This window comes from Oryzias latipes, chromosome 19 (genome assembly GCF_002234675.1).
Source record: "Oryzias latipes chromosome 19, ASM223467v1".
NCBI classification, from domain to species: Eukaryota; Metazoa; Chordata; class Actinopteri; order Beloniformes; family Adrianichthyidae; genus Oryzias; species Oryzias latipes.
Genome location: NC_019877.2, coordinates 13708687 through 13773924, shown reverse-complemented (window position 1 = coordinate 13773924; position 65238 = coordinate 13708687). Strand labels below are relative to the sequence as shown.

The following is a 65238-nucleotide window of genomic DNA, read 5'->3' as shown; positions in this document are numbered from 1 at the left end:
ACATAAAAGTAAAAACAAATGGGAGTTGAAAGAAACACCCAAGAAAGACGATGGTGGTTCATGAAGCCCAGATACCTGAGCTGACGTCTCTGTGCAGCAAGACCTGACCGGAGCTGGACGGGGCTCTGTCACAGGAGCTGTCCCTGTAGGGAGTCAGAGAGACGTGAAAGTTCCAGCCAGTCTCCAAACCCGTCTTCTTTGCAGACACCTACACACATCAAAGAGATAGTTAAAAAAAAATTAAAAATTGGTATGACTCCTAAAGTCACGAACTGGAAAATGGTTAAAAATCAAAGATATTATAGAAACATTAACAAAGTAGAAAAATGTTGAACCTTGGGGGGGAATTCAGAGAATTAAGAGGTTCTTGGAGCATATTTGGATTTTAACTTCAGAAATGTAAAGCCCCCCTCATCATATGTAAGGATTTTTCCATCTGCTAAGTTTTTTACAGACTGGAAAAGATTAAGGAACCTGAGGTCATCAGATATGGTGAGTTGTGCTTGATGGGGGTAGTGGGGGGCATTTCCACACCAAAAATAAGGCAGGGACCTGGGGGCTTGTTTCACATACTTCCCTATATAAAGGTCCAATCTGAAGTCAAGGTTAGCCTGAACATTTTATGGTTTTGGCACTATTTCCTGTCCCAGCTTTTACTTATTTATTTGCTCTGGATTTCATAGAGAGGATTTCCCAAATAAATCCTGTCCATCCTCTCTTCTCTTCTGCATTTTATTTATTTTAAACTTCTACTTGATGTTTCAGCATTTTGTTTTTTTTTGTTTCACAATCCTAAATGTAACCAACAACAGTTTGCAAAAAAAAAGATAAAAATCCCCAAAAACCCACCAAAAAACAACAACAAATTATTTAGTTTTTTTATTACTTTTATTCCTTTTTCTATACCTTTTAGCAAATTTATGCAAAATAACAAATCAAAGTAATATTAACAAATTCCTTTTCAAACTACATAGGATGATCTTCAGGATTTAGGTGAGACAAACTTTAATGATTTAAATAGATTGATTGCAGGATTAGCAGAAAAATCTGATTTATTTTGAGCAAAAGAAAACTGCAGAGAATCAAAGGAGGAATTGCTTCATTCCTGCCAAGATTTCGTTTTGTCACCTTCTTATGTGCAGAATCTTCGTCAGTTTTCAGAATTAGTATTTCTTATGCAGGAAGTTAGAAATTAATGCGTTTAATAACTTTGAAAGAATTTCTGAATAACATCTGTGTTTTTAAGATGTTTTTTTTGCATTTAAATGACTAACATTAACTTTTTTAACTGTTTGTTGTTGTTTATGTTTACTGTTTGGAATGAGACTAACCAAGTCAAAGTAAGTAGAAACACTGTTTCTATCAACCTTTTCATTGCAAATGTTTAGCTTTTAGGTAGAAATAGTTTTGCTGTTTGTGGTATTATTTAACTCAGAAGATGTTTTGTGATGTTTCTTGTTGTTCCTCGGTGTTGGCGAAGAAGAAAAAAACACAGACACTCAAGCTGCAGAAACGACTCCATCTTTGAAACAAGCAGTAATTATGGCAGCGTTTAATTTGAAAATCCCTACAGCCTCAAAGACAGAGCAAGTTCCATGTTTCTTTTTAATGAGAATTTTGTTTTCAGGCAAACATCAGCTGGAGGATTGATGGAGTTCCCAAAGGCCTCATTAATCAGACCCTGGATCACAGTCAAGGTGAGGTCCAGTCTTTACAACCACCACTGAATTTCTGTGTTAGGAGTGATTAGAAACAGAATAGTTAGAAACTCTCTTTACATTTTATTAAACTAACTTTTACCTTTTATCACATTAATGGCTTAACCTCGATTCACTATGTATTATCATCTCAAAATTATATTACACTCCAAACAGAGCACAACCAAGACTATTGTCTCGCAAACATTCCTTTAACATCCTCCCTTTTCATCTTTGTGTGTTCTGGTGTATGCGTTCTGGCAAATCTCTGTGATAACCTCAGAGAGATCTGACACTTTAGGTGCTCTGACCTTCGAGCATCTAGCCTGCAACAGTCTGTGGGTGGGTTTTTCACACCATGATCCATCGAATGAGGTTCTGAATATGCAAATGCAAGGTATATATGCCAGGCCTTTTGCTGAACCCCTTTGTTCGGACTTTGAATGCACCGTGTTCATCTGTCTGTAACCCTGCGTACAAATCTGTGGTCTTTGTGCGGAGTAAACCTAAAAAGATAAGTTACTGTCTCTGAGTCATTATTCATTATTTCTGTGTGCAAGAAACTGACGGGGTTACGAACTAATACAATACAGTCCTTTCTAGACAATCCGGTTTCTTCACATTCTACTTAATGATTTTTAATCAGATCAGAGATGACCGCTCCAAAGGAAATAGAAGTAAAGACACATTTTTAACCATAATGGCATAGATAATAATGCCTTTTTCTGTTTCTGCCAATATCCAGCAACTTCGCACAGCCATTGAAGAAGAGTGGACCAACATTCCACAGGCCACAATAGACAAACCTGATGAACTCTATGCGAAGATGTGTCGCACTTCATGAGGCAAATGGTGGTCACACCAGATACTGACTGGTTGTCTGAGTCCCCTGACCCCCTTCAATAAAACAAAACTGAAGATTTCAGAGTGGCCTTTTCTTTTGGCCAGTCTAAGGCACACCTGTGCAATAATCATACTGTCTAATCAGCATCTTGATATGGCACACCTGTGAGGTGGGATGGATTGTCTTGGCAAAGGAGAAGTGCTCACTATCACAGATTTAGACAGATTTGTGAACAATATTTCAGAGAACTGGTTATTTTGTGTATGTGGAAAATGTTTCACATCTTTGAGTTCATACCATAAAAAATAGGAGCAATAACAAAAGTGTTGTGTTTATATTTTTGGTCAGTTAATATTTTGGTCTACCTCACCCGCCTCTGCTGGCTGTTCGTCACTGTCTACAAGTAACTATTAGCACAGCAGCAAGACCCTTTAAATACCTGCAGCAGGAGCTTGATGACTCAGGGTTTGAAGCACTCTGCCTTTCGGCTTAAGTTCATGCAAAAAAAGAAGCTGTGGTACAGTGGCATTGATCACCAGTTTATATATGCATTGCAAAAACAGACCCCTTAGAAAAAAGTCAAAATTTCCTTAATGACAGGTGAAAATTGTGTGTATTTCAAACTTACCTATAATGTGAAGAACGTTGGTCGTAGTGGGAGCAGTGATGCTGTGCTTTGGACTGAAGGATGGCTGACATGTCAGGAAGAGATGCGGACTTCACAGACATGGCTATCAAACATTCTGTTCAGATTCAACACAAATGCATGTTGAGTCAAAAAGGCTCATCATTCTTTTTGCATGGTGTCTCATCAGAGGAAACTTGGCCTTATCCAAACTCTGATAGAAGTCAGGGAGCGAGAGAAGCTGATGTTGACTCTGCAGAGAATCGGCACACTGCATTTCAATAAGTTCTAACTGTAGATTCTCTTCCACTTCTTCTCCATCCACTAAGAAAGCAGCTTGATTTATTTTTTAAAGCCAGAATAATCTTGGAAACACTAGTTGAATTCTGTCATGAGAGATGCGATCACAGACACATATTTCTCCCTTTTGGCAGGAAAGAGAACTTTTGGAAAACTAGACTTGATTTCAGACAGTGAGGGGGAAGCGTGCAGCATTAGAGTTTTGTAGTTGTGTCTCAAACAGGCGGAGATTTGCACAAAAAATGTGGGCACAGAGGTGTGGAACCCGCCGTTCATTGTCTTGCAGTCTCTTGTTGGGTGTATTCCTATGACGGGTAAAATCCACTAAAAATGCCAGGTCTACCAGCCAAAGAGGGTCACCTAAGGGTCAATATGTTTACAGTTTTTACAACTGTGCTCATGACATCATGCATCTGGATAGTCTTAGCACACAGGGATTGTTGGTGGACAATGCAGTGCATGGAAACAGCCCCACCTCCGGTCTCTTTTATTTTGGCGCACACCATCGATCCTATTCCTTGCTTGTCATCGCCGGGGCTCCATTCGCTGTTGCTCCACATAGCTTCTTCGATTGTAGTCCCATCTCTTTAATTCCATCTCAGCTTCAAGAATGTCTTTGCCCGTCACCAAGCCTTTCAGGCTCATCATGTCAAGCAGCAAAAATTGTCATCAACTCCTCTCAAAAAGGTCAACAGCTGTGCGGTGTCTGTGACATCTGTGCTCTTGTCACACGCAATCAAGTAAAATTCAAAAGTACAAATTTAGTCTCTCAGTTGATCTTTAAAGTTACCAGACGAGTCCTTGATTCACAGAGCCACTGTATTTCTGGACAAACTCTCGTTGTTGAAATCCTGTACATTATGTCTGTGATTGATGAGGCACTGCTTTGTGAAATCGCCGTCTGAGAGCGGTTTGCCGTGCTGGGCTATAAATGTAGCAACTTCATACCTTGCTTCAGTGGTTTTTTCTCCTGTATTTTTTCGGCACGGAACAAACGTTGTTATTGAACTTGCAGGCTCACTACTGTGTGCTTGACTTTCTGTGTTCGTTTGGCACTGATATACGATGTGTTGCTCTAATGTTTGATCTCATAATACAGACAGATGTTATACTCTTTCATTACTGCAACAGATTATTTGCAAAACCAACAGACACACTTTCTGCTGATATCTTTGAAGAAATACTCAATTTCCCATCGTGTCTGAAATCTTCTGCACCCGTTTTCCATGGTTCTGCCATTTCTGGTGACTCGCTGTAAGGGTTTTTCTTTGTTTAATTTATTTTAGTGGGAAAGTACTGTTGGCTCCACCTAGAGGTAAAACTGAGAATAGCAAAAGAGTGGCGCTCAAGCTTAATGCATGGGTAAAATTCTAAAAAGTAAAATATAAACTTGTTGTTTTAGCCTTTTTGTTTGTAGACTTTTGAGTAATGCAGGAAGAAAAGTTGTTCTCACTGATAGTTTTTCTTGTTTTTTGGCTGATTAAGGAAGCAGGGGGAAGAAGGACTGTGCTGTGATTGCTGTGAGGTCAAGAGCTGTTTCAGGTAATTTTGTTCCAATGCTTGTTTCAATCCAGGATGGTAGATAGTTTGACCACAGCTTTACTCATCTGTCTTTCTTGAGCTTCCACACCACCGAGGTCTCCTTAGAGACTTGATCACTGTCTTTTTCTTACTGTTCTCACTCTCCTGTGAAGGTGACTTGCAGACCTGATCTCCACAAACTTTCCCCTTTGTGTCCTTTGGGTTGTCTTTCTCAGCTCTGCTCCTCCTTCGAGGAGCTTCTATTGTTTTCTCAGATTCTGCTCCTTGCTGCAACTCTGCTGCTCCTATCGTCTCTATTGTGTCTTCACTTTCACCATCAACCATACACTTAATGCTCATAGCAGGTGGACTCATGTCAGGAGCCATAGTTGTGATCAGATTTGCTATAACTGGAGGCTTTGGTGCTCTCATCTTCTTTGAAGAGCGTTTCACAGGTTGGAAGCTGCTCTTGCGCTCCAGATGTTTCTGTATGACTGAGCTCAGCTCTTCTGGGTCTAGAGATGCCCCATAAACATCCCATGTCAGTCCATCTTCATCCCACTGAACCTGCTTCATGCTGCTCCTCCTCCCTAGCTCATCTCTTCCCTCGGGCTGGATCTTCAAACACGATCTCTTCCTCTCGAGATGATGCGAAGACACAGAAGTGGCGTCCAACTCTGGGTTTTCCTCTTGCTTCTGCTTTTCTCCACAGCTGCTTCCAGGAAACATACTGGACGATGGGGAAACCAGGTTAGAGTGAGACCCCACGGGGGACCTCAGGTTCAATCGGGATCCAGGAGGAGACCCCAAGATAGAGTGTGAGCTTGTGTTTGAAGGGGACATGCTTTTCCGGAGGTCACACCAGGAACCTAGAGGGGAGGTTGTCTGCACCGCCGCCTCAACCATTTGAAGCTGGGAGGTCATTGTTCCTTCCTCTCTGTTGCGCTTTAACTTTGCCGTTGTTGCATCCCAGGTTCTAAAGCTGCACCTTCTACTCAACAGGGAGTCACTGAAGGATGAAACAACTGATAGTTTGAAACCTTGTTCTGTGGAAATGCTTTGCTTCACCTGCTGCGACCCAACAAGATGAAAGCTGGAAGTTTCTTTTGGAATCTCCTGACCTGCTACAGGAGAACTCGTCTCTGAGTTACTCAACATTTCCTGAGAGCTTTTTGCTTTTTCCTCCTCCAATAAGAGGCTACCATCAGGAGTAGATTGCCTTGTTATTGTGCCATCCACAAAGGATGCAGGATCCGAACACATGTCTTCATGTGCTGAGCTAACAGGTGATGGGACGGGGGAGGGGAACTGAAACACCAGCCTCTCAGAGGATCCTCTACTCTCTGCGCTGGTCAGCTGAAGGTAAGGTGAGGATCCAGGTAGCTCTTCTGTGCTTAGTCTAAGTGGTGAGGAAGAGGAGATTGAGCAGTTTGTGACTGGTAAAGTGGGAGTGTGGAATGGGAAGACTAAATGGGAGGGTGTGGATGGTGGAGAATTGATTTTGGACTGGGGAGAGTGGGGTGCGGAGGAGTTGGGGGCCTCCTGGTTGGGACTGTTGTGGCCCGAAGGTTCATCTTTCCACACTACTGTGTCCGGTGTGCTGCTGCCGCTGTGCATGCTGCCGCTGCACCCGCTCCAGCGATTCATGTTGGAGATCCAGCGTCCACTGAGTGGCGGCGGACTGAGCAGGTCCTCGTTTTGGGTGGTGAATGACCGGTTGTTCTGTCTCCATTTGTGATGGCGCAGTTGCTGGAGAGTTGTTACAGAGTTCTGGTCAGAGTGAGTGTTAGTGCTGGAGCTGCGCTTCAGGTCCAGTCTCCTCCATGTGGGGTCCAGCTTGTGGAGGGAGCCTGTTGCCATGACAACATCCACAGAACTCTTAGAAAGGGAGAAGATAGGGGCATGGTCATCCTCATCCCCCGCATGCCCAGCTTGGACTGAAAAACAAGCTGATGGGTAGCTTTCAGATGCAGGACGACAAGATCTCTCCATGACAACGCTGTTAACCTGTTTGGAAAAAATAAAAAAATCTGATTTTTTTCACTGTGTGAAGCCAAAACTGATTAAATATTTTAGTTTACATTGCTATTTCGTGCCATTTTCTTAAACATTTGTTGATTTCATTTGCATAAAGGAAAAGTAGGGCCTGAAAACATTGTGGTGAAGCATAAGTGAAATTACTGCAGGTGTGAACAGATGAACAGAAATGTGTTTTCATACTAGGATAGTCCAGAAAACTCAGGCTGACTGGATGGGGACTTTAAAAACAAATTATTTTGGTTGGTATTTTTATGCTTCAGTTAGGAAAGCAAATCAAAGACTGAATGAGATGCAACTTCTTGTCCTGTAGTTGCTGCAGGGCTCGCAAATGAACTGCTTTTAGAACTCTATCAGTTGTTCTTTAAAGACCCATTCTGATGATAATGGTGTTTTTAACATGTTCTTGTGGCACTTGTCTGACGATGAATGACATATAAAAAGAACATTAAACTCAAAATTGGAGACTTTTCTCATTATTTTCTCAGATGAAAAAATGCCTTTTGGGAAAGCTTGTACATGTGATGTAGAATGTAATGGGCGAGCTACAACCTCCCTGCTCCGCTCCATCCTAAAACATCCACTTGCATCCAATCTTTACTCTCCTCATCTGAGCTGACATCTGGATTAAAATTGATCGGCTGGATAGCCCCGATATTGCTCACCATTTTTGTTGTACTAACCATTGTGCAATCCTAGATGACCCCACCCTTACTTTAACGTGTTCTCCCTACCATGACAAAGGTGGATAAAGGTGGAAGATTTCATGTAATCCATGGACACCAGTGAAGATCACAAATCATTGAAGAAAAAAGGTTCAGAGCACTGTCTAGTGGGTCTAGATGACCCAACTCCCAATGGTAAAGTACCTAGGATAGCACAAGGGCTAATAACGTTAGATTGGGGATGTTAGGGACTGTAAGCTAGCAGGAGAGAGTGTAAACACAGGGATGATGGGAAGTAGGGGTGGATTTACTCTGCTCCAACAGTCACACCCCACAACTAAAAGGTGAATTTGTAACGAACTACTGCCGCTCTGCAGCAACTATGTCCTAGAAAACAACAGTTTTTCGGGTTAAAATAGTCATAATGATATTCAACCGACCTCTGGAAATGCTTTTATGACTGATCAAAAGATGACCGGAGTGGGACTTTAAGGAGACTTTCACACTGAGCTGTATGTTCAGATTTATCTGGTCCTCCTTGTTCATGTCTGTGTTAAATTTAGCATAACTCTGCGTTACTCAAACATCTTGGTTCACTTGCAAGTGAACTTTTTTGTAAATTTCAGCAGATCAAACTGCAGAAGTAAACAAATATCTTTATGTAAAATTAGTTTAAAAAGACCCCACAATGCAAAGGAATTGAAAGAGCTTCTTGATATATAGTTAGAGAACTATGACCAACCAATTTTCTTTAGTATTTCCTCTCTTGTTATCTTGTAGAACCCCGAACGAGCTGCTGTTGTAGCTGTGAGACATTTTCTCAACTTAAAGTAAAACAAAGCACCAAAATAAGGTATAAAAGTCCTCTGGTAAAAACTACAAATCCAAGCAGAGTGTTCTATGTGTTTGCTGAGCTTCTGGTCAACTAAGCCTCCTGGGGTGTTTATCTCTAAGTACACTGCTTTGTTCATCAGCTTGCAGCTAACTCTCTTTGTGGTTCAACCCCAAATCCCTGTAATTCCAGTGGAAGCATCACAATCATCTGTCGGCTGGTTCATCCCTGCAAGACCTTTCAATGATGAAAATGTTACATCCACCCATAGTTGCATGAAAGATTGAAATTTCTAGATATTTTCTCTAGAAATTTTGATCAAAGTCAACTCTATTGTGCAAACATTGAAGCATGCACGCACAAAAACACACTCACACACACACACACACACAGATGCACACACACACACACACACCTACACACCTACACACGCACACACACAGGTTCTCCCAGATTAACTAAATGGGATTACTCAATCCAGATTACCTGATTATTGAGACAAAACGAAGATTAATAGAGACAGGTTTAACTCTCCTGTTTGGGCATTGGTTGGAGGAGAACTGCAGCAATTTAGGAAATAATAAAAGATACTTGCGAAGATTTCTTGTCTTATTTTTTAATTCTCTGAATCCTCTGTGAATCTAGTTAGAGTTTTAGTTGGCTATTTTTCTGAAAATGAAACATCTTCCCTCTTCATGGCTGCTGAAACATCCACAAATCTATTTGTAAATTGGCTAATTTACTTGTTGAAGATACCTATATTTTCATTTATCATTAACTGGTCTGAACTGGGAAGAGCTCTCAAAATACTTTAATCAGTGTTCACGAACATTAACACATCCGATCCAAAGGAAACAAACTTCTTACCTGAAGTGTGGCCAGTCGTGTCCTGTTTTGACCTTTGCTCCGCCACAAAGCAGCGGTCTTTAAATAGTGACTATCCTTCTTCACTGCATTCCTTCTTCTCTTCCTCCACGTTCTTTGATAGAGCTTCTTTGGAGTTTTTCTTAATCAGCCACAGGTGAAGTTTTTAGTTTTCTCCCCTGTGTTTTGTTCCGCCTTTGTAGGGCCCCATCCGATGCAAGCATTTGTTGGTGTCTTTTTGTTGTGAAGTGCGATTGTGTGGTATTTTCATGTGTGACAGACAGAGGGCAACATCTCTGCCCCCTCAGCCCAGAGGATTACTGGTCATCTTATTAGCTACTGTCCAATCCAGTCTGGCTGCGTGGATGCATGTGTGTGTAAGAGAGCAGTGGGTGGACGACTGGCTTATGAGTATTTTGATTTGGATTAAAGATCAGGTCAGCTGTCAGGAACCACACTGCTCAGATTTCTCTGCAGATGTCACCAACACTTTTTTAGCTGTTGCTTGTGACCAATAAACAGATCATTTCAGTTGCCTTACCACTGCCAGGTAGAAGTTTTTTTTTCAATGGTGCAAATGACACCCCTCTTTTCACTGGCTGCTTGTGTCTTTTAAAATCATTTTTAAGATTTTACTTCTGAATGGTCTGTCACCTCTGTATCTCTCTGAGCTGTTACATGTTTATCGTCCACGTCGAGTCCTAAGATCTGAAGATCAAATGCTTTTAATGGTTCCCTGGACTCGGCTTGTGACTCGGGGAGACAGAACCTTTTCAGTTGCAGCTCCCAAACTCTGTAATACACTTCCCTTTTCTGTGAAGTCTGCCAGAATCGTCGGTAATTTTAAAACTCATCTTTTTACTCAAGCTTTTAACTCCGGTGAGCAGATTCCGGTCTGCTTGTTAATTTTATTCTTTTATTGTTTTGTATCGTTTTATTGTTTAATTGGTTTTATTAACTCTCAATTGTATCATATTGTTTCTGAATGTATTTGATTTTATGTTAAGTACTTTGTTTGCCTCTGCCAAAGAAAACATGTTCATGGGGGAGGCAAAAACAGCCCCCTTAAAGATAAGTCAATTTTTAATTTTGACATTTTTTGTAAATACATTTTTTTTTACTTGCCGGTGGGGTAAGAAAAATTGTCTTACCAAGAATTCTTAAAAAAAAAAAAGAAATACATGTTTTCAAGTTAAGATTAAGGTTACTTAATAAGATAGTTTTTTCTTGCAAGACAGAATATAAGACAATTTTTCTTTAAACAAGGGTCTTTTTGCTTTCTGACGTTTTTGTTTTGCTGCGTTGATATTGCCTTTTGAAAGTTAGATAAAATAAAATGCAGTTTTTAGCCAAAACCTGTGTCGTTTTCTATGACATTATTCTTTCTGCAGAGCGGCAGGAGTTCCTCAGAAATTCACCTTGGTGAGTTGGCGCAGAGTAAGCCCGCCCCCCCTTATTTGTCTGGTTACATTCTCTCCCCCAAGCAGAGCCCCTCACACCCCGACCAAACATTACGGGTGCGACAAAAATGGTAAGCAATGTAGGAGCTATTCAGTTGTCCAGCTCAGACGAGGAAAAATAATGGAATACATGGATCTGGTCGTTTACAAGTGGATGCATCGGAATGGAGCGGAGCAGGGGGCTGTCGTCTCTATGTCACAGGTACAGGCTTTTTCAAATGGCATTATTCCATCTGCTTCTGATTCACAATATTTTGAATAAAGAAATACTTGAAATACAGTTTTAATTTTAACTTTCTTTAAAAATATGTCATCCATCATGAAAAAAATGCCACAAGCACATGTTAAAAATGTGTTTGTTAATGTGTTAAAAAACTTATTTTCAGAAGAGCGGGTTTAAAAGCACTTACTACCAAAATACAGTTTGATTTTAAAAAGAAGGTAAATGGATTAATTTAGCTGTTTTCGTTTGAAAATGCACTGACTATGATTTCATCTACATTTTCTGTGACAAAGGGGTCGGTCAGTCAGCAGACGTGAACCCTCTAACCCCGCTGTTGTTTGGAATGTACAGGGGCCTGGAAGGTGTTAGTGATTTAATCCCAACTAACCAGCACCACCCTTAAGAGAGCATGGTTAAACTGAGTCACTAGGGGCCCCACAGTGAAAGAAAATAACACAGGTGGGCCCCAGTTGACTAATCCGGCCTCCCTCAGTGACCCTGACCCTCACTGGAATGTGCACAATGTCGGCTCTTTGTTCCCACTGAGACGCATGACAATGCCAACTTACACATATAGATCTGCAGCTTTTTTGGCACATTAGATCAAATGGATAGAGCATAGTTAGGTGGTTTTTAAGCTACATTTTTACACCTATTGGTATCACGACAAAGCACTTTTACAGCCATTTAGTATAAAAGGGTTATGAGAGAACCAACTGGAGGAGACTTGAGGCACAAAAAAAAGTAGACCAAAAAAAGAACTGGACTTGATTCAACTAAACATGAAATCCATGAAGTGTGGCGATAAAAAAGAATGAGAAAAGTCAGGATCTAATGGAATTGCAACATCATAAACCAGGTTTAAAAAAAAAGGACTTGTCCAGTTCTGCTTTTTCCCAGTTTCCAATTACTTTAACTTTGCTTGAAGCATCAAAAGTGAGTAACTATGAAAGCATGAAGGTAGTAACCAGTTGTTTAATTTTGCAAGAAAATTTGTGTTTCTTATCTGGGCACTATGTAAAAATGTACTCATTGAGACAATTTAGATTCAGAAAATACATTCAAAAAAATAAAGACAGTAAACACAATTATTTATTTACCGTGAATTCAAAGTTTAAACCAGGAGTCTGCAGCCTTCAACACTTAAAGTTTTACTTCACTATTTAGACAAAGATGACACTGATTTGTGTGTATGTTATTGTTACTATAATGAGAAATATAAAAGAATTTTTTTTTTTTACATAAATAAACATAAACATAGAGGAAATAGCCTTTTTTCCAAACAGGAAATATGTATGTATAGCTTTTGACAGACGTTCACATGACTTCCTTTCAAAATAAAAGAGAACCAGTGCCACAAAGAATCATCTCAATGCAGCAAATGCATAATGTCACAAAAACGTTTATTGTGTCGTTTGCGGTGCATTCAGTGAGACATTTGTAAATATAAGGAACCAAAACCATAGGACAGACTTAAAAACCTTTATTTGTTAAAAAAAAAAATCCACTTGATATCCAGTGTGCCTTAATTTTGGTTGTCCTTAATGACCTCGAATTGTTTTTTTGTGTGGGACATAGCACACAAAACTCTGTTAACCCTTGTGCTATCCTAAGCACTTTAACATTGGGAGTTGGGTCATCTAGACCCACTAGACAGTGCGCTGAACCTTTTTTCTTCAATGATTTGTGATCTTCACTGGTGTCCATGTATTACATGAAATCTTTCCACCTTTATCCACCTTTGTCATGGTAGGGAGAACACGTCAATGTAAGGGTGGGGTCATCTAAGATAGCACAAGGGTTAAAATGTTTTAGTACGACCTGTGATACAGTACAACAGTATGGAGGGGTGAAAAGAGCTACATGCGGCTCAGGTTGTAGACTTCTGTTTTAGACAATTAAATAAGCATTTAGTTAAAAGCAATATTGAAAAGATCCACTTACCTGTAGATCGCTGTTGGGTTTTTAGCAGCAAAGAACAGTTTCGTTCTGTGAGAACACAAGTGTTGATGCAGATTACAGCCTGGTGAGAAAAAAAACAGCTGTGTCCCTCTCACAGTGCTCTGGGTTTAAAACTGTGGAAGGTAACAACCAGCTGGAAATTGTACTTTTAAATAGATTGTCTCATAAATCTCATAAGAGAAGCTGTTTTAATTTGATTACTCATGGCTGGTAAGTAGAACTTTTAGTAGTATTTTCTGGAATATGCATGTGCGAGCTTCAGCTGAGCGCTTGTTCAGACCAGATGCTGCTGCTGGCTGCTGGACTGTCTGTGGGTCTGCTGGTGTTCTGCTCCTGGAGGAAGAAGACCCGGCAGAGTCAGTACCAGGAGCTGTTCTCTGTGGTGCCGTCTGTTCCTGCAGGCCCTGCTCCACTCATCCTGGTGTCTCAGGGTTCCTGGACATTGTAGGTGCTAAACTCTAAATATTTTCTCTCAATTAACAAAATAGAATCTTTTATAACAACACGATCCTGATTCTGATATGAAATCAAATGTTTAATGTATGTTTGAAGTCATTTGAGATTTGTGAGCAGAGAAAAGTTTAATCTAAGACACATCAATGCAAAAAGCGACAAAAATAAATGTGAATGACTCTCACTTATCAACTATCTTTGTTTAATGTTTTTGGTGTGAAAGGCCCAGTGACATCCCTTTCACAATTCCTCCTCGCTTCATCCCACAAAGCAAAAAGGATTTAAAAAATGATGAGCTGGAGGCTGCAGAAGGTCAGGAAATTCAGAAGACTGAGACCCAGCAAGACATCCTGGCTCATCGCGAGTCATTATCTGTGAGAGGTGCTTAGTATGTCATCAGTTTTGGCTGTTTTTTTAATGCAACTTCAATGGCTGGCAAAGTGTAAACCTCTGAGTTATAGTGTTTATAGATGGTTTCCTAAAGTCCTGCTTCTGCTCAGGTTGGTTGTCTCTAGCAGCTCTGTTAGCTCCGCCCCACTTCTGATCAGCGTGTTAGCGTTGCATGTTTGATATGTTTGTGCTCCTGCAATGAAGTAACCCTGAGCCAAAAGCATTAAAGCGCTAAATGAAATTATCAGGTGTAATTAAAACAGCTTAACTGTTAACCATCTATTCAAAGATAATAAATGTATTATTTTGTATATTTATGATCATGTTTTCACATTTGTGAACACCAGAATATTTACCAGGATTTTTCTATTTCTATGAACAGTTCCATTATGGTAGGACTGTGAGCTAGTGGAGGTTTTACACACATTATTTAAGGATTTGGATGGAAGAACTAATTCTAGACTCGTAACCCTTGTACTATCCTAGGCACTTTAACATTGGGAGTTGGGTCATCTAGACCCGCTAGACAGGGCGCTAAACCATTTTTCTTCAATGATTTGTGATCTTCACCGGTTTCCATGGATTACAGGAAATCTTTCCACCTTTATCCACCTTTGTCATGGTAGGGAGAACACGTCAATGCAAGGGTGGGGTCATGTAAGATAGCACAAGGGTTTTAAAGACCCACTCTGATAAAAAAAAAAGTGTTTTTGGTATTTCTGACATGTTTTCGTGGCATTTTCTGATGATGGGGGACATATATAAAGAAAAATAAAGCTTAAATTTGCATTTTTTTACATATTTCTTCATTCAAATCGTTGTGAATGCTCAATGCCAATATCCTAGCAAACAACACACTTTTTCTTTTTTTTAAATTTTGCCTAAAACAGCATGATCATAATTAAAAGACCACGAAAATGCTTTGAAAATAGGTCAAAAGACGATTAGAGCGGGACTTTTAAGAACCGACAGTACACTCCACTGGGCCAGACTGTGAACGTCTGAGTGTATTTTTAAATCTTGCTCTTTGTTTAAGATGCTGCATCTGCAACTTAAACAAAAAAAAATGCAAAAAATGCAAAAACTTTAATCTCATTTTTGGAAATTCTTGTTCTTATTCTAGAAAAATGGCCACAGCTGCCTCACAATTTAATCCCAACCGATAAATTTCCAGTGTATCCTCTCACTCAAGTATAAATCTCTTTGAGTTTAATCCATCAGACAATACAAGTGTTTATCATTTGATACAATTTACATTCCGACCAAATTTAGCTCGCTTAACCCTTGTGCTATCTTAGATGACCCCACCCTTGCATTGACGTGTTCTCCCTACCATGACAAAGGTGGATAAAGGTGGAAAGATTCCACGTAATCCATGGACACCAGTGAGGTTCACAAATCATTGAAGAAAAAAGGTTCAGCGCACTGTCTAGTGGGTCTAGATGACCCAACCCCCAATGTTAAAGTGCCTAGGATAGCACAAGGGTAAAAGATAAAATAAATCACAACAAACCCTTTCTATAGAGTTCTACCGCATTCTTCTTTTAGGTTGGTACCCTGTGGGGTCTGTGCTGACAGGCCTGTACTCTGTCAGTGCTCTAAACGAGGTGGTGGCCCCGCCTCCTGGCATGGCTACTCGTCTCCTCTTCTCTGTGGAGTACCGACATAGCAGCGAGCAGCTTGTGGTTTTCCTGCTCCGCCTTGGAAACCTCCCTCCCCGTTTCCACTCCAACGCGACTCTGGTGGAGCTGCGACTTCTGCCAGATGACCGGCGACCCCGTCAGGCGAAAGGTCGAGGGACAGGACCTGACCCAGAGTTCAACGATTTCTTTGTTTTCCAGGCAAGCACATGAGATGAAACAAAAGTTTGAATCAGTTTTATATTTCTGGGATATTGTTTTAAAAAAGTCATTTTCACATAAAATTATATTAAAGGTGGATTTCTACTTCACATGAAGAACCAGAGCAATTGTCTCTGTGGCCATTCACCACATTTCAAAAGATTTAAATCCCATAATAATTGTTGCAAGTTTCAGACGATGTGCTGCAAAAACTCCACATGCAGCCCTGCAAGACAATTTTGACATCAAATCTGTGACGTCAGACTTTTCTGTGCTATTCTCCTGACTCTAAACGCACTATATCCTCATGATGCAATGTTATGTTTTTGTTAAATATGGCATTAAATAACTATGCATAGCACAATAGAAGGCTTTTAAAGCATTTTGTGCATGTTGTGGAATTGCATTTGTGCAGGTGTCAGGAGTGTGTGTGCAGGAGTGCACCCTCAGTGTTTGTGTGCTGAGCCGTGAGGCCGACGGTAAGCGTCACGCGGTGGGCAGGGTGCTCTTCCCTCTGAAGGGGGAGCTAGGGCTGGCTGGCAGGGTGCTCTGGAAAGACTTGGAGCTGGAGGACGATGTGCAGGTACACAGCAACTCGTGTCCATCCTGTACCCAAATAAGTGACCCCGCAAGCTTATAAACATCTGATCCCATCAGTGCTCGGAGCTGGGGGACGTCCAGATTTCTCTGTGCTACAGTTCCTCTCAGCAGCGCCTCTCAGTGGGAGTTTTGCGAGCCCGAGGCCTCCAACTGTTAACAGACGCAGGTGTGTTTGTCCAAAAATCTGGATCTGTTTTCTTTTTTAATGAAAGTCAGATTAAATACGGACGTTTGATTAATTACTGGAGTTTTATGATAAAAATGTTATTAACATTGTCATTTTTCTTCTGCCACTTTCCCAAAAAAAAAAAAAGTAAAATATTTGCGAATGATTTTCTATACTTTTAAAGCGATTGGTTCTAACGCATTCTACGTTTTTTTCCCCTAGGTGTGTGTGTGAAGGTGGGCCTTCAGTTACACTCTCGAGTGATAAAAACGAAGCGCAGCTGTGAGGTGAACGAAGGACCTGACCCTTTCTTCAACTACAAAACAACTTTTAAACTGAAGCTGCAACATCTGGATGAAGCTTGTCTGAGGTTTGAGATACAGCAGCCCAACAAAAGCCACTCAGGTCAGTTTTTTATGTTTGCTAGTACACCTCTGTCTTTATATTTTATGTACCTTTGTCATTCTTTACTTTAATGTGTTTGCATATTTATATGTGCTGTTTTTTTGTTTTTTGTGATGCTTCTAGAGCTTGCCTGCCAGCTGGGGGGGCTGGTGTTAGGTCCATTTATGTATGCCAGGGGTCCTCAGCTTCAGCACTGGATGGACATGGTGAATCCTGAACAGGAGCCGGTCAAACTGTGGCATGGGCTTGGCAGGGCCGCCTGACATCCCCCAGCCAGACGCACAGGACGTGCACAGAAAAAAAAAAGAGAAAACCCTGATGTTTGAATGTGTTTTGAATGTTTTTTAGAGGTTAGAGGTTTTAGAGGTAGAGCTGTTGGTTTGCATCCATACTTGAGGAGAGCAAGTTTTAACCTTTACATTACCGTTAAAATGTGGTTGTAAAAGAATAAAAAAATCTTTTTAACTTGTCTTGTCATATCTGAGTTGTGGATTGTATCCTCATTTTTTATTCTCCTTATATTAACCCTTGTGCTATCTTAGATGACCCCACCCTTACATTGACGTGTTCTTCCTACCATGACAAAGGTGGATAAAGGTGGAAAGATTTCATGTAATCCATGGACACCAGTGAAGATCACAAATCATTGAAGAAAAAAAGGTTCAGAGCATTGTCTAGTGGTTTCAGATGACCCAACTCTCAATGTTAAAGTGCCTAGGATAGCACAAGGGTTACACATACTCATCATTCATTAATGTTGTGTAAAATTAGCAATTTCTTTTTTTCGTATTGCTCCATAAATATTGTTGCATTCAATAAATTGTTCCTTGAAACATGACAACCATGATGTCATTCTTGAAATGTTCTCCAAATCATTCAAAAAAGGTAAGTAGCATTGCAACATCACTGCAGTGTGGTGACTCAAAAGTCTCTATCTGCAGGAGCTAAAGGTAATACGCTCTTTTCAAATTCAAACAGGACCAACAAGTCGGCAAACACACATGATTGTGCTGATTTTGAAAATGAAAACAGCTTAATATTGATGAATGTCTGCAGATTATTGTGTGTGTGGTCTTAAATTAACCCTCAGATACTGCAATTAATGAAAAGTGAAGTAAAACAGAAAATGTAATGATCTGCTATGGGAAGAAAAAAAATGAATTAATTGTTAAATATTTATCTAAAAAAAGTCTATATTCTGAGGTTTGAAAGGTGAAACTGGATCTTCATCCAGAATAAGGAAACTTTGTAGGCAGACTACTTTACGGTGAAAAACAGGGTTTGATAAAGACTAATGCAGCTGGATGCAGACGTTGGTGGAAGTTCTCCAGTAGGTTTTTCAGACGGACAATCTAAAGGTGGTGTTGACAGGTTTAGGTTGCTAATGAGGCTTACAAATGATAATTTTCCAACCTAAAATGGAAAGCTACAATATTTAGAGTGCAGCAGAGTTGGAATTTACACCACAGAGAAAAGAAGGACGTCAAAGATAAAATTATAAAAGAAAAATCTCTTTTTGTCAAAATAAACTTATGGAGATTACCGTATATCTTTTCAGCCAAGCTAAAAAAACCACTCTGGTGAAAATTGATTTTTTTTTGTGTGTTTTTAGCATTTTTCTGATGATGGAGGGCATTTATAAAGAAAATTCGACTTAAAATTGCATTTCTGAGTATTTTATTCATTCATTCATTTTCTTATCTGTTCACGGTCACGGGGCTGCCGGAGCCTTTCCCAGCCACTTGCAGGCGAAGGCAGGGGGCACCCTGGACAGGCCGCCAGTCTGTCACAGGGTAGAGTGTCACTATCACACACCCATGCACTCTTACATTCACACCTAGGGACAATTTTATATTGTCCAATTAACCTATAATGCATGTTTTGTGGACGGTGGGAGGAAGCCGTAGTCCCCAGAGAAAACCAACGCATGCACGGAAAGGTTCTCCATTGATGTTCTGTTTCAGGCGCCACAGCCGGGACTTGAATCTTTGTAATGCGAGGCAAGAGCGCTAACCACTGCGCCACTGTGCAGCCCCAGTATTTCTTTATCCAAATAATTGTGACTAAAATACAACAGATTACAGGATGATTAGAATGGAACTTTAAATTCCAATTCATGTTTGTAACGTTTACTTTTTAGGAACAGTATCTATAAGGTTTTACAGAATAATTGTTAAACTTTCTGAAGAGAAAGCTAGAAAAATAGGGGAAAAACAGATAAAACATAGTTTTTTAATTTTTTATTTTGTTAAATAAAAATAAAATAAAAAACTGCAAAAAAAAGTTTATTCAATCTTATTTAGTAACTTATGGTACAGATAGAAACTAGGTTTTAACACTGGTGCTTCTTCGGCTCTCAACACAAGAAACCAGATCATGTAGGTGATTTTTTATATTAATTGTAAAAGTGAACTTTCAGGTATTCATGTTGAAAAAAGTTGAAGTTATAAAAAACACATGTTAGTCATCAACTATTATTGTTGACCACTGCTTAGGTCAAATGCATGAAATAATCTCTGCACAGTCAGCTGAGATCACGAGACTTTAGGCATAGAAAATGTTTTTTATGATGCAGTGATGTACAAATGTGAACCTGTACATGATATTAATCTCCAATATTTTTCCTCCTCTTTTGAATATTACGAGTTCAGATAATTTGACATAATTCATGTTTAAGAGAAGAGAAGTGCAGCCCATCAAATGTGTTTTTCTTAAACTCTTTTATCAACTCCAGAGAATATTACTAACTAGTCTCACTTTCCTTTGTTTAAATTAATATTTTTAGCTTCTATGTTACTTGAGTCACAGAGTCTCCTCTCAGCCACGTCATTTTAGTTTGGCCTGAAAAAGGAAACAGTGAAATAAGTAAAAAGGTTAAAGCCAAGACTGGATTCTGAATGCAGTCATAAAAAAATGCATAACTACCCTTAGCAAAAAGTAGTCTATTAAAGTGTATTACAAATACTTAGTGAATACTTAGGTGAGCTAGTATTTGAAGTTTACCTTTTTATACTATCTAAAAAGTTCCTGTTTAATCTGAAGAAGTATTCAGATAGTATACTTCCTTAACAACACATATATGGTCTATAGTATACTTGCTAGAATTGTACTGATACTCAAGTATGCATAATAAAATAACATTCAAGTGTAAGTGTAGCTACTTTTTTTCTGAAGCTGTAAAGACCCATCGCTCTCTGCAGAGTTCTGAAGAGGAACACATGGGTAAGGGGAATCCGGGGAACCAGAATTGAGTTTTGGTTTGGTCCAGCAGCATCATAACTCCGAAATATGACGGGATCTTTGAGACAGCAGACAGGATGTCATTTTTTGTGTGAACTCGAGCCTGACTTCAAGCTATCATGTTTTCTATCTTTGAATTTCAGAGAGAATCATTATGAAAGTTTGTAAAATCGTACTTGAAGTGAACGTGCTCGTTTTATAACAGGTTCTCTGCTCCCTTAATATTTATTCTATACTTGTAGGGAGAAATGCTTAGGCAGTAATTTTGCGCAACACTAGCAGCGTAGAGTGAAGAGAGAGGTGGCAAAGGCCAAACAGAAAGCTTACAATGAGCTTTATGACAGGTTAGACACAAAGGAAGGAGAGAAGGACTTGTACAGGCTAGCCAGACAGAGAGACAGAGATGGGAAGGACGTGCAACAGATAAGGGCGATTAAGGACAGAGATGGAAAGGTGCTAACAACCCAGGAGAGTGTACAGAAAAGATGGAAGGAGTATTTTGAGGAGCTGATGAACGTGGAAAATGACAGGGAAAGAAGGGAGGAAGATGTGGTTGTTGTGGAGCAGGAAGTAGCAGAGATTGGAAAGGATGAGGTTAGGAAGGCTCTGAAAAGGATGAAGAGCGGAAAGGCCGTTGGTCCTGATGACGTACCTGTGGAGGTATGGAAGTGCTTAGGAGAGACAGCAGTGGAATTTCTAACAAGGTTGTTCAATAGGATTTTAGAGAGTGAGAAGATGCCTGAGGAATGGAGGAGAAGCGTTCAGGTCCCGATCTTTAAGAACAAGGGTGACACGCAGAACTGCAGCAACTATAGAGGAATAAAGTTGATGAGCCACACAATGAAGCTGTGGGAAAGAGTAGTGGAAGCCAGGCTTAGGAAGAAGGTGGAGATTTGTGAGAAGCAGTATGGTTTCATGCCCCGTAAGAGCACCACTGATGCCATTTTTGCTTTGAGAATGTTGATGGAAAAGTACAGAGAAGGTCAGAAGGAGCTGCATTGTGTGTTCGTAGATTTAGAGAAGGCGTATGACAGGGTGCCGAGGGAGGAGCTGTGGTACTGTATGAGGTCGTCTGGAGTGGCAGAGAAGTATGTCAGAGTAGTTCAGGACATGTATGAGAGAAGTATGACGGTGGTGAGATGTGCTGTAGGTCAGACAGAGGAGTTCAAGGTGGAGGTGGGACTACACCAAGGATCAGCTTTGAGTCCTTTTTTGTTTGCTATGCTGATGGACAGGCTGACAGACGAGGTAAGACAGGAATCTCCCTGGACAATGATGTTTGCGGATGACATTGTAATTTGCAGTGAGAGTAGAGAGCAGGTGGAGGAACAGCTAGAGAGGTGGAGGTTTGCTCTGGAAAGAAGAGGCATGAAGGTCAGTCGTAGTAAGACAGAATACATGTGTCTGAACGAGAGGGATCAAGGTAGAAGCGTTAGGTTACAGGGGACTGAGGTGAAGAAGGTGCAGGAGTTTAAGTACTTGGGGTCAACAGTTCAGTGTGATGGGGATTGTGGAAAAGAGGTGAAGAGGCGAGTGCAGGCAGGTTGGAGCGGTTGGAGGAAAGTGTCAGGAGTGTTGTGTGACAGAAGAGTGCCAGCAAGACTCAAAGGAAAGGTGTACAAGACAGTGGTGAGACCAGCTCTGCTCTATGGGTTAGAGACGGTAGCAGTGAGACAGAGACAAGAGGCTGAGATGGAGGTAGCGGAGATGAAGATGTTGAGGTTCTCCTTAGGAGTGACCAGGTTAGACAGGATAAGGAACGAGTACATCAGAGGGACGGCTCATGTTGCCTGTGTTAGCGACAAAGTCAGAGAAGCCAGACTGAGATGGTTTGGACATGTTCAGAGGAGGGATAGTGGATATATTGGTAGAAGGATGTTGGAGATGGAGCTGCCTGGCCGGAGGGCAAGAGGACGGCCAAAGAGGAGATATATGGATGTCTTAACAGAGGACATGAAGTTGGCTAACGTTAGGGTAGAAGATGTTCATGATAGAGTGAGGTGGAAAAGGATGATTCGCTGTGGCGACCCCTGATGGGAAAAGCCGAAAGAGAAAGACTAGCAATACTCTATCTTGTCCTCTGGGGGGCGCACCTCACAGTTTGAAAAACAGCACACAGCCAGAGCCTTTGGCGCATGCGCAGCACGAGTCTCTGTGAATAAGGAAGTGCCGATGGTCATGCAGGGAGCGTAAAGTGTGCAGGAGTCAGCTGCTTTACCTTCAGTATGAAGATAAATGAAAACACGTTGCTGGAGGGACAGAGAGTCCTGCTGGTCCCTTACAATGCAGAGCACGTGCCCAGGTAACACAGTTGTCCTTCATTCAGTCAGCACAAAGAGACTCACCGTGACGTCGTATAGACTAACGTATACAAAAAAGTAAAGAAAATTTGTATAAAAATATTATATAAATGAAAAATAACAACGATGTGGTGCTGTTCGTTGCAATAAACTATTATTCTATTCTATAATTCTATTCTATTCTATGGCTTTGTTTACATAAATACATGAGAATCTGTTGTTTGTAGAAATCAGGTTTTAGTACGCTTGTTTCTGAGGAAATAATGACTAAGAAACCACAGCAGCATTAACAGTGAAATGAAATAGATTTTACTGTAAACATGAAATTGTAAATGTTAAATTGTTCAAAAAAATGACAAACATGTATCTCAAAATTTGGGATTTAGTTGAAAACTATTTTTGATGCAACCATCTTTTGGTGATTTTTTATTTTTTTTAGAAAATAGGATTTTTGTCTTCAATTTAAATGTATAGCCTAGAAAAAGCAGAGGCACAGAGGATGTTGTTTATGTCAGGGTTCTGTATCCTGCAGGTACCACGAGTGGATGAAGTCTCCAGAGCTGCAGCAACTCACTGCCTCAGAACCACTGACCCTGGAACAGGAGTACGACATGCAGAGGAGCTGGAGGGAGGACGACGACAGTACGGAGTCATCGGTCTTTGCACCAAAAACAACTCCTGATAACCAGACAGAGACAACATTTCATAACACTGTTGATTTCCCAGAGTGCACATTTATCATCCTGGATACACAGAAGTGGGCCGACCCCAGTGTTAATGAGGAGACCTGCATGGTGGGAGATGTTAACATCTTCCTGACCGACTCCACTGATCCCTCCCTGGCTGAGCTGGAGATCATGATAGCAGGTGACTCATGTTTATTAAGAAAACCTTTTCTAGCATTTTTTTCCTCCTGTGCTCAGTGGCAAATATTCTGTCACACAACAGAAGAGAGCTACAGAGGCAAAGGCATCGGGAAGGAGGTGACACTTATGATGATGTGCTATGGTGAGCAGCTGTTGCATCACTGACAAAATTATTACAACACATTGACAGTTATTCCTTTTAGTCTAGCGTTTATACTAAGATGATGAGAGTTGTGACAAAATCTAACATTTTTTGGCCACAAGCCTGAAAAAAATTCAAAAATCATCACTTTATGGAATAAATTATTACCTCCTGAAAACTTTTAATATTTTTGTTAAATTCAAATTTAGTGATAAGTTGTACACAATCTTCCATCAGGAGTCAACAAACTTGGGATCAAAAGGTTTCAAGCAAAAATTGGTTTGGACAACCACACCAGCATCGCCATGTTCAAAAAGCTGCACTTCCAGGAGGTTGGTAGATGTTCATTTCTGCTTTGAGGGGCTTTCATAATAGTCACGGCTGTTTCTGTTGTAGGTGTCTGTGTGTCAGGTGTTCAAAGAGGTGACCCTCGAGTTAACGGTGGACGAGTCTGTTCAGAAGACACTACTGGAAGAAGTCCAGATGAAGGAAAGGGACTACAGACAAACCTGCAGCGGCAGACGTGCCCAGAAAGGACAGAACGATACGCAAGCTTCCTGAAAGCCTGCAGCTCTAACACAGATCAGAATTTACAGGAACTCAGTATCTCAATGCAGCTGGAGGTCTGCCAGAGCATTTTCTATTTCCTGAAGGTATAACATAGCTGTGAGTAGCTGTGAGATTCCTCTAAAAGGGCTGTACAATTTAAAAAAGTGAATGTCATTTACACTAACTTTATTTATTTTTTGTCTTCTTTTTTTAGGGAAATTACGTTTTCTTTATAAAACGACTGTTTCCGTGAAGCGCACAGCTCGTTGAAAGTTAAAGCAGACTCATAGCATTCCAGCTGGGCACAAATCCCAACTATTAATTTATCCTCCATGATCAATTTTTAAACAGTGAATTAAATTAAAGGGACGCTCTCCATATATCATTACCAAATTTGAGTCCCTGATTGATCAAAGCAGTGGATGCAGTTTGTTTCTCATGAGGGGGAATGCCCCTCCCACTGCAACTTTATACAAATAAATTCTTTAAAAAAATCTTACAGTGAAATTTTTTGAATTTTTATACAGTTAAAAAATATGTTATCTTTGATGATCATTTCAGACTAAATTCAAACTTTTGCTTTTCTTTTTTAATATGAAATGACTTTTTCTTTATAAAGTGAGTGTTTCTGTGATGCTATGTTCACCCCACCCTCATCGACACACATTACAGCGACCATTTTCAATGCAGGGAAATGTGCGTATTGGGCTTCCATATTCAAAATTCTGATGTTCACATGTAGCTACGCACCTAAAACGCCATTAAACGCGTGTTGAAATTTAAGCAGGTCGGACTTTGACCAATCAGGGATCCTCAAATTTGGTAGTGATGTTTCGTCACTTTTAAATCACGGTCTGTTTAAAAATTGATCCTGGAGGAGAGATTAATAATTGCAGTTTGTGCCCAGCTAGAATTCTATAATACCAAATCTTTTTATGTACAGGAATAGAGCTGTGAAAGAAAAAGCCTGAAGCAAAATCATGAGATTTGTTCCGCTTTGACATCTTGTATCAAGCCTCTTCCACCTGTAGGTGGCGGACTTGCGCTAGTTTCAGGTAGCAACAGTCCAGGCCCAGGGGCAAACAGCGGGTTAAAAGAATGGGCATTTATCGCATTTTATCCTATTCACATACCCCAAGTGACCATAGCTCAACACTTTTCCTCATCTATTATAGCAAACTGTTCAGATAGAAAAATTCTTAGTTCACAAAAAAATTAAATGGACGCAAATTATGAATTTCAGATACTACCTACAGAAAGAAGCTTTTCACACAAAATACATATCAAACCAGTTTGAAAATTATTCTAAGGTAATCAAACATGAGTGAAGTATTTTCGTGAGGGAAAGTTTTAGTAATGTCATGTAATAAATCTAAATGCCACAATGACTATTTTCTACTTGGCATCATTACAAGTGACATTTAAATTCCAATGTTTGTAGCCAATAGAAACGTGAAGGGAATAAAACCTGGCAATGTCTAATTCTTTTACTTTAAGATCAATTGTTGAATTGTATCAAATATTCATATCTCCTTAATAACTTTGTTTCAGTGCAAAACATAAATGCAGAGACCTGCTGGAGTGTCCTCTACTGGTTGTGTATGACTTTTATTAAAACCCAGAAATAAGACGTGAGTGAGAAATTGCATTTAGTTCTGTTTCTAGAGATCTATACCATGGTCCGGGTGAATTCTCCATTCTGATTGGCTGCTGGATGTGACATCACACAGGGATAATGCACACCCAAAAAGGAAGTTCTGGGGCCTGTTTCAGAAAGGAGGTTCAACCAACTCTGAGGTTAAACTTGAACTCTGAGTTGGTCAATCGAGAGATTAACAACTCTGAGTTTTCTGTTTCAGAGAAGCTGATCCGAGTTAGATCAATCAATTCTGAGTGGACTGATTCGGAGTTAAGCGTGCGCACCGCGACTATAAGAAGCCATTATCAATGGAGCGCAGATATCACGAGTCACCATAGCAACTGTGGAAAAAAAGAGGTCTGCATATTTTTCGCCAGCTGAACTTGACGTGCTGCTGCAGAGTTACAGTGAATATGAGCACATATTCCGGAAGAAAAGCAACACCGCTGAATCTGCAAAACAGAGACAGTTAGCGTGGAAAACATAGCTGCTCAAGTTAATGCCTAAGTTTGCATTTAAATCATTGTTATAAAATATTGGCTGTAATAACTTTTTAAATTGCGTAAGGTGTGAAATAAAAAATGGCGATATTTAGGTGTACTTTTGAAGTGTTATTCCTGGTGTAATTGCATGAAATGCTGCATAGTGTACAGAACCAATCTGGGGGAAAATGCATTTAACGTCGGTAATGTTTAGAGGACTTTCTTGTTAACCTTCCCCTCTTGCAAACGTTGGTCAGTTTAATATTAATACATTCAATTGTGTTTTTAAAAGTGAACTTTTGTCTACCCTTGTATTGATCAAGTGATATAGGTCTATATGGGATTAAGAAAGTAAGCAGTACTAGCAAATTGTGTTTCCAAAAATTAATTGTTACATTAATCTAATTCAATGTCCCTGATTTTATTTTCATGTAGATGCAATCCTGCAGGAATTAAAAGAACATGGCAGCAGCTAAAAATGAAGTATAAAAACATAATTCAATCAGGTCAAATCTGAGCATGTCATGGATGGAGGCTTTGTTGACAATATTTGACATATGAAACATCTACATAGCAATACATATCTAATGTTTTCATTGTTTATATGTAATTGACTGCAACAAAAAACGGTAAAGCTCAAACAAAAACGTATGGGGAAATGACAAAATATCGAGTCTAGGTCTCAAAATCCTCGCACGGCGTAAATGTAATTCTCTATGAATTAATGCAGCCTCCTCGTCTATTGGGTCCTCCGAAAAAGGACAAGCCATTCTTGTCACTTAGACCGTCTCTGTGTGACGCAAATTTGGGCAATGAAGGTTAAAGCGAAAAATACCGCTTAGTCTTTAAAAAGGGGAGGGGACCGGCAGAAACCTTGAGTTTAGGGAATAAAACCTTCTCCCGACCAGGTTAGGTTCACAGCGTAAGTAACCATGGACACTGACTCCGAGTATAAGTTACCTCTCTTTCAGAAACGGGTTTGACTTACTCTGCTTTCTCTGGTTTAACAAACCTCCCATTCTGAAATGGAAAACCCAGGGTTTCCCTGATTTCAGGGTTAACGCACTCAGAGTTTACACATAACCTTTCTGAAACAGGCCCCTGGTCTCATACATTGAATGTTTTGTATCACTGCGCTGGCTATTTTGAAACAAACTTTAGCTTCATCACCTGGACAAAACAAGCAGTAAGAGGTGAACTTTGTCTCTGAACTGATGCTTTATTTAACCCTTTACGGGCGGCCGTGGTGCAGCGATCGACCCAATCGTAAGGTTGCAGGTTCAGGTCCCGCCTTGCACGCCCATGTGTCGAAGTGTCCTTGGACAAGACACTGAACCCCACCTTGCCTCTGGTGGGAGGTTGGCGCCAGTGTTCGGCAGCGGAGCCGCCGCCAGTGTGTGAATGTGTGTGTAAATGTGTGTGTGCATGGGTGAATGGGACTGTGACTGTAAAGCGCTTTGGGCCTCGGAAAGAGGGTAGAAAGCGCTATATAAGTATACGCCATTTATTACCTTTACCAACGTTAAGGGTTAAGGTATTTACCATTACCTTAACCCTTAACGTTGGGAGTTGGGTCATCTAGACCCACTAGACAGTGCTCTGAACCTTTTTTCTTCAATGATTTGTGATCTTCATGGATTACATGAAATCTTTCCACCTTTATCCACCTTTGTCATGGTAGGGAGAACACGTCAATGTAAGGGTGAGGTCATCTAAGATAGCACAAGGGATATCCCACAGTGACAATCAGCATATATTATCGCTTTCCTTTCCCGCTGCAGTCGAGGTCCGTGCCGACTCAGCCGCTACCACAAATTGCATCACGTAACAAATAGTTTTTTGTGAAAGAAAAAAAAAAAGCCATCAAACCGAAAATATAACAATAAAGTACAAACAACTTAGTATTTCTTTTGTAAGTGACCATGGCATAAGGTTAATGGCCTTCAAAGTGTGCATTATCAGGAATTAACGCGGAAGCAACCGTCAACGCGAAGCAGATGGCGTGCGTTAATTTCTGAACACGCACACTTTGTCGGCCATTAACCCTTACTTAACACATCCAACATTAATGTTCTGCTGCACACTTTTTAATACTAAGTGTTTAAAACTTAATGCTCTGCAAAAAGCAAAAAAGGTGTAAGGTCTTTTAAAACTTGACAGAAAAGATTTGCTTTAGTTGTTCAAATTTTTTTAAATTAACTTGACCTTTAAAGTACGGTTTAGGTTTTAGCCAAACTGCCCCTGATTTATTATATTCATTATTATGGAAATCAAGCAGACCCCAGTCACTCACTTCAGACATGAAGCTTCTTTATTGGTGAAGCAGTTTAAACGCAGATTTTCATATTTAAGTCTCACTCCTCAAGATAGTTAAGAAATAAATAAAACTTGGTGACAATCAAAAGCAGGAAAATGCAATTTGATCTTTACAAGCAGACTAAGGTACATGTTATCTGACCAGCTTTTAAACCATGTTTTTATAACATTACTTTATTTCTTAAACATATCCTATCAGAATAATGAAGAAAATATGATTAGTTTTTCACTAATCCACAAACTAAAAGCTCATTTTAGCTTTTTCAAATTGAGTTTTTTCATTTTTGTTAAACTCAAATCTTTGGGTTTAAACCTGAATCACTTGAATTTTCACGAATTATTTAACCAGTTAAAACATTAATCTAACAAAATGTTGTATTTTTTAAGATTTGACTCAAAAGATCATGAGAGAGGAACAGTGTTAGGAAGTTTGGGCTTATGTCATCAGTCTTGTGACAATCTTTGGAACAATGGTGAGCCTCTCGTTTTACATTAGTTGAGACTTAAAGTTTGACTCCTGAGAATATATAGGTGCTCCACTGCACATGCTCAGACTGCCACATCTAGCCTCTGTAGATGCTCATCGGACAGTGAACAGGCTTTAAGAGTCTAGCGCAGCACAAACAGGGCTGTTTGAGGTTTCACTGAACGGCTCTGCTATGTTTCCTGCAGCTTTAGCGGGAGACATAAAAGATGATTAAATAAGGAAAAAAAAGACTGTAGTACAAAGAGGGTACAAGAATGACAATTCCATAGGAATTTAGGACGGTTTCAACACATCTCCCCCTCAACAAACGTCTATTTGTGCAGACAATTTGCCAGTACCAACGACAGACGCTCTCCAGGTGATTTCCTGATGTTCCGGAGGAAAATTTCAGTCGTTCACAGGATAGGATGAAAATCCTGCCCCTCTGACAGCGAGCCGGCATGAGAGCATTTAGCTTTTGGATGTGGACTCTAGGAGCTCCTTTGCAGCAGAAGACAGATTCTGCGCCAGCTGTCGAACGACACCTCCCTGCACTTTGGCCCAGGCCAAGCCGTCGTCCACGGCAACATTGATTGGCACGCAGGCCGGTTCCTTCTGCAAGTCGGTCAGCCGGCAGGCGGCAACAGCCCCGGCCAAACCCAGCATCAGAAGGAGGAGAAGCTTGAACATCAGTCCGATAAGAGATCGCCGTGGTTTAGACGCAGGTTCCACAGCCGCCTTTTTGTCTGCTGAAACAAAATAAGACATCCATTTAAAAAAGAAAGAATTTAAATAAATGAAAAGCAATTCAAGAAACTGAAAACCTAAATCCCACCTGCTGCCTGTCCATTTCTTTTCTTTTTCTCCTCATTCTTCTTCTTCTGTTGCTCCTTTGCCGCCACAGCCGCCATCTGAGCCTGGTACTCCTGCCGTCTCCTTTCTTTCTCCTCGGCTTTTTCCCGCTTGCGAGCCTCCCTCTCTCTGGCTTCCCGTTCCCTCTGCTTTGCCTCTTTTTTCTTTTCCAGCTCTAAATAAAAAGAAAAATAAGATTTTTACAAGACATGCAGTAAATGGCAAAACTTTCCATTTTTTTGGTAAACCCCAAAACAACCTTCTTTAGACGATACATTTCTAGAAACTCACCTTTTTCTCTTAAAAGGCGCTTCTCTCTGGCGTGGTCCACCTCCTCCTGAATTTCTCTCATGTGCTGCAGAACCTTAAAAAACACGATGAATAGGTTTGGAGGTTTTTCTTCCAGAGCAGACCATTGGACTGATGTTCCTCTATCTCACCTTGGAGGCACACAGTTTGCACTGCTTCTCATCCAGACAGTCTCCTGCTGCCTTTGCCAAAGTGGGCTCCAGAGGGTTATCCTTTAGATCCAACCACTTTAGACTCTAAACAAACCAACCAACCAAAATACGCTCAGTCCGACTTGGTTACAACAGCCTCTTTCTGACTGACACAAATGGTGACAAAAGTGCAGACGCTGCACACCACCCACCCTGAGCTGAGAAAAACTGACGGGCAGGGTCATCAGCTTGTTGTTGAACAGGTCCAGGTGCTGAAGGTTGACCAGGTTCCCAAACTCATCTGGCAGACAGGTTAGCTGGTTTTTGCTTAGATCTAGTTTCACCAGGTGGGTCAACGAGCAGAATTCTGGCTGCAGGACAGAAACACAGCAAACCAAAATGTAAAAATTCTGATTTATCAAACACCGCTAAAAGTCCCACTAATCATATTTTGATCTATTTTCAATGCATTCCCTATAATTAAAGACCACCCAGCTTATATTCTACATCACAAATTCACGCTGATTCTTTTCATCTGCTCCTGATTCACAGCAATTTGAATAAAGAAATACTTAGGCAATTTGTGCTGAATTCTATTTATACTCGTCCTTATCATCAGGAAAATGTCACAAGAACATGCTAAAAAATACCAAGAACACAATTTTACTCAGGGTGGGTATTTAACACTACAAGTAGATGGATGACAGAGGAACAGGAATAATGGTAGAGAAAAAGTTTATTAAAATAAACGGCGACTTCTGTGCCTATCCAAAGAAGGGAACCTAATAGTTCATGGCAACATAAAGAAAGAGTTTTAAAAACTGTTTAGAGATCAAAACATTTACTTTATTCATGCGACACACGATATAATTGATACAAAAAAGGGAGTCCGATTAAATAAAAGTTCAATATTGATCCTTTAACAAAAACAAGAGATAATGCTGTTAAATGTATATATAAAAGCACAATAAATGACATATGTTGCTGATTTTGTACTCATACTTACAGAAAGGCAGATGATGTTATTGCAGGACAAATCCATCACTGTTGCTTTAGGAAGCTGGGCCTTAAAAAATACATACAATTAAATGAATATTATTATTATTATTGCAATTGTTTTATAGCAGGAACTATAGAAAGACACCAAACCAGTCCTGACTTTAATTAAACGTGTTACTTGTGTGTGTGTTTTTTAAATTAACTATTAATAAACATAATTGACTCACAAGCTCTTTGACCGGAACCTCAGAGAGGTTACACAGGCTCAAGTCCATTTCATTTCCACTCAGTTTATCCTTCAGATTCAACGCTTTGCTAGATTTGCTCATCCTGAAGCCTGTCAGGAAAAAAAAAACAGAGCAATATAACCGCAATAAACAAACAAAAGCGTGAGGAAACTTTAGAAAACTATGTCAGACTCCACAAAACACCGAAATCCACACATGACGACGAGGCTCTCACCTGATACGGAACGTTTAACAAAGCCGCTCTTTACGTAGGTCTGTCGAAAGGTTAGCACTGAAGGCCTGACTGATATATCTGAGGAAACCTTGACAGAAGAATCTCAGAAACGCTGTTAGTGTCCGCACAAACTGCCTCTCAATGAAAGTCCACGTCACTGATTGAGCAACAATGCAGGGACACCGCAGAGAACAGCGCCCCTCCGAGGCGCGGAGGAATGACTGCTATTACTATTTGGCCAAATAACAAGCTCCTGTTTTTCCATTTCCATAGTGCTCACAACGTGAAAATTATAGTTTTTGTTTTATTTTTTGGATAATAAATAAATACATAAAAAATTAATGAAAATTGATGCACATCTATTTTTTTAAAGAAAGACACTAAATAGTGCATTTAATTTTGCCTATTCCTATTCCAACTATTTAATTTTTGTGATTGATCATTTTTTGAGCCCCCGAGGAAAGACTTTGCAGGTCCGTTTGCGGATGACGTGGGAAGACTGTGAAAAGACAGACATGTTGCAATTAATGTTTTCTGATAGCGCTGCAGCTGTGTTTTATCTGTTTCCCCTCCTTAGAACTCAGCGCATATGTAAATTAGGGAATACCCAACAAACTTAATAAAAGAGGAGGTGACAGAATATGCGCCAGAGTGGAGAGCGATTGTTGCTGAGGATTATCGCTGTTCGTTTCTCCTCGTAAAAGGTACCTTTGGTCTGTCTTTCTTTCCTTACGTTGTTATTCTGATGTTGCAGGTTGTTGTAATCCAACACATGCTGGTGTATCACACACCAAATTCACAGTAACATTGTACATTTGCAACAATGTCTATTTACTACTACAAATGAAATCAAAACATATAATGGTTTCAAAAATTCCCTTTGATATACAAATGTGTTATTCTTTTTTAAATCCACTAATTTTATAATCCAGACAATTTTCTTACAAAAGCTTCTTGAAAACCAATTACAAAGAATAAAAACTCTATGGAATCTACAATTCCTCAATGATAACACAGTTTTTTTTATTTTTGTAGCCATTTATTGTTCTGTTACAGTTATTTTCCTCTACAGTCCCCCAAAGTAAAATGACTTTTCTTTAGCGTCTTGCTTTATTTTTGGCTTGCACAGTCCCTAACTAAAAATTTGGTTCAAGTATTTGTGCTGACAACACTGAACAAGAGAAAAGCCATACAAATACAGGGAAAACACATGCCACAACCAACATGCCCAAGCTAAATGTATTCATGAAAACTTGAACCTCAAAAACCCTAATGACTCTCTTTATTGTGCTCCTCTTCTAGCATTTTCCACTTACAAAAATGTCATTACACGTATTTTAACAAAAATTTCACAATATGTTGACACCTATGTGTTACATATTGCTAAACATGCTTTAAAAATGACAAATTAGTGGAAAATAGATGGTAATTTACAATGCTAATTACTGTTTGAATGATTGAGCAAGGTTATGAGGTTGGGAGTTAGCGTAGTCACAGTAATGTTTGTTTAATTGGTATCAGTCTGTTACAAACAAGGTTGGGAATAACGGGTATTATGAATATGCTGCTAAAGATTCTAACGTGGCTAATGTGAAGCGTGTTTAAAAAAAGTTAGTGTCAATGTAGCAAATGTTTTGAGTGGTTCACTTCCACCAAATTCATTGTACGGGTAAATAGTATTTTTGTCAACTCTTGTACCTGTACGTTTGTCACTCTGTCCAATCATACTCAAACTCACCAAAGTCAGAAAGAATGCACCAAGACAAGCATGCGCGGTGCGCCATACAATCTGGTGGCCCCTATGATGTGGAAAATATGGTAGATGTTTAGGAAAACAAATCATGTCTGTTCAGTTCATTATGATATTATGACAGTTTAGGCACTGGCGGCAGAGCATGACCAATATATATGTTGCTTCTCATAAGTTTATCATCAAAAAAGTGATAGGTTTTGGATACTTTTAGGTCATATTTATATCCAGTAAAACAAAATAAAAAGGGAGATGAGTGGTAAAAAGTATTACATATTTTCTTGTCATTTTTTGCCTTTTGCAGTCTTTTCAGTGCAGAGTTTGAGTCTCGGGAAAATCATATAGTTGTGGTTTGGTGAAAATAGTGCTCCTAAACAATAACCCCAGATGTTGTCAAAGTTTTCTTGATTTTCACATTTTCAAATTACACTGATTTTGGACTGCTTTAAGGTTCACTTGCAAGAAAAATGAGTTAATTGTTTTTCAAAATATACTTCCATGGTCCACCCATCAGATCAGAAAAAATTTCACACCAATCAAGGAACAAGGAAAAGAAGTCTCATCCAGACCAAACTGCTCTGTTTGGAACATGCGCTGATTCCTATGACATCCACTCACAAAAGATGACGAGTAAAAATATAGAGGCTACTACAATATAACAAGTTCCAAACCCTTTGGAAATCTTCACTGATAATCTGGTCCAGTATCCTACTTTCAAATCATTCTTGCTACCTAGCAGAGTTATGGTTTTCTTCATGTCCTCAAGCTCATCTGAGACTTTCTCCACTGCAAAGGACATCTCCATCAGCTGACTGGCGTTTTCCTGCAGAAGATATTTATTTAGTTGAAATCTTATCAAAGTGAGAACCTGTTAGTCTTTTCAGCAAGTGAGGGTTATACCCAGAAACAAGAACCTAATAATTAAACATTGCAATTTATAAAATTAGGAAGTTTAATTAACTCCCCATTACTAACACAGTGACAGAGTGGAGACTCTGCAATGACATCGGTGGGCTTGCACAGAAAAAATGGCTGTCATGAGATTCATTCTTGTGATTGGTAGCGGGATGTGCTCATTTCTACAGTGGCCCTACGGGGTAACACCAATAACAGTCAGAGTTGTTTGTTGCATCCTTTTGGCCATTTCTGAAAAAAGTCAAGGTTCTATGACGCCATAGATGACCTAATGGCCAGCATAAAACTATAGCTTCAAGGTGAAATATTACAAACCATCAAGTAACACAACATCTAATCCCTGTTAATTTACAGTTATTGGTTTTTTTCTTGTGCTGTTCGTGTCCGTTTTTTAAACTTAGGCCATTTGAAAACGTATTGTTTAAATTTGAAAGATTATCAGTGTCAAAACCTAAATGGGTTTTGTGTTTAGTAAATACACACTATTGAGGCAATTCATTTTTGACTTAAATAGACAAAATGAACCATATTTATAAAGGCTTTTTCATAACTTAGAAGCTTTTACCTCTTTGGCTGAACATGGGTTTTCCTCAGAAGACTTATCACAGACAGGCTGACAGCATTTCTTCACTGCTGTAAAAATATAGGGGAAATGCAGAAAAGAAGTTGTATAGAAATTGTTGTGTATCATGTGGAAAATGCTTTAATGTCAAATATTTGTAAATTGTGAAGAAAATCTGACCTTTAAGGCCGTTGATTAAGTAGGCTTTGGGTTTCTCACTGTTTTGCTCCTCGTCTGAGTTTTTGTCTCCATTAACTTCACTGTCCTGGGCTGTTAAATCTTTATTCCTCAGATATATGACAAAAATGGTCTCCAAGAGGCTGAGTAGCATCAGACCAAAGATTCCAATGCAAAAGAGGACTGCAGGGTGTCAAAAAGCAGAGTATTTCTTTTCTTTTCACACAGTTCTAATTACACATTTTGCTTGAGATTAATTTCCATGATGTATCCTATATAATGATGTATCCTGCCTTACGTCAAGTTATATAAAAAGTTGATTTAGTCTGAAAATAAATAAAAAGGACTTAATTAAACATTTTGTACTTGTTTTAGAAGTTGCATTTCCTTGACCAATGATTACCGTAATTTGCGGACTATTAGCCACCACTCCTTTCATACGCTTTCAACCCTGCTGCTTTTTCAATGATGCGGCTAATTAATGGATTTGTTTGACAGCCGCCGGGAGCACTCATGCAGTCTCGGAGGGAAGACTGAATGCATGATCCAACTACCAGCAGCAAGCCTATTTCTTTTAAGACATACTTACAAGCAGCCAAACAGCATGGACCTGACTTCAGGTTATGACACTTCAGTCATGGTGCAACAAAAAGAAACACCCATGCTCAGCCGCATCCCACAATCCTATGGTGCCATTAGACCCAACGTGAACGTGACTGCCACCACAATATGATGCAGCTTTCAAGTTAAAAGCAATCGTTAAAAGCAGTGTGAAAAAATCCACCATCACCAACGGGTTTGGAAAAGCCGGTCTCCTGCCTGACGGAGAGGACAGCGCAAGCTCAGGAGTGAATTAACCTCCGAGTCAGAGCGACACTGGCCCATCTATTTACAGTAGCAGCTCCGTAATATATATGAGATGATCTTTTAAACGTGTTTTTATTATTGTTATGGTTATTATGAAGCCTGTTTGCTCATCATTTTGTGGTCAGTGCTTTTTTGGGGCAGAAAGAAGCAGGAAGAACGGTTAGGTGAAGGCTAACATGCGCTAACAACAACATCTAGCCTGGATGAACATAAATCGATGCGGGAAATGCTGCAATCTGCAGCTTGGCTCTACGTAAATATGTGGGAATAACATCAGCCTATATTTTGTCAGGACACGACTAGAAACACAAATCCACGTGATTGTTGGAAGGTTTCTAAGGACTGAGCGGCATTTTGCTTTGAAAAGCTCACACCGCCCCAAAGCCGCTGTGTGAGATGGAGACATGTTCTCCTGCTGCTTGTATCACAGAGAGCTGCAGGAGAGATGGCAGTCTGAAGGCTGCCACACGTAACAAAGCAACCTCCCCTCCCCTCAAACACAAAACTTATTAAGTCCGGTTGCTCTGCTCAGAGACACGGTTCGCTCAGTCTACTGGCAGCCGCGCTCCGCGCTCAGTGACCGGACGTCAGGGGGCACGAAGTGCTCCTCCCTCGCAAGGGGTGAGACAAGGAGGCCGCGGGGCAAGGGCGAAGCGCAGAGACGTCCGCGGAACAAGTGTGTCACTGTTGTGCAAGGAAACTTCTGGCGCACGTGCTGCGCTGAGGCGCGCGTGCCGCACTGAGGCGTTCGCTTTAAGTCACTGCTGCTCTCTTTTACTGGCATGTTTTTATAACCAGCCCTGTTTCATATTGATGCCGTGGAAGGAGAGGAGAGCTGCTCTCCCGTTCTCTGCTCCTTCCGCTGCCGCTCGCTGCTCCTTCTTAAACATGCACAACACGGTTTCAGCACATATACATCCTCGATCTATAACACAGTGTGGCGACCTGGGGGTTAGCCCCGCCTTAAGCCTCTAAGACTCATGGGAAGTGGGGAGTCGCGGGTGTAAATTTCCTCACCATAACTGAGGGACCTGTGAGCAGAAGTGAGCTGCATGCTGTTTGGCAGATGTGGATGTGTTCAAATTGATGAATTAATGCACTGCCAACTCATCCCTGAGTGGGACAGAAGCCAGTCGCACAGTCTGTGGGTCAGGAAAATCAGTGGTGGGCCAATAGTGTTAGTAACAGCATGGGGCTTGTATACAAATGCAGCTTGTGTTTGTAAATTGCAACTCAACTTGCGAATTGAGTAGGTGTGGCTTGTAACCAGGTGCACTGTGTAACCTGGAAATTACTGTAGGTACAGTTGAGGTATTCCAGTAGACTCAGTAAACCACTAAAGAAATCCCATCACAAGCTGTGTTTCCATTATATGCATCCGCAAAATGGATCTGTTGGACCTGTGCACATTGGGATTTGACTTTGGACAGGGACCACATGTTGGCTAAGAGCAGGGTTTTAAATCACTTTACCTACAAGTGGAATCTTGTCCGTTGAGGATGGCAGAATCTCATTTAGAAGAAGTTGCATCACTGTCACAGCGAGCAGTACGGTGACTTTGAAGCTGAGCTTCTCGCCTCCATCATCCGGGATCAGGAAGGAAGCCATATCCAGAATCATAAGGAATATGATGGGAACCAAAAAATTGAAACAATAGAGCATGGACCTCCTCTTCATGTTGACCTTTAAAAAAGATACATTTTTATGTTTAACAAAGAAAAGCTGTTGTTTACTTACAATTACTATATTATTAGGCTTACAATGAAGCTACTTACAGTGTAAATGATTGTGGTTTGGTTTGAGCCATAGAAATCCGCGACTTTATGAGAAACAAACATGTTGAGAAAAACCCATTCAAACTGTGTCTTTATGATTTCAAGAGACCACAGCGTTGCATGTGTACTGTTTTCATCCGCTTGAATCATCATCTCCTCATCTGAGTGAAAAAAAGAGATGTTTCTACCACACTTGTGTATGTATTTTGTTTGGCTTTCAATGAGCTCAGTGGGTTTTGTCACAACAGTTCAAACAAACAGGTCTCACCATTGTGCAAGACTGACTTGAAAGTGAGACTGCAGCTCTGAAGGTCAAAGGGGAATTTGTAAGCATGCATCTTGCAGGTACTGATGATCACCTGGTTGTTTCGGAACTCTACTTTCCCCTCATTATGGATTTTAAGTAAAGGACTTGGGGGGGCTTTGTCCTTCTCTGTCCTATAAAGAAAGAAAAAAATAAGCTTAGCACTTAAACAATGATATCAATAATTGGTATACTAATATTAATTATTTTTTTCTCCTTCTTTATTCAAATCTTAAAGTCCTACTCCAATCATAGTTTGATCTATTGTAAAATCCTTCCAGTGTTCTTTTAATGATAATTATGCTATTTTTAGGCAAAACAAAAAAAGATCTTTTTTAGGACATAGTTTCTGCAGAGCCACAGTAGTTTCTTTGGAAAGTCACCTTTGATTTGTGGGCGGGACCGTTGGTGCAGAGTAAGCTTGCCCCCACACCCCTTCAACCATCTGTTTACACACTCTCCCGCTAGCTTACAACCCCTCACTCACTCAACCTAACGATACCCGTGCAACAAATATGGGGAGCAGTATTGGAGTTTTGAGCCAGATGCCAGTTTAAACGAGGAAAACAAAGACGTGGATCTATTTGCCTGCAAGTGGAACAGAATTGAGTGGAGCTTTGAGCTTATGGCCTCAACTTTAGCCTATGTGACTCAACTACAAACTTTTTCAAACTGTATTTTTGTCTGCTCTTGATTCACAACAATTTCACTAAAGAAATACTCAGAAATGCAATTTCAAGCTTATTTTTCTTTATATGTCTTTTTTTTAGGAGAAAAATGCCACAAGAACATGTTAAAAAGCTATTTTCATCAGAGTGGGTCTTTAAATGTTTCAATTCCAAAGACAAACGCTTGTGCACTTACATCTCTTCAATGGTGAGGTCTGGTTTCCATAAAGCTTCAATTGGAACAGCTACCGATGAAATTCCACAAAAATCTTCCTTATTCCAGGAAATGTAATCATTATCCCACTCCTTGACAAATCATGATTTTTGGATCAAGGAAAATGTGGTTAAAGTCTGTATGTGAAATTAAAGATAATTCAATATTTTTTCAGAAAACACTCACCATGTAAATCCAGACATATGAAATAAAAGTCTGATCAATCTCTCTCTGTAAATAAAAAAAAAAAATCAATTTTTATAAGAAAGGGCAAAAAAGGAAATCAACAGAACATGGCAATGAAACAAGGCTGTGGCATAATTTCATCTTCACTTTCCATGTTTTTATAGTTTTTCAGGCCAATCTCTCCCTGTATTCTCTTCAACACTATGTATTTCTGCATCTTGAAAGCTGTTGTACAAACCCGTCTCCACCCATTCTGCCTTTGGAAAGCATCAACAGTACCACTGACCCTCCAGCATCATGACTTTGGCGTATCCTTTTCCCCTTCATGATCCAGAGTTTTATTACCAAAGGATTCTTAATGTCCAATACATTAATTGTTTTAAGTGCTATTGTTTTAAAAAAATTACTACTGGTACTCACGTTAATTTTAAGATCTCTCCTTATTAAAAATGCAGTAAAAGAAAAATAAAATCGGGAGTTTTAAAACTTACCACATCTAGAATTGCATAGACCACCATTTCCAGGAACACATTAGTTACTTTTTTGTGGTCTTTGACGGGTCGACTCATGATAAACAGATTATTGTCTTTTGTCAGGTTCAGGAATCCTAATACCTCGCTGTAACTGCAAACACGCTCTACAGCAAAAACAACATAAAGTAAGTTTTGATTTTATTTGTATTTTCAATGTGAAAGAAGGCATTGAATATGAGCTTTACCTGTTTTTTCTGCAAAACTCTGGTTGAAGGTCGTTTCCTCATTAGGAAGGTCGCCTGAGCCTGAAGACAACCAGGCAGCATCTGAGAATGAGATTGTATCAATTCTTGTTTTAATTGTAATAAAGTACTTTATTTATTTCATTACAAATTCTAAAGTTTCTTTTTCAGGCTAGAAATCAAACCTGCAAGGCAGCAACATTTTCTCTCTAATTGAAAAATATAAAGCCAATATGACACAGTATCATAATACATGTTTCAAGAATCTTGAGGTTTTATCCTGCTGAAAGCTCACAATTAGACGTAACCTGTTGTGTAATAGAACACCATAGTAAAACATAAAACTAATAATAAAATTCTACCAAAAAGGTATAATATTTGCTCTTACATATAAAACCTTCTAAGAAAGAAAATACAGCAATAGATTTGAAAAACTTGTTGCAGCTTACCTGGAAGGAGAAGCAGAAGAAAGGAGTGTGCCAGCATCATGGTGAGGATGGGCTCTGTCTTTGCTCTACTTGCTATGAGTTAAGATTGCTTGAGTACCCCCCCCCCCCCCCCCCTTGATTATTTGCTCATGGGCAAATCCATTATACTCTCAGATCAAATGTCATTACATTTCTATTGTCTGTGTGGTTACTTATAATGCTGACAAAGTGAACATAAAAGCATGAAACCATCTCAAAAATGAATTAAACTTCTGAATTACTTCTATATGGCGACTTTTATAACTGTTGTGTAAGATTAAATAAGTAATAATTAATTTTTATTTACAGTGAAAAGGAACTCCCTATTTTATGGCTTATTTCACTTTTTTATATATAAAAAAGAGTTAATAGTACGTGCCTAAAATTGATAATTGGAAGAGCTCAGGATTCAGGAGCCACATGTCTGTCCAAAGACCATTCCTCTGCACAAATTTGAGGTCAACTATTAAAGAAAATGACGAGATTCATAAAAAACCTCAGTATAATTTCCATCAATAGTTAAATAAAAAAAGAGAAAAAAAAACTTCTTGTAGTTTAACCTTTTTAGAGCATGGAATGAATTACTGGCTGTACACGCCTCTAATGGTTTTTATCTCCTTGCTTAATGGCATCAAAGTAACAGTTTGACCAACTTCACATTTAAAAATATACATAAAGTGCATTACAGCAAAACTCTTTACTTATCCCGTCAAGAGGTCACCGCTCTGCTTTCAGTTTTTTGCCCAATTTCTGAAAGCCACGGTAGAAGCCAAATAGTTTTTTTATACAAATAAATGTACATAAAGAAATGTAATCTAAGTTTTGTCCACCTCTTTTACAGCTCTTCATGTGAAAACAACACGTCACTGGAGTCAAGTGATGGTTTTCCACCCGCGGGGCAACGCAAGCACTTTATGATCAATTTTCAAGTCTCAATCTATCCTGCATTGTTGAATGTAACATGGAAAAACACCACTCAAGTTTATAGAGAGCAAATTTCATGAATCTCTTTTTAAATATTAATTCCAACCATTTAGATCCAAAGACAATAGATGGAGGCAGTTACAATCATGGATTTGTGGTGACTAATGCAAGTCAGTACTCCATTCCAACTCTTAGGTCGCTATCACAAATCAAAAGTAATGCTCTTTCATTTCTATTTTACATTTAGAGACATGAACAAGCTTTGTTAACAAAACACAAACTAATTATGAAATGAGACCGTGGCAAAATGGACTTTTTGTATATTACTGTTCATCCCTTAAATGTAAGTAAGTAAAGCCTTAATTAAAACTGCCTTTACTGGTGGATCCATGCATGTCGGTCAATAAAGAATGGGCAAAACTATACGGGGCATGTAGGTGACCCATACGAAATAGCAAAATTGTTGACTGCTCTGTGAGCCTATAGAGCAAAAATGTTCATACACGTTTTATGATGCAAGCAGGCTGCAGGCAACTGGTCATAGCAAACACTTAAACAGAAAACAAAGGGAAAAGTAAGGTTGAAGTAGCTGAGACGCAGGCGTGTTGTACAGATTTTTTTGATCCTGAGCACAGTGCAAGAAGCCCATTAGTGCATTTCACCGGATCAGTGAGTGTTCCTTGCGCCTAGCCTGACTGTTAGAAATAGAGAAATAATACAAACTGTATTTTGTGGGAGAATCAAACAGGCATCCTATGGGCGCTTACAGTACATATCACCTGCACACCCCGTGTGTGCGGCATTTGCGTGGACTTAGTACGAAGCCGGTACTCACACCTTACAAGACTGGGGTGTGGTTTAGGAGTATTGGATGACGGCAAAGCCTGCACACCATAAATGTGGGTAATTTCCAAATACTTCACAATACACTTACCCAAGGCACAACAATTCTGTGTTCCATTTTTATGACTTCCCTTGAGGTAGCCGTTTAAGTCTAAAAGGAACTGCAAGACACCTGCTTTCCTTTTAAGATGCAGCCATTCCTCTCTATGACCCAAAAAACCTGCAGCACATGGATGAGTCAACCAACCAAATGAATGCATATGACTTAGGCTTGAGTAAAGTTGATTTATGCAACACTTTCACAGAAAGAATCACAAAAGGGTTTGAGAACATGGGTAAAACCACATCAGAATAAAACAAGAAGCAAAATGTAGTAAAGAGATAAATATATTTACAATAAAATAGACCCTTGAGGTATACCACATGAAAGCTGCTCTGTTTTAAAAAAAATGTTTTCTTTTACAAAAACACTGAAGTGAGGTGGGAAGTCAGTGAGGTGGGAAAAAAAACATCTTAGGACCGAATCAATCCAACTAAATCATCACACCATGATCAACAGTATCAAATCAAAGATCCAAAATAACCCCAAACCAAGAATTTTCCAGAGTCAGCGACCATGAGACTCTCATTGAAGCAGTTTCAGTAAAATTCTTTCTGCTAAAGCCAGATTAAAAATGATCAGAAAGACTTTGCTTCTTCATGTGCCCACAGACCATTTAAAGTAAGACATACACACAAAAGGGAGGTGTAAAAGTTTTAAGAACTTGATTGAAAACTGGCACGTGGCATCAATGCCATGCTTATTTACGTAGAAAGAACAATAGCCCAGCATAAAGTGGTCTTCAACCCTGATCCTTTAAATTCTTGTGGGGTTTTTTTTAATTCTAGATTCTCTCCGTATTATTTACCTTGTACCTTTGAGCCAAAAGTATTTAAAAAAAGTTCATTAGTCCAATTCTTTAAACTCAATGACGGCTATGTTTACAATCTCAAAATCTTCTTGCAGGGACCATTTGCCTTTATTCACACATATGACAGAGGAACAAAACACAAAAAACAACTAGAGAAAAAAAGTATATATATTTTAAGGGATTTCAAAATTAAGTTTTGCTCAGTGTTTTTATATGCATGGTGTTGAGAACTTTCACTGTGCTAATTGAATGTTGTGTCAACCATTGTTATACCATTTCTTGCTAACGTACCTGCATCCCTGCTCCTAAAAAGGTCTCTTATTAATAAACAGCTGAGTGTTAGAAACAGAAATTTCAAAGAATTGGGTATTGATGGTGAAGTTAGCAGCTAACCTTTGGTACATACTGGACAGCCATTCAATTATTTACACCTTAGTACATTCCTTATGCCAATCTTCTGTTCCACCACATCCCAAAGGTGCTTTGTTGGTTTGAGATCTGGTGACTGTAGAGGCCATTTGAGTCCAGTGAACTCATAGGCACGTTCAAGATAAGTTTATTTTTCTTATTGGCTTTTTAACAGATCAAAATGCCTGTCCAAGTCCCACACTTGTGTGTTGTTTGTCTCCCTTCTGTAATTTTAGTTTAATTGAAATGATTTTCTTGAAGTCATTTTTGATTTTTTCAAAACTTTATTCTGTTGGCTTTATTTACATAATTGGTGCTGCATTTGTGGTCCTCTCCAAAACCTTCCGTGTTACAGAATAGTTTGAGTAAAACATACTTTCAGCAGGCCATAAACCTGTAACAAATCCTAGGTAAATGTCAGTTTAATGTCATGCATACAGTTGATCTATTTTAAAAATGCATTTAATACATTACAGAACAACTGCTTATGATAAAGCACATAATAAACTAATAGATACACGACAATATATTAAACAAGCTTTCTACTGTTACTCGGTGGGATAAAATTCCTCCAAACAGCCCGATGAAAAAGAATCCTCCTGAACACTGGATTTTCTTAATTATCTGTACATTTTGTTTCTATTTATTGTTCAAGTTGGAGCAATAAAACTACAGATTGCTTTGTCAGCAAACATGCAATTGATTTCACAGATGACTGTCATGTTTTTCCATAGTCAATAGTGACACTGTGATTCTGCCACACATGGGTTTTTGTTTGTGTCTTTAACAAGTACATCTACTTACTTCCCTCCGACACCTAAACTAGAAACTGGAGTATAAAAAAATGCAATAAATTCCACTTTAATTTTTCCCATAAATGACTTTATAATGAATATCATTGTGTGGAGGATTAATGAAGAACAGTGTCAAACCTCTTGCAAATATGAGTAAATACCTACATGGGTGATGATGTAATCACTTGGATTAAATGAGGCAAATATAATTCATACAAAGGACTAAAAACAGCCAAAGTTTAATTTTTAGGGCACAATTCTATCTAGTTGGGACAAGAAAGCATTGACCAGTGCCCTTGTTTTTAGTTGACTGCATTTTAATTGTCTTCTGTTACGATCCACAGCATAGAAATAGTAAACAAAAACAGAACGACACCTCCAACATAAAAAACAAAAAAGATTTTGTGGATTTTTTTTGATAGTTTGGTCCAGTAACCAATATTTTCCCTCCTGCTGCTGAGCAGAGACACAGTTTTCTTCACCTCATCCAGCTCATGAGAAAACAGATCCAGGGCCAAGGAAACATCCAACCGCTGACTGCTGCCGTCCTACAGAGAGGATGAAGTTGTTATTTTCAGTCACCTCGTTGCTATGCCAGGACAGACCGTTTCAACAAGAACACATCATTCTTATTGGAGGACTACTAGGTATTCCTGTTACCCTACGTCCATTTCACGACGTTAACCTAGAGTTAGCCTTGGCAGAGTATCTGCCTTTTTTCCAATAAAAACAAACAACATCCGAGCTTTTGCAAAGATTGATCTGTATATTGTTAATTTTAAATGAAAGCGTTATGGCTGATCACTGCTAGCGCAACAGAGAAAGCGGATTTGTGTGTGGTAGCCTTGGGGCGAAACTGGCAACACAGAATCTTCTTGGAAAGAGCTGCCCCTCACTTTGTAAAATCACAAAGTGAGTATCTATTTGTTTTTATGGATTGGGGGGGCTGGCATTTAGAGCACACGGTTTTAGAGGAATTCTCCTCTCTCCAGTTTTTTTTTTGAGGAAATAACATTCTAATACATTATAAGCTTAAAAAGTTGACTTTTATATTGTCTAGGCCCTTTAATTTTTCAGGGCCAAGACATTTTTTCAGAATCTTAGTTTTTTTATATCATATATTAAACTGGAACAAAACTGTGACAGAAAATTTTAAGTTTAAAGCAAATCATAGGGAAAGTGAATTGTTGCATCTTCTAGTCTGCACATAGCCTATGCTCACCTTTGACTTTCTTTGATTATTAACTAATTAACTAAATGTGTTAATCTTATGGCAAAATTCATCTTCATTTTGGCTGCAGTCTTTAAAATGGTCAAATCAACATGTTAACATGAATCCTTCCTGCTGTGTAACTGCTCAGAACGGTGCTGTGGGATGTGTTGGCATTTCCTGAAATGTATGTTTTCCTGTTGGAAGTTCATTTGATTGTGCGTAAAGAAAGACGTAGGTCATATTTCTACCTTCTTGGCATGTTTTATCTTTGCTTTTATACACATCTGAGTAAAATGATGATCATTAAATCAAATATAAATCTTACCTTTTTGGGTGAAGGTGTGTTTTGATCAGTCTCGTGATCATGGATGGCTGCAGACAAACAGTATTTCTGCATTACTGGACATATTTCAGGGGATTGCATAGTTATAAGTTAACTATATACACACTATATAACATATTCTATATAACATGACACTATAAACATTTCCTTATAGAAATGAAACTTCAGCTTGATTGTTTTTGACATACAGGGGGGTAAAAAAATACGTACGTGAGTTTGTGAGTTTGCATGTTCTCCCAATTAGAAATCCAGGAGGAGTCTGACATTTTCATCTTAGGTGCATGTCAACTGTGAGAGACTTAATCTAAAAAAATGTAGAATTCACGTTGTATAATTTATTTCAAACAATTTATTTTTATGCTACTGCTGCAAAGAAGTATTTGAGCACCTGTCTATTCGCTAGAATTCTGACCCTCAAAGACCTGTCAGTCCGCCTTTAAATAGTCCGCCTTCACTCCACTTATTGTCCTAAATTAGAAGAACCTGTTTGAGGTTGTTAGCTATAAAGACACCTGTTCACCTCATACAATCAGTAAGACTCCAACTACTGACATCGACAAGACCAAAGAGCTGTCGAGAGACACCACAGACAAAACTGAAGACCTCCACGAGGCTGGAAAGGGCTACGGGGCAATTATCAAACAGGTTAAGGAAAGAATATCCACTGTTGGAGCGATTATTTGAAATTGGAAGAAGCTAAACATGACTGACAATTTCCCCTGGACTGGGGTTACATGCAATATCTCACTTTTTGGGATCTCAATGATCCTAAGAAAGGTGAGGACTCAGCACAGAACTACACTGGAGGGGCAAGTCAATGACCTGAAAAGGGTTGCGATCACAGTTTTCACGGTTACTGGAGTAATACACTGAGACGTCATGGTTTGAAACCATGCATGGCATGGAAGGATCACCTGCTTAAAAGAGCACATATCCAGGTCCATCTAAAGTTTGCCAATGCAGGACTGCTTGTGGTTCCTAGAATTAGTAAAAGTACGGTTGGAGGTAGAGCGTTTAGCCACCAAGCCCCTGTCTTATGGAATAAGCTCCCAGCTCATGTAAGAGAGGCCGATTCAGTTTCTACATTCAAAGTTAGACTGAAAACATTCCTCTTTGGACAGGCTTATTGTCAGACTAGTTAGTATTCAGAGATTATTTAACTTAATGTTAATGTCTTTAAATTAAACTTAATAACAATAACTATTTGTTTTAAAAGGCTGCTAGAAGTTGAAGCTGGGGTAACTATGGTGCACTGGGGTTCTGTCCTCTTTTCTCATCTACTTATACCCTTCCTCTCTTCTCTATTCTTGATCATTATTCATCATTTAGTTCTCCATGCCTCTGTTTGGTGCGGTGCGATTCATGTATTGTCCCTCTTTTCCTCTCCCCTCCTGGGGAGTGGGAGTGCTTCCAGAATCCAGTTGGCTCATCCGTGCTCCAGTTCCTGACCGTGTACCTCGCCTTTGCTCCCGCTCCTACACCTGGCTGTGGATCCAGCCTCTGGCTCATCTCTGGCTCGTCTCTTCTCTGTACCTGACCGAGTACCTCGCCTCTGCTCCTGCTCCTACACCTGGCTGTGGTTCCTGTCTCCGGCTCGACTCGCGCCTTTGACTGTCCCCACAACCACGGCTGGATGAAGCTCGTCTGCAGGACTTTACATATGTAGTTGTAGGGTTAGATAAGTTAATTCTTCTCTATGAGTTCTGGTAAATCGCCTGTCCGTCCTGGGGGAGGATCCCTCGTTCATGTGGGCACCCCTGAGGCTACTTCGTTTTTTCCGAAATCCGTTTTTTTTGGGAGTTTTTCCTTATCGCGAAGGGGGGTCTAAGGGCAGGGATGCCAGTATAGCTTAGTCAGTTTGTTAGTTCTTTTTAGTATTTTCCTATTGAACTCTATGTATTCATGATCCCTTTTGAGTTCATGTTTTACTTTGAAGCCCATCGAGACGACTGTTGTGACTTTGGGCTATACAAATAAAATTGAAAAAAAAATTGAATGACCATTTGGATGATCAAGAGGCGTCATGGGAGAAAGTCAAGTGGTCAGATGAGACCAAAATAGAACTTTTTGGTCTTAATTCCACTCCTGGAGGAAAGGTAATGAGTACTATCCCAAGAACACCATCCTAACTGTGAAGCATGGGGGTGGTTGCATCATGCTATGGGGGTACTTTTCTGCACATGGAAAAGGACGACTACACTGTAATAAAGAGAGGATGGACAGGGCCATGTATTGCAAGATTTTGGGAAACAACCTCCTTCCGTCAGTTAGGGCACTGAAGATGGGTCATAGCTGGGTCTTTCCTCAAAACATGACAACAACCTGAAGCACACAACAGGAAAACCAAGGAGTGACTCAGTAAGAAACTTTTCAAGCTCCTGGTGTGGCATACCCAGTCTCCACACGGCCCAGAAACCTGAGTGATAAAGAACTATGTGGAGGGGGGGGGGCAAAATCCCTCCTGCAGTGAGTGTGCAAACTTGGTAAAAACAAAACAAAAAAACTACAGAAAACAGCTGACCTGTGTAATTGCATATGAATAAATTATTTAAAAAGAAATCATAAAATGTGATCTCCAGATTTTCTTTTTAATTTAGATTATGTCTCTCACAATGGACATGCACCAAAGATGACAGTTTTCAGACTCCTTCATGATTTCTAAGTTGATCACAGTACAGTGTGATCATTTCCAAAGATTTGTATAAGATAAATCAAACCTGTAAGACTATTTCTGCAGTTGACTTTCATTTTCTCGTCATTTTGGTCTGCGTTGAGAGCTGGGTCTCCTTCACTGTCTGGGGATTCTGAGTCTTTCTCTATCAAATGCATGACCACAATTGTCTCCATTAAGCTGAGTAGCATCAGACCAAATATTCCAGTACAGTAGAGAACTAAAGGGAGCAGACAGCAGAGCGTTAGTATGGAAACCTGTTTGTTCAATATTGTAAAAAAAATAATCTGTAAGTAACACTGCATCCTCCTGATTTTTCAGAAGAAACACTTGCCTGGTCTCAGGATAAAGTGCCTTAATAGTGTTTTAAGCTGCATCTATTGTGTGGTTAAAAAATTATTATTAAATGAATTTGAAAAAATTGTTGGAAAAAAATAAGAGAAAAACCTTGCACAAATTGAATGTAAAATATAAATGTAAAATAATATATTAGAACTACGTAACCAAAACGTAAAAAGTCATCACTCTAAACCCCAATTAGTTCTTTATGGAGCTCCCACCAGCATAAAACTTGGATGACTTTACCTACAAGTGGAATCGTGTCCGTTGAGGATGGCAGAATCTCATTAAGAATAAGCTGCATCACCGTCACAGCGAGCAGTACTGTGACTTTGAAGCTGAGTTTCTCGCCTCCATTATCCGGAATGAGAAAAGAGGCCAAATCCAGGATGATGAGAAACAAGATGGGAACCAAAAAATTGGCACAATAGAGAATTGACCGCCTCCTCATTGTGATCTGTAAAATGAAAAGATGAACTGTAGTGCTTTAAAGGTTTGAAAAAAATGTCACCAGCATGATGTGGTAAGATAGGTCATAACAAGAAAAAACATACAAGGGTACCAGTTTGCAGCTGAATTGTCACCTGTCACTGAGTGAGTCACTTGGTCCATTTCTGATCACCTTTCCTTTGTGGAGTCACTCCCTGACAGAGAATGCTGGCAATCCTCCAGCTTCCATTTAGCAACCTTTCAATGTCTAACTGGGGTTACCCCTGATCCACCCCTGTTCCCTGAGGGATTCCTCAGTGATAGAGCTACTTTGGAGCAAGTGGGACCACATTAAGCTTTGGCCTCCCACTTTTGAGTCAATATTTGTGTCATCACTGACAAAGATTTAGAAATCATCATGACAAGCTCTTTTAAGCATTGCAAAAATAACAAAAGCAAAGCTTTTAAATGTCATAAAAACGACGATAATAAACCTATTAGAAATACATACTTTTCATGCTTTCTTCTGTAATGGTCTTCTGTTGTACTGGTCCACTCTGCTTTTGACAGTTGCCACCCACACCCCACACAAAATGTTGTAGCTCCGCCCCTGCTAGGGATGTTCCCCTTTTTCTCGCCTGTCACCAAAGGAGTTGTTGGGAAGACTCTGCCAGGCTACTCTACTGCCTGCCATTTTTAAAAGGGTTGCTCAGATGCCTCCTGTCCTTTTATAGCAGTAGTCATTTGGACTTGTCCCACATCCAGGTTCAGGGTACCTAGTTTGTTTGTGATTTTAAGTCATTTTAGTTAATCAAATAAAGGTGTTTGAGTTTCTGTCACAAGCCAATTATTGTTTGGGTTTCCCCCCACCTTAATGCCTGTTAAGTGTATGTATGTGAACATACTTACAGTGTAAATAACTGATGTTTGGTTGTAGCCCAAATCGTCTTCAGTTTTCTTGTGCACCGACATGTCAATGAACAACCACTCGTACTGCGTCCGCATTATTTCACGAGACCACATTGTGATTTCTGTATTGTTTACACTTCCCGTCAAAGTCATGTCGTCATCTGAAAAGCAATATTTATGTTTTAGAAAGGAAGTGTTTCAGTTTGATGTTTGAGTTGATCCAACTTTGCAGTTCATGCTATTTTAGTAGATTTAAAAGGGTCTTACCACCGTGTAAGATTGACTTGAAGGTGATGTTACAGCTCTGAGTGTCAAAGGGGAATTTGTAAACGTGCATCTGGCAGGTGCTGATGATCACTTGATCATTCTTATAAAACACTGTGCCGTCATGAGTTATTTTAAGAAGAGGACTTGGTGGTGCCTTGTCCTTCTCTATCCTGGATTTAAAAAAAATGGATTTAGTCATTTATGGTTTTTGGTTTAACCAGACAAATTTGCCAAATTCTATAAAAGACTATGAGGTTATGTAAATTCATTCATCTTCTTAACCGTTTATTCCCTTTCGGGGTCACGGGGTTGCCGGAGCCTATCCCGGCCACTTGGGCGTAGGCAAGGGATGCCCTGGACTGGTCGCCAGTCTGTCGCAGGGTAGAATATCCTCAATCACACATCCATTCACTCACACAGTCATACCTATGGTCAATTTAGAGTTGCCAATCAATCTATGAAGCATGTTTTTGGATGGTGGGAGGAAGCCGGAGATCCCGGAGAAAACCCACGCATGCATGGGGAGAACATGCAAACTCCACACAGAAATGTCCCCATTGATGTTGTTTTTCACGTCCCCCAGCCGGGACTTGAACCAGGGGCCTTCTTGCTGTGAGGCAAGAGCGCTAACCACTGCGCCACCGTGCAGTCATGAGGTTATGTAAACTTTTCTTATAAAATTTGCATAATTATATTCACCATTTCATATTTTTATAATGGCATACAGTATTTAAATTAAGAAAATATACAGTGGATCAAAAAGCTTTTAGTTAGCCACAAATTGTGCAAGTTCTCCCACTTAAAAAGACAAGAGAGAAGCCTGTAATTTTCGTCATAAGTATAACTCAACTATGATGGACAAAATGAGAAACACAAATCCAGAAAATCACACTGACACTGTCTGACTTTTAAAGAAGTTTTTTGTAAATGATCTAGACACTACAGTTTTATTTTACTATTGTCAGAGTAAGATCTCTGTCTCTCGCTCTGGTCACCGGCAGGAACTGTCTCCATTCCTTTTCCCTACATTAGCCATACTGTCAACCCTTTGATAAATGTAAACATTTGATCTTATGAGTATAAGATCATAAAAACCTTGTCTCAAAATTTTTACAAATTTTAGCTTGGCCTTCCTATTCTTTTTGCTAATGAGTGGTTTATATCTTCAAGTCTCTTGTTTAAAACCGCTGTGATATCCTCTAAATTATATTGTCAGATCCAAACTTTCCTATGAGGAAATCACAGCTGGCAATTTATCTGTTGTTTAAAAGCACATTTATATATATATATTTTAAATGTATTATGCCATCTAGTGCATGTACTAAATTCTGAAATGCTCAAATACTTACATCTCCTCAATTGTCAGATCAGGTTTCCATAAAGCTTCATTTGGAACTGCTATATTTGAAATTCCACAAAAGTCTTTGGGGTCCCATCTAATATGCTCATTGTCCCATGTCTGTAAAAGTGAAAAGGATGAAAAATAATAATAATAAGGTATCAATAATGAGAAGGTGTGGGTACTAAGCATCCTGCAGGATACACAGATTACAGGATACACAGATTTTTAAACTTACTAAGTAAATCCAGACATATGAAACAAAAGTTTGATCAATCTCTCTCTGTAGACAACAAAACAAAGCACATGTGAAGTTCAGAGAAAAAGAAGGTTATTACAATAAAAATATCAATGAAAAGGTTTAGTAACTCACCACATCTAGAATTGCATAAATGACCATGTCAAGGTACACATTTGTTGTACTTCGATGGTGTTTAACAGGCCGGCTCATGACAAACAGGTTGTTGTCTTTGGTCAGGTTCAAGTATTCCAAAACGTTTTGGTAGCCACAATTTTCTTCTGGAGTAACAGAAACAAGGAAAAATTGTTTGTGTTATTAGAAGGCATCAATGTAATGCTGGAATTCGTGAACTTTACCTGATGTTTCAGGCATTGACCCATTTTGAACTTCATTGAAACCTGAGGTTGACAAGATACCTAAAACAAAAACTGTAATAAGTCATCTTTTTAAAGTAATTAATCACAAACATCCAAAAATTTATGGAAGCATTTATGTAGCAAAAGTAAAAATAAAAGTCAATACCAGAAATGCTTTTTCATTTTCAAAATGAAGCTGCATTTGTTGACTCAAAATTAAAAAGAAAAAGCAATCTGCTAAACCGCTTTTTCTTTTTCATTTTCTCCTTCAACACCACTTATTCTGTCACTTAATTAAAATGATAAAGAAAATGGTATTTGACATTTAACTTTCAAAAATTTCTCTGGTAAATGTGTAGCAAAATTTAATTAGAAATATCTAATTTGACAATTAAAATGGATTAACAGAAATGCTTTGGGATGTTGTTGTCATCTTGCTCCTCTTTCAAGCATCTTTATTTATATACTGTATTTATATATTTCTGCTCCTGTGATGGATTTGTATCTGTCCAGGGTATAACCAGTTTTTGTCTGACAGTTACTAAGTAAGTTCCAGCCTTCCCTTTCACCCTGAACCGGACTTAGCGGGTTTAGAAGATTTTTGAATGATTAAATAAATGATATTGCTTCCAGTAATGCTTAAGGCTCAAGGAAGTACAAAAAAAAAAAAAAAAAGAACATTTTGTGTAGCTGTGATGCCCTTTGCATCAAGAATCTCTTCCAGGATCTAAAAAAGGATATTTCACAAACAGGGATTTCAGTTATAATATGACACTAAGATAATAAACAGCTATCTAATTTTTAAAGGTCTTTTTAACCTTAAGAAATCACCAGACTTATGGAAAAGTAAGAAATGATTGGAACAAAGCATTTACTTTAATTATTTTCAAACTCATCCACTCAACAAAAAAAATCCATTAATAACACTTAGAGGAAGTTATGGCACACATGCATTTTAAGAGATTGGAACAGCTTACCAGTGAGGAGAAACACAAAGACAGATTGTACAAGCATCATGGTTGAGAAGATCCGTCCCTGTTGTTTCCTTTTGCATAAATACCCATTAGAACTGCCAACACCCCTTGTATTTAATGACTCACTGGTCCATTTTACTTTCAAGTCAAAGCTGCTCCTCTGCAACTGTCTCTGTGGTTACTTATGGCATGACGGTAATGACAGCAAACGTTTCTTTCACCAAACTGGAACTGGAAACCATCTGATAAGTGCATTAAAAGCCATCCTTTTAGTTGTTCCTCTTGCTGCACAGTTAGCAGGAAATAGAATAACACAGATCATTTTTCAATGTCCTTTTTGCTTTTAGGCAAACATTTGCTGTAATTGCTTAAGATTTAAGAAGTAGAGTATTAGCAAATGACTTTCTTAAAGAACAAAAACTTTAGTCAGAGTGTGACTTAAAAAGGTGGAAAAGGCAGTTTTTATGAGGACCTCATTTGATTTTGCCCTTTCAACTCAAGAATTCCTGAAAAAATGTCAACACATTATTATACTTAATAAAACTGTTTTTTAATGATCCAATGCAATGATTTATGATAGACAGTAACAATTAGAAAAGTGCGTAATGTTACATAATTAAAAACGGCAAAAAACTATATATAAACCACAAGATTGACGACATAGCACAGATTTATGGGCGGTCCGCAAAGACTGAAAATGAAGACATAATTTAAGTCTGTGCATGCGCAGTCAGCGTTGGTAAGATAATTTTACAATTAGGAAGGAGTCATAGAAAACCGACACAGAAAAGCAATGCATTGCGCCAGTGACGTGCAGTCAGGAGAGGCAGGTGAGGCTGTAATCAGTAATTTGTGCTGTGCAGTCATTTTCCATTTAAATGTACCATTTCTGGGTGTTTTTTCTCTTCAAAATCGCTGAATTTCCGCATTTGCCGTTCAGATACTAAGAAGTGACGTGCGATGAGGCACCAGCCCGCTGAGCCTCACCTTGGATTGCGCAATACCTATGCAGTCAGACGGTACGGCTGTCTCTCTGTATGTCGGTTCAATCACTTGTACTATATGAGCTGAGTTTACATAATTTAGCAGATGTATATGATGTACAGTGTTTGTTTTTATAAATAACTGTATGTGAGGGACGTGTTTCTTGTGCTGAGCGCTAAACGCCGGCAAAAAAGCCGCTGGGTGAGGCCAGCAGTTCTCGTGCCTCATGTTAGGGGGCGCCGGTGAGCCCTGAGATTATGACGCTAAAAATTAATAGAATAAGTGATAGCAAGCAGCAAGTCCTTTTCGTATGGACTTTATTTACAAGTAAAGGTAAGACGATAATAAGATTTGTGCTTTTTTCTATGCTGCAGTTTGTATATGAAAAAACATGTTGAAATGATATTTTAAACAAAACACGTTAACTGATGTCAATAAAATGGTGAATAAGTTACTTAGTATGGGTCATACGTTTGTAAATCTGACTGATGACGTCAGTGCCTCACCAGCCATTAACCTCACCGCACGTCACTGCATTGCACCCACTTGTGGCTGTATTGTACAAGCAAAAACATAAAGGAAATAAGTCCCCTCCAACTACAACACATGGAGATGAGCAGAGGGGAAAGTACAGAACCTTTGGGGGATCCGGTGTTGATGGTCTTTCCCAGTTGCACTTGCTGCCTGCAGTCTGTCATAAAGACATGAGTCAGGAATGTGAAGTTGTTGTAGCTTGTCCTAAACGACGTAGGATCCTGGGGAGTCCAGATGCTGCAGCATTAAGAGTTGTGACAGATTCACTGCATCACTCATGGATCTGTTGGTTGACAAACTGCAATGAGTCCAGGATTGGGACTGTGAAGGTCTTCAGGAGAGGCAAGAACAGAGGACCAAATGATGAGGAGAAAGCAGCTAAAGCCAGACAAAATGCTAAAACACAGGCGAAAACATGAATCTCACTACAGAAAAGGTCAAAGACGGGATCTGACAACAAAAGGAGCTGAAGACAAAGATTTTGTAGGTTTAATATTTTTATTGCATTTTAGTGTTGAAAAACCTGTTCTGATACTTGTTTGGTGCTGGGGGCTCCAGTGCCGAGCTCTCTGCAACCGTTTCTGGATGTTACCCAGAAACAGGGGACTGTTACATCCACAGTGCAAGTACAGCAGGTCATTCCTCCCCACAGCCATCAAACTATAAAACACAGTACTACAGTTACACACTATGTGCCTACATGGTGAATTTCATTTGTTGTTGCTGTTGTTGTTTCTGTCGTTTTGGTTCTTATAATGGGTATCATTGTTTGCTGTGTATTTTCATAGTTTAATTTTAATGTAACTTAATCGTCAAGTAATTTAAAGATGTTCTTCTGTTCTTTAATACTGTTGAATGTCACTTTACTTCTGCAGACAAAAGAATTTCCTCATCGTGGGATGAAGAAAGTCTTATTCATCCACATTGCACGTCCCTCAGCCGGCTCCTCCGTCCACTCCAGGGGGCCTTGGCTGCCATTGCTGCTGCACTCTCTGCTGTGAGCTCTTTGTTATGTACCATCATGTACAATGTTGTTTTTCTTGTTGGCATTTCAATTTAGTGAATCAAAGATATTTTCTTGAAGTCATTTTTGATCATTCAAAACTTTATTCTGTTGGCTTTATTTACACAATTGGTACTCCATTTGTGGTCCTCTCCAAAAAATTCCATATTACAGAATAGTCCATTATACATGGATACATGGGATCTATTTTTGAAATGCATTTAATACATTACAGAACGACTGGTTTTGATAAAGCGCATAATAAACTAATAGAAACACAATATATTAAACAAGTTTTCTACTGTTACTCGGTGGGAGGAAATTCCTCCATATAGCCTGATGACAAGAATCCTCCAGAAAACTGGATTTTCTTGATGATCTGTACATTTTGTTTTTATTTATTGTTCAATTTGGAGCAGTAAAACTACAGATTGCTTTGTCAGCAAACATGGAATTGATTTTACAGATGAACTGTCATCTTTTTCCATAGTCAATAGTGACACCATGATTCTGCCACACATGGGTTTTTGTTTGTGTTTTGAACAAGTACTTCTACTTACTTCCCTCCAACACACTAGAAACTGAAGAACTTAAAAATACAATATAATTTCATTTTCATTTTTCCCATAAATGACTTTATAATGAATATCATTGTGTGGAGGATTAATGAAGAACAGCGTCAAACCTCTTGCAAATATGAGTAAATACCTACATGGATGATGATGTAATCACTTGGATTAAATGAGGCAAATATAATTTATACAAAGGACTAAAAACAGCCAAAGTAGAAATTTTAGGGCACAATTCTGGCTTGTCGGGACACCAATGCAGTGCCCTTATTTTTAGTTTACTACATTTTAATCGTCGTCTGCTACGATCCACAGCATAGAAATAGTAATCAAAAACAGGACGACACCTCCAACATAAAAAACAGTGAAGATTTTGTGGATTTTTTGTGATAGTTTGGTCCAGTAACCAATATTTTCCCTCCTGCTGCTGAGCAGAGACACAGTTTTCTTCACCTCATCCAGCTCATGAGAAAACAGATCCAGGGCCAAGGAAACATCCAACCGCTGACTGCTGCTGTCCTGCAGAGAGGATGAAGTTGTTATTTTCAGTCACCTCGTTGCTATGCCAGGACAGACCGTTTCAACAAGAACACATCATTGTTATTGGAGGACTTCTAATAATCCTGCAACAAAAAAGTATTTTTCTGAATTTTTAGTTTTTTGTTGTTGTTTTGTAAAACACAAATCATAAATTGAACTGGAACAAAACTGTGACAGAAAGAATTTGATGCACATAGCCTATGCTCACCTTTCACCTTCTTTTAACTATTAAGTTATTAACTAAATGTGTTAATCTTATGGCAAAATTCATCTTCATTTTGGCTGCAGTCAATCAACATGTTAGCGTGAATCCTTCCTGCCCGGTAACTGCTCAGAACGGTGCTGTGGGATGTGTTGGCATTTTCTGACATGTATGTTTTCCTGTTGGAAGTTCATTTGATTGTGCATGAAGAAAGTTATAGGTCATATTTCTATCTTCTTGGCACGTCTTAACCTTGTTTTTATACACAAATTAGTAAAATCATTTACATTAAAGCAAACATAGATCTTACCTTTTTGGGTGAAGGTGTGTTTTGATCAGTCTCGTCATCGTGGATGGCTGCAGACAAACAGCATTTCTGCATTACTGGACATATTTCAGGGTAATGCATAGACATGAATTAACTATATACACAAGCCAACATTTCCTTATAGAAATGAAACAACAGCTTGATTGTCTTGACATACATGGGGGTAAATAAGTATTTGGACACCCTGTGAGTTTGCATGTTCTCCCAATTAGAAATCCTGGAGGGGTCTGACATTTTCATCTTAGGTGCATGTCAACTGTGAGAGACTTAATTTAAAATATTCAGGAATTCACGTTGTATAATTTATTTCAACCAATTTATTTTTATGCTACTGCTGCAAAGAAGTATTTGAGCACCTTTCTGACCCTCAAAGACCTGTCAGTCCGCCTTTAAATAGTCCGCCTTCACTCCACTTATTGTCCTAAATTAGAAGAACCTGTTTGAGGTTGTTAGCTACATAAAGACACCTGTCCACTTCATACAATCAGTAAGACTCCAACACTAACATGGCCAAGACAAAAGAGCTGTCGAGAGACACCACAAATAAAACTGAAGACCTCCACGAGGCTGGAAAGGGCTACGGGGCAATTACCAAACAGCTTAGGGAAAAAATATCCGCTGTTGGAGAGATTATTTGTAATTGGAAGAAGCTAAACATGACTGACAATTTCCCTTGGACTGGGGCTCCATTAAATATCTGACCTCTTGGGGTCTCAATGATTGTAACAAAGGTGAGGGCTCAGCGCAGAACTACACTGGAGGGGCAAGTCAATGACCTGAAAAGTGTTGGGACCTTTGCTTCCAAGGTTACTGTTGGTAACACACTAAGATGGTCCCCCTGCTTAATCATCATTGTGCAATATAGTAAGTGCAATATATCTCTGCCATCATGGGCATAACTGTTTTTTGTTTTGTTTAACTACTACCTCTTTGTGAAAATTTCTATTTTCTATTGCACATTTTGCACCTTTGTACATTTTTTTGGTACTTGGTATATTGTATTTTTCATTTTGTGAAATTATTTTATTATTCTATTATTTCTGTGAAATTATTTTCTATGCATGCTAGCACTAAATAGTGAGCAGCTTTTATCATTTCATTGTATACGCATATGATGCAAATTGTACATGTGCACAGTGACCATAAAGGCATTCTATTCTATTCTATTCTATTCTATTCTATTCTATTCTATTCTATTCTATTCTATTCTATTCTATTCTATTCTATTCTATTCTATTCTATTCTAAACTAGCACATGCCCAGGGCCATCTAAAGTTTGCCAATGACCATTTGGATGATCAAGAGGCGTCATGGGAGAAAGTCAAGTGGTCAGATGAGACCAATATAGAACTTTTTGGGCTTAATTCCACTCCTGGAGGAAAAAGAACGAGTACTATCCCAAGAATACCATCCTAACTGTGAAGTATGGGGGTGGTAGCATCATGCTATGGGGGTATTTTTCTGCACATGGAAAAGGACGACTACACTGTAATAAGGAGAGAATGACCGGGGCCATGTATTGCAAGATTTTGGGAAACAACCTCCTTCCATCAGTTAGGGCACTGAAGATGGGTCATAGCTGGGTCTTTCCTCAAAACATGACAACAACCTGAAGCACACAACAGGAAAACCAAGGAGTAGCTCAGTAAGAAACATATCAAGGTCCTGGTGTGGCTTGAAAAATGAGAATATTTCTCTTACAGTGGACATGCACCAAAGATGACATTTTCAGACTCCTTCATGATTTCTAAGTAGGAGAAATTGCAAATCACACTGTATTGTAATCATTTCCAACGTATGTTTTTGTATTATGAGATGAATCAAACCTGTAAGACTATTTCTGCAGTTGACTTTAATTTTCTCGTCATTTTGCTCTGCATTGAGAGCTGGGTCTCCTTCACTTTCTTGGGATTCTGAGTCTTTCTCCATCAAATGCATGACCACAATTGTCTCTATTACGCTGAGCAGCATCAGACCAAATACTCCAATACAGTAGAGAACTAAAGGGAGCAGACAGCAGAGCGTTAGTATGGAAACCTTTTGTTCAATATTATTTTACAAAAATCTTTAAGTAACACTGCATCCTCCTGATTTTTCAGAAGAAACACTTGCCTGGTATCAGGATAAAGTGGCTTAACAGTAAAATAAGCTGCATGTATCCTGAGATTAAAACATATTTCTAAAATCAATTTAAAAAAAAAAGCATTGGAAAAATATGGAAAAAGAAAGAGATAGACCTCGTGCAGATTAAATCTGAAATATAAATTTAAAATACAATTTTAGAACCACTTAACTGAAACATCATCACACTAAACCCCAATTAGTTCTCCCTGGAGCTCTCAACAGCATAAAACCTGGATGACTTTACCTACAAGTGGAATCGTTTCCGTTGAGGATGGCAGAATCTCATTAAGAATAAGCTGCATCACCGTCACAGCGAGCAGTACTGTGACTTTGAAGCTGAGTTTCTCGCCTCCATTATCCGGAATGAGCAAAGAGGCCATATCCAGGATGATGAGAAACAAGATGGGAACCAAAAAATTGAAACAATAGAGGGTTGATCGCCTGCTCATGCTGATCTGTAAAATGAGAAGATGAACTGTTGTGCCTTTAAAGTTTGCATGATGTGGTTAGATAAGTTGTAACAAGAAAAAAAAACATACAAGGGTACCAGTTTGCAGCTGAATTGTCACCTGTCACTGAATGAGTTACTTGGTCCATTTCTGATCACCTTTCCTTCGTGGAGTCACTCCCTGACAGAGAATGCTGGCAATCCTCCAGCTTTCATTTAGAAACATTCAATTTCTAACTGTGGTTATTTCCTTTTTGCTAAATTTCACTAAAATGATTGTTGAGGATGATATTTTCCTTCATTTGGAGGTTGCGAGGAGATCCTCTTCTTTTGTTTGCCTGCCCCTGAGGGATTCCTCAGGGATCAGTAATAGAGCTACTGAGGAGCAACTGAGGCCACAATAAGCTTTGTCCCCCTAACTTTAGAGTCATTATTAGTGTCACCACTGACAAAGATTTAGAAATAATCATGACAAGCTCTTTTAAGCATTGCAAAAATAACAAAAGCAATGCTTTTAAATGTCATAAAAACAATAATAATAGAAACCATTAAAAAAACTTACTTTTGATTTGTAATGTCCTTCCACTCTCCTTTTGACAGTTGCCACCCTCACCCCATACAAAATGTTGTAGCTCCGCCCCTGCTAGGGATGTTCCCCTTTTTCTCGCCTGTCACCAAAGGAGTTGTTGGGAAGGCTCTGGCAGGCTACTCTACTGCCTGTCTCTTTTAAAAGGGATGCTCAGATGCTTCCTGTCCCTTTACAGCAGTGGTCATTTGGATTTCTGCTGTTGTTTTAGTTTTGTACTGTCCCACATTCAGGGTACTTACCGGTAGTTTGTTTGTGATTTTAAGTCATTTTAGTTAACCAAATAAAGGTGTTTGAGTTTCTGTCACAAGCAAGTTATTGTTTGGGTTCCCCCCCACCTTAATTCCTGACAAATGCATGTGAACATACTTACAGTGTAAATAACTGATGTTTTGTTGTAGCCCAAACTGTCTTCAGTTTTCTTCTGGACTGTTATGTTTTTGAACACCCACTCGTACTGCGCCCGCATGTTGTCACGCGACCACTTTGTGATTTCTGTATTGTTTGTATACACAGACAAACTTATTTCGTAATCTGAAAAGAAATATTTATGTTTTAGAAAGGAAGTGTTTCAGTTTGATGTTTGGGTTAATCCAACTTTGCAGTTCATGCTATTTTAGTAGATTCAAAAGGGTCTTACCCCTGTGAAAGATTGACTTGAAGGTGATAGTACAGCTCTGAGTGTCAAAGGGGAATCTGTAAACGTGCATCTGGCAGGTGCTGATGATCACTTGATCATTCTTATAAACTACGTAACCATGATTATCTATTTGAAGAAGAGGACTTGGTGGCGCTTTGTCCTTCTCTATCCTGGATATAAAAAAAGGGATTTAGCTAAATTCCATTGAGGACTGTAAGGGTATGTACATTTTTTATAAAGTTTAAATAATTATATTCCCCATTTCACATTTGATTAATGGCATAAAATATTTAAATGTAAAAATATACAGTGGAGCAAAAAGTATTTAGTCAGCCACATTTTGTGTGTTGTTCTCCCACTTAGAAGAGAGAAAGGACTGTAATTTTCATCATAGGTAGACATCAATAATGAAAGACAAAATGAGAAAAAAAATTCAAACGATCACATTGTCTGATTTTTAACGAATTTACTTGTAAATTACGGATTGAGACATTGTATGTTCATTTTATTATAATGTCAAAATGACAAAGTGCTGTGGACAAAAAATGTGATGGCAGCAAAAACTGACCAACGCATCATTCCAGTCCAATGTGTGGAAACACTTTGAATTTAGAAAAGACCATGTGACAGTGTTGAAGAATGTTCTAGCAATGTTCTGTTTGTATTATTTTGAAAAACAACACTGGGCTGAACGTTAGGAAACTAAAATGTGAATAGATTTGCCATCAGTTCTTGTTTCCTTGTTTGTACATGTACACACTTGATTGTCTTGCAAGAAGTATACAAGGAATTTGGAGAACTTCACCTTACCTAGGTATTCATCTTTGAGTCGCATGCTTGAATTTTTGGCTCAAGATGTTATGGATCAATTTTAGGTCAGTGAATCAGATCTTTCAAAATGAAGTAGAATCAAAAGTAAATCGAATCCTAAACCACAAATATTAAATTCAATTGAATTGTTAAAATGAAAATTGTTACACAGCTACTATTTCAGTTTATCAGTCCAACATTTTTTTTTGCTTAATTACAAGTTTTGTGTATAATTTGGAAATCCTATGTGGGTATCAACATTGATAATTGTTTTACAATTTATTACTAATTATCCTAAAGCTACGTTATTTTTAATACCCATAATTATCCTGCTGCATGATAAAGGAGTTGCATTATGGTTTGGGTGCGATCTTCTTAAAATTGGTAGAAAATGTGTTTCTGGCCCTACAAAAGACTGGCGAGCTGTTGAGGTTGTACCCTGCCTTCACCCAATAGTAGCTCCAGCAACCCTATGACCCTGAAAGAGATTCAGCTCCAAGACATTCTGTGTCACGAAGGAGCTGGTATGTTTGAGATAAAAACAGATCATTCCTTTCCCCTACTACTTACTGTCAACTCGTTTTCTAAATTTTTGACTCATGAGATCATAAAAACCTTGTCTCAAAATTTTTAAGGTTCATCAGTCTACTTTCTTTTTTTTGTGTGGCAAATTTCTGCTTAACCTTTGTATTATTATGCTAATGAGTGGTCTTCGTGTCTCTTGTTTAAAGTAGCTGAAATATCTTCTAAGATTTTTGTCAGATCCAAAGTTTCCTGTGGCAAGCTCACAGGTTTATCTCTTGTCTGAAATCACATTTGTATATTTTAATGTACTCTTCCATCTAATGCACGTAATTGTGAGTTAAGGCAAAAATGCTTGAATACTTACATCTCCTCAATTGTCAGATCAGGTTTCCATAAAACCTGATTTGGAACTGTAAAATTTCTTATTCCACAAAGGTCTTTGGGTTTCCATTTAATATATTCATTGAACCATTTCTGTAAAAATAAAAAGTATGAAAGACTAATAAAGTATCATTAATTGGAAGGGGTGGGTACCAAGCATCATGCAGAATATGTAAATTATTATTTGCTTTTAAACTTACCATGTAAATCCAGACATATGATACAAAAGTTTGATCAACTTCTCTCTGTAGACAACAAAACAAAGCACATGTGGTGTTCAGAGAAAAAGAAGGTTGTTACAATCAAAATATCAATGAAAGGTTTAGTAACTCACCACATCTAGAATTGCATAAAGGATCATTTTGATGTACACTCGTGTTACACGTCTGTGGTTTTTAACAGGCCGGATCATGGCAAACAGGTCTTTGTCTTTGGTCAGGTTCAAGTATTCCAAAACTTTGTAGTAGCTGCAATTTTCTTCTAGAGCACCAATAACAAGGATAAGGTGTTGGTTTGTGTTATCAGAAGACATAAATGTAATGCTGTATATCGTGAACTTTACCTGATGTTTCAGGAGAACGATTATCAGAAGACAGTGACCCATTTTGAACCTTATTGAAACCTGAGGCTGACCAGACGCCTAAAGCTGAAACTGCAATAAGTCATCTTTTTAAACGGATTATTCACAGACATCCAATGCTGACATTGTTCTAAGTTTAAACATAGTGCAAACAGTGTAAACCAGGGGTGCCCACACAAAGATATACCTACGTACCTACCTACATATATATATATATATATATATATATATATATATATATATATATATATATATATATATATATAAACAATCATCTTGCTCCTCTTTCAAGTATTTTTATTTATATATTTAAATATTTCTGTTCCTGTAATAGACTCGGATCTGTCCAGGATATAACCAGTCTTTGCTCGGCAATTAAGCTCCAGCCTTCTCTTGAGCCTGAACCGGACTAGGCGGCTTTAGAAAATGACTGAATAATTAAATAAATGATATCGCTTCCAGTAATGCATGCCAAGCTTTAGGTTCAATGAAGTAAAAAACAAAACCAAAAAAAAAACAACACTTTGTGAAGCTGTAATGTCCTTTTCACCAAGAGTCTCTACTAGATCTAAAAAGAGATATTTCACAAACAGGGATTTCAGTTATAAGATGACACCATGAGAATAACTATCTAACACTTAAAGGTATTTTTCACCTTAAGAAATCACCAGACTTACGGAAAAGTAAGAAAAAATTAGAACAAAGCATTTACTGACGACAATAAAATAACATTAAAAAAAATTCTGGTCAACCTAATCCACTCAATAAAAAAGGCTAATAACATTTAAAAGAAATTATGGCACACATGCATTTTAAGAGATTACAACAGCTTACCGGTGAGGAAAAGCACAAAGACAGATTGTGCAAGCATTGTGGTTGAGAAGCTCCGTACCGGCTGTTTCCTTTTGCATGAATATCCCCGTTGCATGCCAACACCCCTTGTATTTAATGACTCACTGGTCCATTTTACTTTCAAATCAAAGATGCTCATCTGCAAATGTCTGTGGTTACTTATGGCATTAAAGTAATAACAGCAAATGTTTCTTTTATCAAACTGGAACTGGAAACCATCTGATAAGCGCATTAAAAACCATCCTAGTTGTTCCACAGTTAGCAGGAAATATAATGCCACAGATCATTTTACATTGTCCTTTTTGCTTTGAGGCAAACATTTTATTGCTTAAGATTTATAAGTAGAGTATTAGCAAATGACTTTCTGAAAGGACAAAAACTTTAGACAGATTGTGGCTTAAAAAGGTGGAAAAGGCAGTTTTTATGAGAACCTCATTTGATTTTGCTCTTTCAACTCAAGAATTCCTGAAAAAATGTCGAAACATTATTATAATTCATATTATTATTTTTTTTAAATATACCACTGCAAGGATTTATGATTGACTGTAAGAATCAAAAAAGTGCATGATGTTTCATATTTAAAACAGCAAAAATACTATATCAACCACAAGATTTAAGAGGTGGAGCAAATATACGCCACAAAGACTAAAAATGATGACACAATTTCAGTCTGCGTGTGAACAGTAAGTAAGAGAATTTCACAGGTAAGAAGGATTCACAGAAAAGCAATGCATTGCGCCCCTTTGTAGCAAAGGACGTTTTTCTGTAGCATAATTAAAAATAAAAGTCAAAACCAGAAATGCTTTTTCATTTTCAAAATGAAGCTCCATTTGTTCACTTAAAATTAAAAAGAATAAACAATCTGCCACATTTTATTTTTCTTCCTCAACGCCGCTTATTCTGTCACTAAATTAAAATGATAAAGAAAATGGG

The 65238-nt window shown here is 38.9% G+C and overlaps 7 protein-coding genes across 11 annotated transcripts; 2 read left to right on the top strand and 5 right to left on the bottom strand.

Moving 5' to 3' along the window:
- Positions 1 to 3285: 3285 nt before the first annotated feature.
- Positions 3286 to 9724, bottom strand: LOC105357461. The gene is made up of 2 exons (XM_011492472.3): positions 9389 to 9724; positions 3286 to 6994 (listed from the first exon to the last, which is right to left on the bottom strand). Exon 2 carries the CDS (start codon positions 6977 to 6979, stop codon positions 5066 to 5068), a length of 1914 nt encoding a protein of 637 aa, XP_011490774.1. The 5' UTR covers positions 6980 to 6994; positions 9389 to 9724; the 3' UTR covers positions 3286 to 5065.
- A 3553-nt stretch (positions 9725 to 13277) lies between these two features.
- Positions 13278 to 17723, top strand: LOC101164943 (synaptotagmin-15-like). The gene is made up of 7 exons (XM_023949796.1): positions 13278 to 13474; positions 13707 to 13864; positions 15422 to 15714; positions 16085 to 16297; positions 16372 to 16480; positions 16703 to 16885; positions 17009 to 17723. The coding sequence occupies exons 1-7, from the start codon at positions 13278 to 13280 to the stop codon at positions 17146 to 17148; spliced, it is 1293 nt and encodes a 430-aa protein (XP_023805564.1). The 3' UTR covers positions 17149 to 17723.
- A 4550-nt stretch (positions 17724 to 22273) lies between these two features.
- nat9 (N-acetyltransferase 9 (putative)) lies at positions 22274 to 25617 on the top strand. 2 transcript variants are annotated; one of them, XM_004084272.4, is made up of 6 exons: positions 22274 to 22427; positions 22958 to 23067; positions 23152 to 23292; positions 23374 to 23433; positions 23671 to 23765; positions 23830 to 25617. In XM_004084272.4, exons 1-6 carry the CDS (start codon positions 22351 to 22353, stop codon positions 23992 to 23994), a joined length of 648 nt encoding a protein of 215 aa, XP_004084320.1. In that variant the 5' UTR covers positions 22274 to 22350; the 3' UTR covers positions 23995 to 25617. The 2 variants fall into 2 exon arrangements, with proteins under 2 accessions (XP_004084320.1, XP_011490773.1); XM_011492471.3 differs by having other exon boundaries at positions 22958 to 23292.
- Positions 25618 to 28391: 2774 nt separating this feature from the next.
- Positions 28392 to 31816, bottom strand: lrrc59 (leucine rich repeat containing 59). 2 transcript variants are annotated; one of them, XM_004084256.4, is made up of 8 exons: positions 31639 to 31816; positions 31404 to 31513; positions 31184 to 31243; positions 30390 to 30548; positions 30178 to 30282; positions 30029 to 30101; positions 29721 to 29912; positions 28392 to 29631 (listed from the first exon to the last, which is right to left on the bottom strand). In XM_004084256.4, the coding sequence occupies exons 2-8, from the start codon at positions 31503 to 31505 to the stop codon at positions 29357 to 29359; spliced, it is 966 nt and encodes a 321-aa protein (XP_004084304.1). In that variant the 5' UTR covers positions 31506 to 31513; positions 31639 to 31816; the 3' UTR covers positions 28392 to 29356. The 2 variants fall into 2 exon arrangements, with proteins under 2 accessions (XP_004084304.1, XP_011490772.1); XM_011492470.3 differs by having other exon boundaries at positions 28392 to 29634; positions 31639 to 31814.
- Positions 31817 to 32058: 242 nt separating this feature from the next.
- LOC101164451 (5-hydroxytryptamine receptor 3A) lies at positions 32059 to 40312 on the bottom strand. The gene is made up of 11 exons (XM_011492467.3): positions 40221 to 40312; positions 39775 to 39855; positions 39548 to 39693; positions 39057 to 39101; positions 38853 to 38962; positions 37953 to 38122; positions 37685 to 37845; positions 37382 to 37592; positions 35046 to 35225; positions 34869 to 34936; positions 32059 to 34211 (listed from the first exon to the last, which is right to left on the bottom strand). The coding sequence occupies exons 1-11, from the start codon at positions 40258 to 40260 to the stop codon at positions 33990 to 33992; spliced, it is 1434 nt and encodes a 477-aa protein (XP_011490769.1). The 5' UTR covers positions 40261 to 40312; the 3' UTR covers positions 32059 to 33989.
- A 3857-nt stretch (positions 40313 to 44169) lies between these two features.
- LOC101164203 (5-hydroxytryptamine receptor 3A-like) lies at positions 44170 to 53401 on the bottom strand. The gene is made up of 11 exons (XM_011492465.3): positions 53203 to 53401; positions 52226 to 52285; positions 52002 to 52147; positions 51867 to 51911; positions 51639 to 51748; positions 50290 to 50459; positions 50023 to 50183; positions 48931 to 49141; positions 48392 to 48565; positions 45657 to 45703; positions 44170 to 44666 (listed from the first exon to the last, which is right to left on the bottom strand). Exons 1-11 carry the CDS (start codon positions 53240 to 53242, stop codon positions 44436 to 44438), a joined length of 1395 nt encoding a protein of 464 aa, XP_011490767.1. The 5' UTR covers positions 53243 to 53401; the 3' UTR covers positions 44170 to 44435.
- Positions 53402 to 55801: 2400 nt separating this feature from the next.
- LOC101163948 (5-hydroxytryptamine receptor 3A) lies at positions 55802 to 64364 on the bottom strand. 3 transcript variants are annotated; one of them, XM_011492461.3, is made up of 11 exons: positions 64288 to 64364; positions 63436 to 63525; positions 63208 to 63353; positions 63074 to 63118; positions 62857 to 62966; positions 61158 to 61327; positions 60891 to 61051; positions 59728 to 59938; positions 59186 to 59359; positions 57342 to 57415; positions 55802 to 56808 (listed from the first exon to the last, which is right to left on the bottom strand). In XM_011492461.3, exons 1-11 carry the CDS (start codon positions 64322 to 64324, stop codon positions 56578 to 56580), a joined length of 1449 nt encoding a protein of 482 aa, XP_011490763.3. In that variant the 5' UTR covers positions 64325 to 64364; the 3' UTR covers positions 55802 to 56577. The 3 variants fall into 3 exon arrangements, with proteins under 3 accessions (XP_011490763.3, XP_011490764.3, XP_020555336.2); XM_011492462.3 differs by having other exon boundaries at positions 57342 to 57388; XM_020699677.2 differs by lacking the exon at positions 59186 to 59359 and having other exon boundaries at positions 57342 to 57388.
- Between the last annotated feature and the right edge of the window lie 874 nt (positions 64365 to 65238).

Bases quoted from the DNA above. Each gene is read 5' to 3' on its own strand.
- LOC101164451 (XM_011492467.3), bottom strand. From the start codon at position 40,260: ATGATGCTGGCACACTCCTTTCTTCTGCTTCTCCTTCCAG. The intron at 37,593-37,684 runs GTAAGTAGCTTC...TCTTTTTTAAAG, and splicing joins AAACCACAATCATTTACACT to GTCAACATGAAGAGGAGGTC. The intron at 34,937-35,045 runs GTCAGATTTTCT...ATATTTTTACAG, and splicing joins CTTAATCAACGGCCTTAAAG to CAGTGAAGAAATGCTGTCAG.
- LOC101163948 (XM_011492461.3), bottom strand. From the start codon at position 64,324: ATGCTTGCACAATCTGTCTTTGTGCTTTTCCTCACCG. The intron at 59,360-59,727 runs GTAAAGTCATCC...TGCTCCCTTTAG, and splicing joins GGAAACGATTCCACTTGTAG to TTCTCTACTGTATTGGAGTA. The intron at 56,809-57,341 runs GTAAGATCTATG...TCCTCTCTGCAG, and splicing joins ACACACCTTCACCCAAAAAG to GACAGCAGCAGTCAGCGGTT.
- LOC101164943 (XM_023949796.1), top strand. From the start codon at position 13,278: ATGTGCGAGCTTCAGCTGAGCGCTTGTTCAGACCAGATGCTGCTGCTG. The intron at 15,715-16,084 runs GCAAGCACATGA...GCACAATAGAAG, and splicing joins ACGATTTCTTTGTTTTCCAG to GCTTTTAAAGCATTTTGTGC. The intron at 16,481-16,702 runs GTGTGTTTGTCC...TTTTTCCCCTAG, and splicing joins CCAACTGTTAACAGACGCAG to GTGTGTGTGTGAAGGTGGGC.
- nat9 (XM_011492471.3), top strand. From the start codon at position 22,351: ATGAAGATAAATGAAAACACGTTGCTGGAGGGACAGAGAGTCCTGCTG. The intron at 22,428-22,957 runs GTAACACAGTTG...TGTATCCTGCAG, and splicing joins AATGCAGAGCACGTGCCCAG to GTACCACGAGTGGATGAAGT. The intron at 23,434-23,670 runs GTGAGCAGCTGT...ATCTTCCATCAG, and splicing joins ACTTATGATGATGTGCTATG to GAGTCAACAAACTTGGGATC.
- LOC101164203 (XM_011492465.3), bottom strand. From the start codon at position 53,242: ATGATGCTTGTACAATCTGTCTTTGTGTTTCTCCTCACTG. The intron at 50,184-50,289 runs GTAAGACCCTTT...ATTGCTTTTCAG, and splicing joins CAAGTCAATCTTACACGGTG to ATGACGACATGACTTTGACG. The intron at 45,704-48,391 runs GTTTGATTTATC...GTTTGTCTGCAG, and splicing joins CTGCAGAAATAGTCTTACAG to CCATCCATGATCACGAGACT.
- lrrc59 (XM_011492470.3), bottom strand. From the start codon at position 31,505: ATGAGCAAATCTAGCAAAGCGTTGAATCTGAAGGATAAACTGAGTGGA. The intron at 30,549-31,183 runs GTAAGTATGAGT...TCTGTCCTGCAG, and splicing joins ATAACATCATCTGCCTTTCT to CCAGAATTCTGCTCGTTGAC. The intron at 29,635-29,720 runs GTGGGATTTAGG...ATTTTGTTTCAG, and splicing joins AAGAAATGGACAGGCAGCAG to CAGACAAAAAGGCGGCTGTG.
- LOC105357461 (XM_011492472.3), bottom strand. From the start codon at position 6,979: ATGGAGAGATCTTGTCGTCCTGCATCTGAAAGCTACCCATCAGCTTGT.